Source organism: Scyliorhinus canicula, chromosome 5 (genome assembly GCF_902713615.1).
Source record: "Scyliorhinus canicula chromosome 5, sScyCan1.1, whole genome shotgun sequence".
In the NCBI taxonomy this organism is placed as follows: domain Eukaryota; kingdom Metazoa; phylum Chordata; class Chondrichthyes; order Carcharhiniformes; family Scyliorhinidae; genus Scyliorhinus; species Scyliorhinus canicula.
Window position 1 is genome coordinate 215,922,364 of NC_052150.1, and position 54,553 is coordinate 215,976,916.

The window sequence follows — 54,553 nt, forward strand, 5'->3', positions numbered from 1 at the left end:
GCTACACCCCCACCCCCTCCACATTGCACATCCATCAGGTTCAAGGCCACACTGAGGACAATGGCAGCTTCCTAAACCCTGATACGGTGAAGCATTTTGAGAACACCACCGGCATGACGGGGAATTTTGAACAGCTGGAACAACCAACTGAAATGGACTCTGAAACCTGAGACTGGTAAATCTACTCTTTTTAAAATGGGTTTTAAAATCGCATCAATTAATGTGCGAAGTATTAAAGATACTTTGCGGTGTGTAGCCACACTCGGCTACTTAGAAAATGTAAGAGCCGACCTACTGTTCCTGCAGGAGTGTGGGATTCCACACCTCAGCAACTACAGGCGCTGGTCGAGCTGGTGGTCCCACGGGCCATCCATCTGGTCAGGAGGAAACGACTGTCGTTCCTCCGGCCTGGGTATTCTGCTACGGGGAGGCAATTTCACCATCTCCGACGTTAAGGAGGTGGTGGGGGGACGCCTCCTAGTAGCAGACGTCAAATACAAAAACACCCCTATCAGACTTATTAACGTGTATGCCCCAGCCGTAAAAACTGAGCGACTGGCTGTACTTCAGCAACTACCACTGCTGTTGGCCACCTCCATGCCGGTCATCCTGGGCGGTGACTTCAACTGCATCATCGATGCGGATGGACGATCCGGCAGAGCCGGCAGCAAACTAGACGCTACGTCCAGACTCCTGATGGAAACGGTAAAAGACGCCAAGCTGCTCGACGTCTTCAGCAACCCTGCAGACGGAGCCCAGCGTAGATACACATGGTCACGGCCAGATGGGTCCGTCCGTTCCAGAATAGATTTCTTTTTTGTGTCCCGTGCTTTCACGGTCAGGCCCACCGACGTCAAGCCGGTGTTCTTCTCTGACCACTGCCTCCTACTGGCTGACTGCCACCTGCAGGAAAACCAGGGGGTGGGCAGGGGGACATGGAAGCTAAATGTAAAACTGTTGACCCCAGAGAACCTCCAGGAACTCAAAAGGGATTACAAAGGTTGGAGAACCGTGAAACCCCTTTTTGAGTCTCCACATCTCTGGTGGGAAGCAATCAAGGGGAACATCAAAAGGTTCTTCATCCTCAAGGGCATACAGAAGGTGAGAGAGAGACGAGGGGTCACAACCAGGCTCCAGAAAAGCATGCAAAACTTACTCCAGCTGCAGTCGATGGGGGTTGATGTCAAGGAGGATCTCCAAGAGGTGAAGAGCCAGCAGGCCTCTCTCTACACCTCGGAGGCCTCCAAGGTCATCTTCCGGTCCAGAGTCCGCTCTGTGGAGCAGGATGAAAAGTGCTCACGCTTCTTCTTCCAGAAGGTACACAGGGACACCTCTGTGATCAGCAGCCTGAAGGAAGAAGATGGCTCTGTAAAGACATCGCAGTCTGACATACTGAGGATCAGTCAATCCTTCTATGCCAGACTGTATGATCTGAAGCCAACAGACAGCACTGTTACCCAGACCTTCCTGTCGTCTATCACGGAGGTCTTGGACGACAACGGGGGGGAAAACCTGGACAAACCACTAACTCTGGACGAGCTGACAAAGGCCGTCAAGTCCTTTGAGACGAGTAAAACTTCCGGAAGCGACGGCTTACCGGCTGAGTTGTACCAGCCATCAAGGAACGACCCTAGGATAGGGGGGTTCAAATCACATCGATTGGGAAAAGGCACAATCGATCCCTAGCAGGTGAGGAAGCCCGCCCCAAGGGGCACGGACCTCCTGGAACCTATAAAAAGAAGGTCCCGCACATGGTTCGGTCTCCTGTCTCCGGCCTCCGACTCCAGCCTCCAGATCCTGTCTTTTACACCAGCCGTCGAGCAGCAGCCATCGATAAGTAAGTGCCAAAACGACGATCGCTACCTTGACCCAGGCATTACTTATACCCGTGCCGACCAGTAGTATCAAGAAGTTGCAGACCAGAACGGAACGAAGGCCTTGTTCCCTGACCTTGCCTGTTCCTTCTTAGATAAGTATTAGTCGTTTAATGGTAGAGAAGTAAGTTAGTCTTTAGCGTGTGCATGAGTATTTATTATAATTGTTATAATAAACTCTAACTGTTTGGACTTACTAATTGGTGTATAGCTTTATTGCTTTGAACTTGACCTTGATCCTTGTGACGGTGTCTCTTACAGCACCTGGCGACTCCAGAGCATAGAAATAAGAAACAGAGCCAAGCGAGTGTTAAGCACACTTCCTCTGTTGGAGGAGTGTTAAACACACTCGGAACATAGAGAAAGCCTTACCCGTCTTTTAAAACATTACCTGAACATCCCCTGTTCCAAATTAAGACAGAAGGAGGAAATGGCCATGCAGGCAATGGAACGCCTCATGAATCCAGAGCAGTTCGTGGTCGCAGCGACCAGCAGTAGCAGAGTAGGCCAGTGTCACGTGTGGGAACTGGAACTCCGCAAGTATCTAAAAGGGAAAGGATGGCCCCTTTGGATTGAGTTTAGTATGAATGAGGAGACAGGTCCCGGGAGTATAGGACATACTTGGTGGGAAAACCTCTCTCAAATTCATAAGAAAAATATTAGTAAATCACGCAAGCCGATGGCAATCGTGTCCTGTTTGGCACAATTGCGAGGCACTGAGGAGGTCGTTCGGACGCTCCGAGCAGAGTTAGAGGAACGAAACAGAATGAGTAAAGTGGATGTCAGGGACATCGAAAAGGAAAACCTCGAGCTAAGAGGGAAGCTGGCAGAGAAGGGTAGAGAGGTAGATGGTGCCAAGAGGGCACATCAGTCATGTCTAGCACATCTGAGCAGTTCCCAGACCCAATATGAAAAAGCCTATCAGGATGTGCAACGTGCAGTCCTGGTACGAGATGAATCAGAAAAGCAGGTAGAGGCATTGCAGACGCAATGCTCTGACCTAAAGGCAGCTTTAAGAGCATTCCACGCTGCCACCACTGAGCAAAGACAGAGCACAGTGGACCACGCAAAGTGTAGGAAGCAGATTGCGGAGCTGCAATCGCTGCTTTCAGTGCAGAATGGGTTCCAAAGCACCTTTGGAACACAGTTAGATGAGGAGAATGCCCCAGATTGGCAGGAACTGAGCGAGACAGCGCAGCGCTATGTTCAGGGAACATGTGCACCAGCAGCGCAACAAAAGAGGAAAGCACCCCAACCCCCCACAGATCAGATAGCACCCGCACCTATGAACCCAGTCACCACCCAAAGAAAGGCAGCCACAGACGGCGCACCCAAAATCACCTACACCACCCCCTTAACTGTAACGCAACTCAGGGACGCGTGTGAGTAAATCACTCCGTTTCTCCCCACCGCAGACCCCCACCAATTTTTCGCAAAGGTAAAACAGCAGGCTAGCATGTACGGCCTGGACGAAAGAGAGCAGGTTAAGCTCACTGTTTTGAGCTTTGACCCATCGGTAGTTGCAGCCCTCCCCGACCCACAGAACGTTGGAGGAGGCACACTAGAAGAGATGCATACATCCATTTTAGATGCGATAGGATATAATAGAGGAGACCCAGTTGAAGGCCTAAATAAATGTAGGCAAAAGAGGACAGAGCATCCCACAGCATTTGCAGGAAGGCTGTGGATCCATTTCACTGCAGTTTTTGCCGAATTAGACCGAGCGCATTTAAACCGAGACAACATGGTTAAATGGACCCGCACCATAATCTCCCATGCCACAGATGCAGGACAGAATGCTTGCAATAGTTATGACCCTTCAGAGGAGGCCCATAATGAGAAATGGGTTCTGAAAAGATTGTCCCGCGCTTGGGAACAATCTGTCCAGGGCAAAGTTAAAGTGAAGACCCCAGAGTAAGCTCAGGCTGCAGCGGATATTCAGGCAGTGAGAGCTCACCAAAACCCCGCATGGGTAAACGAAGGGAAGAACAGCCCTCCACAGAAGTCACAGGAATGCTACAACTGTGGTCAATTAGGCCATTTTGCAAAAGAATGCAATGCCCCACAGAGATCACAGAGAGGCCAGCAGACAGGCACTCTGAACAGGAATAGAGCGAAGCCTATCCATAGTATAGGGTTACAGTCAGGACAGATCAATGTGGACGGAACGGACTGACAGTGTTCGGGCTCCCCCACTTGGGTCTGTGACACCCTCTGGGACCAATCCGGAAGGCCGGTAGTCACAGCGAAGGTTAGAGGGAAGCCCATAGATTTACTTTGGGACACAGGAGGGTCCCGCACCACAATTAATTCCACCACCACAGCACAGGCAGACACGTGGCCGACCACATCCACAATTACACTCAGCGGATTTACAGGTCACTCGCAGCAGGGACACATTACAGCCCCCGTAGCAATTCAGCTAGGGAACATCTCCACCAGACACCCCATTGTTTTAGTTAATCTGCCCCGCACAGCAGAACACATACTGGGTATTGATTTTATGAATGCCCATAGCCTGTCGTTCGATCCAGTAAACCAGTGTGTCTGGAGAATGGCAAAATCAGACAGAGCACCCGCTACTCTCACAGTAGGAGAGTATGCGAATCGGATTAGCGCAGTAGGCGACTATTGTTTCGACTTGACCACGCTTAGTACAGACAGACAAGTTAGGACAGTTTTAAACCGACACAGGACAGCATTTGCCAGTCACCGGCATGACTGCGGCAGAATGACTGGACAAGTTCAAGTTACCGGACCTGACCACCGACCACAGAAAAGTACCGATGTCCCCTCGAAGCAGAGGGAGAAATTGGAAAGGTAATAGGGGCCTCACGGTAGCATGGTGGTTAGCATCAATGCTTCACAGCTCCAGGGTCCCAGGTTCGATTCCCGGCTGGGTCACTGTCTGTGTGGAGTCTGCACGTCCTCCCCGTGTGTGCGTGGGTTTCCTCCGGGTGCTCCGGTTTCCTCCCACAGTCCAAGATGTGCGGGTTAGGTGGATTGGCCATGCTAAATTGCCCGTAGTGTAAGGTTAATGGGGGGATTGTTGGGTTACGGGTATACGGGTTACGTGGATTTAAGTAGGGTGATCATTGCTCGGCACAACATCGAGGGCCGAAGGGCCTGTTCTGTGCTGTACTGTTCTATGTTCTATGTTCTAATAGACAGCTTATTAGCAAGGTGTACTTAGGACAGTAGCCTCGACCAATAATGCACCTATTTGGCCAGAGAGAAAGCCCGACGGATCATGGCGCCTGACCATCGATTATCGGGAGCTCAACAAAGTAACCCCAGCAGTAGCCCCCACGGTAGCAACAAGTCCCGAGACCATGCTCAAACAGGGACTCCACTCAAAGTTTTTCACGGTTTTGGACATTAGCAATGGCTTCTGGTCAATCCCATTGGCAAAGGCGTGCCAGTACAAATTTGCCTTCACATTTAAAGGACAGCAGTATACGTGGACATGCCTCCCACAAGGATTCCACAATTCCCCTTCCATTTTCCACCGACAGCTGGCAAATGGTTTAGCAAAATTTTCCCGACCCGAATGTCTGGTACAGTATGTGGACGACCTATTACTGCAGACAGACACCAAGGCAGAGCACATTACGCTTCTGGCCGAGCTCCTGGAACTTCTGAACTCAATCGGATGTAAAGTTAACCCCAGAAAGGCCCAAATATTAGAGAACAAAGTGATGTATTTGGGTACAGTCGTCATGCACGGCAAACGCGAGATCGAGTTCAAAAGAATTGAATCGATTGTCAAATTGCCCCTTCCCCAGAATGTTTCAGCCCTCCGGTCGTTTTTAGGACTGGTTGGTTACTGTCGGAAACATATCGATGGTCTCGCGACAAAGGCAGCCCCACTCTCAGACCTCCTTAAGAAAGGAGCCCCATGGGAATGGCTTCCGCAGCATACAGAGGCTGTGGAAGAGTTAAAAACGGCCCTTAGCACAGCACCCGCATTACAAGTCCCAGACCAACTCTCCCCCTCTGCAATAGAGGTAGCTAGCACAGATCTGACCCTCTCGGCCGTGCTCCTCCAGGAACGGCACGAGCAGCTACGACCCGTGGCTTATGCCTCCAGACTTTTAGACCCCGTAGAGCAAGGATTTTCAGCCTGCGAGAGGCACCTCCTAGCAGTTTTTTGGGCAGTTCAGTACCTCTCGTACATTACCGGACTCAATCCCATCACCATTTTGACCGAGCACACCCCCACACAGGACGGTTCAGTGAGCCAGATAAGAGCAGCTAGATGGACGTTACTGTTACAAGGACGGGACATAACAGTTAAACGGAGCAGGACACACACATTTTTAGCAGACAACCTCCAGTATCCAGGACAGCCCCACGAATGTGAAATTGTAGCACCCCTACACAACACAGGACCCTTCATAGCAAAGACACCCTCCAGAAAGATAGGAAATTCAAGCTAGAGCCCCCAGCACACAGACACGTGTGCCCCATTAAAAATATACGTGGACGGTTCATCCACGGTTTTAGATGGAGAACGCATCACTGGATGCGGGATCTATGTGGAGGATGCGCAGAGTCGCGCACTACAAGAAATTTCTTTAAAATTACCAGGTCACTTAGGCGCGCAGGCAGCAGAGCTCGCAGCCATCGCATATATAGTGGACCACCCAGATTCGTTTCCCAGCCCGGCAGACATATATTCGGACAGTTTATATGTTTGCAACAGCTTGACCGATTTTCTACCCCTGTGGAAGACACGAGGTTTTGTCTCCGCAGACGGGAAGCCCCTTCCATCAGCCCCATTACTCCGCCATATCCTAGAGAAAGCAAAGGATAGGACTTTTGGCATAATTAAAGTTAGGAGTCACCATAGGTCATCCCCCCCTGGAAATGAAAAAGCCGACGCACTGGCAAAAGCAGGTTCCAGGCGAGGTCACTTTTGGACACCCCCAGCTAGCGCACCAGCTAGCGCCCCTGTGAGTGCAGTTCAGGTCTCACAGACAGATATTAAAGATTTAGTTGAGGCACAGAAACAGGACGGAAATCTCAGGGAGATTTTTAAAGGAAACTTTGTGGCCCAGTATAATAGGTTCAGACACGCTTTGACCACACATGAGGGTGTGATCATCAAAGACAAACTGTATGTGGTTCCTGAACAGGATAGGAATCAAATGATTGCCTTATTCCATGACAGTCATGGACACCAAGGGATCGACCCGGCCACAAGACACCTCAGACAACTCTGTTGGTGGCCAAACTTACGAAAAGATGTGACACACTACATCGAGAATTGTCTAATTTGTGCACAAAATAACCCGGAGAGGTACTCAAAGAAGGCACAACTTAGCCATACTCGCCCCGTTAATGGCCCCTGGACTAACCTCCAGATCGATTTTATAGGACCATTGCCCCCTTGCAGGAATGGCTAGAAATATATTCTGGTAGTTATAGATACCTTTACCAAATGGGTAGAGGCATTCCCTTCACGAACCAACACAGCTAAGACAGCTGCAAAGATCCTGACCCACCACATCTTTACGAGATGGGGTCTCCCCAGAAGTATAGAGTCAGATCAGGGATCTCACTTTACAGGACGGGTCATGAAGAACGTCCTGACCATATTTGGCATAAAACAAAATTTCCACATTGCGTATCACCCCCAGTCAAGCGGGATAGTAGAACGCATGAATCGGACCCTAAAATCGACCCTTAGGAAAATGGTACAGGAGAACAATTCAACTTGGGATTCAGTACTCCCATTCGCACTAATGTTCATCCGCAACACGGTTTCATCATCCACAGGATTCACCCCACACACACTCATGACAGGACGCCCTATGAAAGGGACAGAATTCCTTTTAGGACTGGACATGACTAGCCCCGAAGTGACGGCCCTCACACATGAGAAAGCAGTCAAAGAATTAGTGGAAACTGTGAGGTCTGCACAGTTAACAGCCGCAGTAACCCTAGGCAAGCGACGAAAACAGAGCATGGCTTGTTTTAATAAGAATGTACACCCCACGGAATTTCAGGTTGGGCAACAGGTTATGCTATCTGTTTACAACCCCAGCACGTTTTTGGCTCCTAAATTTTCCGGCCCGTATTCAATTTCGGACAAAATCAGCCCCTCCGTTTACAGAATAAAATACCCTACTGGTAAGACTGCGTGGTTTCACATCAACCAGTTAAAGGCTTATGGAACGCAGTCCAACCACACACACCATGTCTTACTGGACGCTGCAGAACATCTTGCTCCGCCCACAAGAGACACATTTCCACCCTCCCCCTCACAGACCAGTTCCTCATCGGACTCGCCCTCAACTCCGCCCACTGACTCCAGACCACGCCCCGGAACGCCCACAAGCTGCCACAGCAGAGACAGCGACACTGACTGTGACAATGAGGACAGCCACAGCACTCCACCCTACAGCCCCCACTTCAGCGACTACGACCCCGACTCCAGTGACCCCATGGAGGTCACCTACATTAAATATCCAGACCCACCACCCGACCCCGACGGTACCGACTATGCCCCTTCAAATTTAGACACCACATTTTGGCACCACAATTCATGGCGACTTGTCCGCAATGACGAGAGTGACCCCCGGTCACATAATGCACAGATTGCATGCCTGATCCATACAAAAGTATGGGATCTGGGAGAATAGGAAGGCGTGATGTCTGACTCCCGGCACGGCAACCCCTTTGTGACCCTATTCACAGAGAAAGAGGAGAAGTGAGGTGTCCAGATGATGTAACAGAGGAACCGCTTGAGGGAAGCGATGTCCTTTCTGATGGAACCTGCACGTTTGTTTTTTTTAAATATATGTTAAGGGTTTGATTGCAGATCGATCACTGTCTTTTCAGCTGAAAAGCTTGTGACCGCCTCACATACACGTTAGTTTATCCGCAGATATCTCTGAGAACTTCAGTTAGATATCCTCTGGTGAACCGACAAAGTTCACGACTTGTCTTATGTTTTCAGATGTTGGAGCATCTTGGCTCCTCCCTTGTTTTTCAGGTGCCCCTCTATTCTATGAATAGAGGCTGCAATTCCACGACGAATACATTCATACCCGTTCATTTCAGGTTGCTCAGGCAGTGGAGAAACGGCATTGAGGACCCGCCCTGTCTGAGAACCCCTTTGGTCAGCCAAGCTTGGGTACGGCACAGCACGCCTTACCCGGGGATCCCATACAAATCTTACCCGTAGCGGCCCATACGCAACTCATTCGACCTTTTCGTTCAAAATTTGGTTTCATTTTTCTTTAGGTAGCCCTTCGGCAGCCAACCCACATGCTATTTACATCCAGGAACATTCGGATGGTAAATCGCAAAGCCTGCGAGACGGCTCGCAGTGGAAAAGTTGTTAGGAGTATGTCTGGTCCGAAATTCGCATTTGAAAAAATAAAATGAGGGGAGTCACAGGGAGTGACTTGGCCATTCATTTAAGGGACAATTGGAATGAGAGGACAGATACACTAGCATAACAGATATTAAACTATGTATTGACAGATACTGTGCTTGATCCCATAGCTTTCGAACAGTCGAAGGAGGGATCACGGCAAGATCAGCCATACAAAAGGAAGAGAAGGAAGAGAAGAAAGAAGACCAAGATGGAAGCCTACCTATTTCGATTTAATGTTGTTGTATTTTTGCACGTAGACGCAACCCATGTTTCCCCCATGACCCCCGCCGTTAATGTTTCCCACACACCGACCTCTCCGTGCTCAGCGATGATCAGCGAGGTTCAGACCTGGTGCACCAAATTCATAACCTGGTACTCGATGTCATACATAATTGAATCACTTTTGGTGATTGCAATTCTCTGCATCATAGTTCAGACCCTCAGGTTGAGGAAATGGAAAAGGAGAGCCTCCCGTTCCTGCCCCTCAACCATTTACGGAGTTCAATCCCCTATTTTCGATTTTCACCAATCCCCCCAACCCCTTGATGCATAAGAAATTTATTTATACCAATCTGTAAATAAAGATGATACGGATGTATTATATAGTTCTGTACTCGACTGCCGAGTCAGAAAGCAAGATGTACTGTGGTATGAATGAGTAAGATTTTAAGATGTGATAGAATGTTTTAAAATAAGACGAGAGTAGTTATTGTGATAGGTAGAGGTTCCCGTGAATTGGTAGTGCATGTCCCCTTTGACATAGCGCTAATTAGAGAAATGTTATCTGAAAATTTTTGCCATAGTTAAGGACAGAGTAGACGCCCTGGAACTCGCAAAGGTCAGGGAACCCAGAGGAACACAAAGGAACAGTACATAGGCGATCCTTCACAATTTCTCGTGAGGATCACAAGGAGGGAGTGTAGCCATCTAAGATGGGCACCAGTAACACAAAATGGAAAACTGCAAAGACTGCAGGGAAACACGGACAGTAAAGAGCAAACAGCTTGCAGAAGCTTGCAGCATTCAGACATTCAGACAGGGGCTGGTTTAGCTCACCAGGCTAAATCGCTGGCTTTTAAAGCAGACCAAGCAGGCCAGCAGCACGGTTCGATTCCCGTACCAGCCTCCCCGGACAGGCGCCGGAATGTGGCGACTAGGGGCTTTTCACAGTAACTTCATTGAAGCCTACTCGTGACAATAAGCAATTTTCATTTCATTTTCATTTGCAAAAACCGGTTTCCCCACAGCTGCAGAGCCAGACAGTTAATGGGAAAGCCATCTACATACTAAGGAGGTGATACCGGGACAACCCCGGACACAATAGATACACTTACTTTCAATAGAGAAGCAGACACGATGGAGCCAGCGAAACCAGGACAATGAGTCCTAAGAACCGCCCCAGCCATCAAGGAACGACCCTAGGATAGGGGGGTTCAAATCATATCGATTGGGAAAAGGCCCAATCGATCCCTAGCAGGTGAGGAAGCCCGCCCCAAGGGGCACGGACCTCCTGGGACCTATAAAAAGGTCCCGCACATGGTTCGGTCTCCTGTCTCCGGCCTCCGACTCCAGCCTCCAGATCCTGTCTTTTACACCAGCCGTCGAGCAGCAGCCATCGATAAGTAAGTGCCAAAACGACGATCGCTACCTTGACCCAGGCATTACTTATACCCGTGCCGACCAGTAGTATCAAGAAGTTGCAGACCAGAACGGAACGAAGGCCTTGTTCCCTGACCTTGCCTGTTCCTTCTTAGATAAGTATTAGTCGTTTAATGGTAGAGAAGTAAGTTAGTCTTTAGCGTGTGCATGAGTATTTATTATAATTGTTATAATAAACTCTAACTGTTTGGACTTACTAATTGGTGTATAGCTTTATTGCTTTGAACTTGACCTTGATCCTTGTGACGGTGTCTCTTACGGCACCTGGCGACTCCAGAGCATAGAAATAAGAAACATAGCCAAGCGAGTGTTAAGCACACTTCCTCTGTTGGAGGAGTGTTAAACACACTAACTCAGAACGAGCAACAATGGCAGCATGTCAGAATCCATGAGGAAAGGCATCATCACCCTCATCTACAAGCAGAAGGGGGAAAGGGAAGAAATTCAAAATTGCCGACCCATTTCACTGTTAAATGTGGATTACAAAATCTTAGCCAAAGTCATTGCCAATCGGGTCAAGTCTGCTCTGGAGTCGGTAATCCACCCCGACCAGACCTGTGCTGTACCCGGCAGGAAAATCTCTGACAGCCTCGCGCTACTCAGGGATACGATCGCCTACGTGCAGGACAGGAGGGTGGACACCTGCCTCATCAGCCTTGATCAGGAGAAGGCTTTTGACAGAATATCGCACACCTACATGATGGATGTGCTCTCCAAAATGGGGTTTGGGGAGGGAATTCGCAATTGGATCAAACTGCTCTACACAAACATCTATAGTGCAGTCTCAATCAATGGGTGGGAATCAGAAAAGTTCCAGAACAAATCTGGAGTCAGGCAGGGCTGCCCTCTCTCCTCGGCCCTGTTTGTGTGCTGCGTAGAACCTTTTGCCGAGTCCATCAGGAAGGATCCGGGTAAAAGTGGAGTGACAATCCCAAGCAGCGGAGGCACGCAAGTCAAGGCCTCCCTGTACATGGACGACGTCGCCGTCTTCTGCTCGGATCCCGCGTCTGTACGCAGGCTCTTGGACACCTGCGACCAGTTTGAACTGGCCTCAGGAGCCAAGGTAAACCGCGGCAAGAGCGAGGCCATGTTCTTTGGGAACTGGGCCGACCGATCCTTTGTCCCCTTCACGATCAGGTCAGATTACCTGAAGCTGGGGATATGGTTCGGAGCGGCTGGGGCGTGCACCAAAAACTGGGAGGACGCAACAGAATGTGGAAGCAACGCTCCCTCTCCATTGCGGGAAAAACCCTAGTCATCAGGTGTGAGGTACTCTCGATGTTACTGTACGTGGCGCAGGTCTGGCCCATTACCGGACCCTCTTTAAGTTCATCTGGAGATCCAAGATGGACCATGTCCGAAGGGACACCATGTACAAATCTCTGGATAAGGGAGGGAGAAACGTACCCAACGCCTCCCTCATCCTGATGGCCACCTTTGCGTGCAGCTGCATCAAGCTGTGCGTGGACCCCCGGTATGCAAACACCAAGTGTCACTACGTACTGAGGTTCTACCTGTCCCCGGTGTTACAAAGGATGGGCCTGGCCTCATTGCTGCGGAATGCTCCAAGTAGTTGGACCGTGCCGTATCACCTGTCCTTCGTGGAAAATCTTTTCAGAAAAACACCTTGGACCACAAGGCAATGAAGCAGTGGTCCCTCGGAGTGTCTGCAGGGCAGATGAGACGGTCGCCCACCTCCTTGTGGAATGTGCAGCAGATACCAGGTAACATCCCAACTGCAAATTCTGCTCCAAGTATCTCACCATCCTGCCTGGGAAATTATATCACTGTTCATTCACTGTCGCTGGGTCAAAATCTTGGAATCCCTTCCCGAACAATGTGGATGTACCTACACCTCAGAGACTGCAGCAGTTCAAGGCGGCAGCTCACCACCACCACCTGCTCAAAGGCAACTAGGGATGGACAATAAATGTCGGCCTAGCCAACAACACTCACATCTAGCAACTGAAATTTTCAAAAATTAAGAATTTAAATAAAGAAAATGATCAGAGGAAAAGAAGGCTTGTTAAGCAAAAACTGTCCATCATGAACAAGAATCAATTACTTGTCGCTAGTTTATCAGTAACTTTTGTAAGCTCCCATTGTCTCCTCACTGGTTTATGTTTTTTTTTTGCTGCTGTTTACTTACTGGGGAATGTGATGCTGTTGAAAGGTTTATTCATGTGGGGGGAGAGGTTCAAACAATAGGGAGTCAGACTGTTTGGCGCCAGGGGCGGGAGCAATCGGGTCAGAACGGGTCAGCTGACTCTCAGAAACGCAGTGGGGGTGAGCAAGTGTTAAGCTGGTACGTGACCTGGGGAATGAGGTTTCTGGTGCTGTTGGGAGTTGGGGAGAAGGTGGGGGGTAAGGGAGGCTGCTTTCCAGACGGGGATGAACTATTATCGGGGAATATATGGGAGGTCGGGAACGGCTGCTGCTCACGGAAGTACTCGGGGAAGCGGAGGGCGCAGGCTCAGGGCTGACCTAAAAAGGGGGGTGGGCTGGAAGACCCCCCGCCCAGGCTGATTACATGGAATGCGAGAGGACTGAATGGGCCGGTCAAGACGGCTCACGTGTTCGCGCATCTAAGGGAGCTGAAGGCAGATGTGGCAATGCAGTGACACATCTAAAGGTCATAGATCACACGAGATTGAGGAAGGGATGGGTTAGACAGGTGTTCCACTCAGGGCTGGACTCAAAGACCAGGGGGTAGCAATTTTGATTAGTAAGCGAGTGGCATTTGAAGGCTGGGAGAATTGTGTCAGATAAGGGGGGGTAGGTACATAATGGTGAGCGGAAGGTTGGAGGGTGTACGAGTGGTGCTCGTGAACATATATGCTACGAACTGGATTTATGAGGCGTGTGCTAGATAAGATCCCGGACTTAAGAGTCACATAACCATATCATGGGGGGAGGACTTTAATATGGTCATTGATCCGGAATTGGACCGGTCAATATCCAGGTCAGGGAGGAGGCCAGCTCTGGCAAAGGAATTGAAGGGCTTTATGGTACAGATGGGGGGTATAGACTCATGGAGGTTTATATGGTCGAGGGCAAACGAGTTTTCTTTTTTCCTCAGGTCCATAAGGTTTACTCTTGTATTGACTTTTTTGTTCTGAGCAGGGCGCTAATACCAAAAGTGGGGGGGACGGAATACTCGGCAATTGCAGTGTTGGATCATGCCCCGCATTGGGTGGATTTACGGGTTAGTGAGGACAGAGGGCACCGTCCATTATGGAGACTGCATGTGGGGTTGCTGGTGGATGAAGTGGTCTGCGGGCGGGTGAATAAGTCCATCCACAACTACCTGGAAACAAATGACACGGGAGAGGTATCAGCAGCGTCGGTTTGGGAAGCTCTGAAGGCAGCTGTTAGAGGGGAAGTAATTTCGGTCCGGTCCCACAGGGAAAAGGGGGAAGAGGCGGAGAGGGAGAGATTAGTGGAGGAGATACTCCAGCTGGACAGGAGATACACGGAGGCTCCGGACGCGGGGCTCCTGAGGGAGCGGCGGAAGTTGACCACAGGGAAAGCAGTGGAACAGTTGGAAGGCAAAGGGGGCAGTTTATGAGTCAGGGGAAAAGGAGGGAAGGATTTTGGCGCAACAGCTTAGGAAGAGGGGACTTCCGGTGACGGCAGGTGGGAGGCAGCCACGCGTTGGAGGGCCCCCGTTCGGGAACGGCATTGTTCGGGGATTGACGCCCGGTCCTAGGGGCGGAGAAGGTGGTGAAGGCCAGGAGAAAGCACAGGGAAGGGATATGTCGAGGGCCAGTAAAAAAACGGCTGTGAAAACAGCTGAAAGTTCGTTGGGAAGTAGAAAGGTCACCGCGGGGTCACCTGGAGGCTGGAGCACCATGGGAGGCCGCATTGCTTACGGCTGAAGAAATAACTAAGGTGATGCCTGTGGAACTCGAAAGGCAGTTTACAAAATACATGGAGACAATGAGGAAAGAGATGAGGGAGGTTTTGAGTGTGCTGGTGGAGGAGGCGATTTCCCCGGTGACGACGGTGCTGGCGAGCGCAATTGCGGAGGTGCGGAAGCAAGGGGAGGCGCTGAAGGAAGTGGAGGAGACATTATTGCAGCACGGTGATCAACTTACCTTAATGGGGAAGGGGGTGTGGAAGGTGATGGAGATTAACAAGGATCTACGAGGGAAAATGGAAGACCTGGAAAACAGATCCAGGTGACAGAATTTGAGGATTGTGGGGCTGCCCTAAGGAGTTGAAGGGTCGAGGCCGACTGAATATTTTGCTGCAATGCTAGCTAAACTATTGGGGGAGGGGGAGGATCCCTCCCGATATGAACTGGATCGGGCTCATCGGTCGTGGAGGCCTGTACCAAAGGCGAGTGAGCCGCCAAGGGTAGTGACTCTGTGCTTCCGTAGGTACAGTGTGAAGGAGAAGGTCCTGTGCTGGGCCAAGCAGAAGCGCGTGGTGCAGTGGGCTGGAGCTGGTATACGTGTATACCAGGACTTTATAGTGGAGCTGGCGAGGAAGCGGGCTGCTTTCAACCGGGTGAAGAGGGCACTGTACATTAGCAAAGTGTAGTGCTGCATTGTATATCCAGCGAAGCTGAGGGTGACTTACAAGCTCAAGGACTTTTAGTTTGGAACGGCGGAAGCAGCGGAGGAGTTTGCGAAGGCAGAAGGACTGTGGCAGAACTGAGAATTTGAGAAATGGCCACGTGCCGATGTAACCTCATGACTGTAGTTTCTTCTTCTTTTTTGTTTGTTTCACTGCATGCGGCTGTATGGGCTAAAGGAGCCGATGTTGTATATATTTGGACAAGGGAAGTGATGGGTCTTTCACTCGAAGTGAGGGCTCTTTGGGGTGTAGGTGGATGTGCGGGGTTTGTGTGCTAAAAGGGGATTTCTGGGCTTTCCTAGGGCTAGGCAAGGAGGAAAGGGTCCTGGGTGGGGGCCTCCACGCTGGCTGGTTTAAGGAACCGAGGTTGGGGGAAGGAGTTTTACAAGAGGGAGTGGAAGGGATGCTTTGGGGGAGGGGGGGGGGGGGGGGTTTACAACTCTTGGGTATCATGTGCGGCACTCTTTCAGAGGTTGGACGGCGTTGAGTGTGGGGGGGGGGGGGGGGGGGAGTGGACTCAATGGTGACCATGGGCGGTCCCGGACTCCTTTCTTCTTTTTCTCCTTTGTTTTTGGTTTCCATCGTGGGAGGATTTATATTATTGGATGCATATATTGACAGGTGGGCAGTTGCTGGGGTGGTGAGAGGATGGGATCGTTGTTATTGTTAAGGGGATTGATTTTGTATTTGCTACCGTTTACTGTTTGTGGGTGGGGTGTAAATTTCGGAGGAAAATGTGAAAATGGAGAATAAAAATATTTATTAAAAAAACCAGCTTAGGACGTGAGAGGCGGCCAGGGAGATTGGTCGAGTGAAGAATAGGGATGATAACATGGTCTTGGAGCCAGGGAGGTGAACAAAGTTTTAAAAGAATTTTACAGTAAATTATGAGTCGGAACCCCCGGCTGGAGCGGAGGGGATGAGGCAATTTCTGGATCAGTTGAGATTTCCGAGGGTGGAGGAGGACCTGGTGGAGGGGCTGGGAGCCCCAATTGAGTTTGAGGAAATTATCAAGGGGCTGGAGGGCATGCAGTCGGGCAAACCTCCGGGGCCCGACGGCTACCCGATGGAACTGTATAAGAAATTTTCAGAGATATTGAGCCCACTCTGGTGAGGACATTTAACGAGGCTAGAGAGAAGGGAATCCTCCCCCCGACAATGTCGCAGGCCTCGATTTCACTTATTCTTAAACAGGAGAAGGATCCTGAGCAGTGTGGGTCATATAGGCCGATCTTGCTTTTGAATGTGGAGGCCAAATTGTTGGCTAAGATATTGGCCACAAGGATAGAAGACTGCGTTCCGGGGTGACAGGGGAAGACCAGACGGGATTCGTTAAGGGCAGGCAACTCAAGGCCAACGTTCGGAGGCTTTTAAATGTTATTATGATGCCCTCAGAAAGAGGAGAGGCGGAGGTGTTTGTAGCGATGGATGTGGAAAGGCTTTTGATCGGGTGGTGTGGGAGTACCTGTGGGAGGCGCTGGGAAGATTTGGGTTTGGTGAGGGCTTTATTGGCTGGGTGCGATTGCTCTTCCAGGCGCCTGTAGCGAGTGTGCGTACAAACCGGCTGAGGTCGGGGTATTTTAAATGACATCGAGGGACGAGGCAAGGGTGCCCCCTCTCCCCGTTATTGTTTGGTCCAGCTATAGAGCTAGACGATTTGCGCAGACGATTTGCTTCTGTACATTTTGGACCGATTGGAGGGGTTGTGGAGGTTATGCGGGTCTTGGGGGAATTTGGCAGTTTTTCGGGGTACAAAGAAGGTGGAGGGTGCGTCGGTCTGGACCCCGATTTGTAACAACCACAGGTTTGTACCGGGCAGGCTGGATGGCGGGTTCCAAAGCTGGCAGAGGGCAGGAATTAGAAGGATGGGGATCTGTTTATAGATGGGAGCTTTCCCAGCTTAAAGGCGCTGGAGGATACATTTGAACTACCGGCAGGGAATGGTTTTAGATATTTGCAAGTGCGAGACTTCCTGAGGAAACAGGTGTTGTCCTTTCCGCTGCTGCTGCCATGGGCGATACAGGATAGAGTAGTTTCTGGTACCTGGGTGGGGGAGGGGTAGGTGTCGGAAATCTACCAGGAGCTGTTGGAGGCGGAGCAAACCCCAGTGGAGGAGCTTCAGGGCAAGTGGGAGGACGAGCTAGGAGGAGAGTTAGAGATGGGTCTATGGGCAGGCGCCCTAAGCTGGGTCAATTTCTCCTCATCATGTGCCAGGCTTAGCCTAATACAATTTAAGGTGGTCCACCGGGCACACATTACGGCAGCGAGGATGAGAACGTTTTTCGGATAGTTGTGCGAGATGCACGGGAAGCTCAGCAAACCACGTCCACAGGTTCTGGGCGTTGCCGAAGCTCAGAGGGTTTTGGTAGGCGTTTGCGAAGGCAATGTCCATGGTGCTAGAACACACGTGGTGCTGAGTCCAGAGGTACTGATCTTTGGAGTGTCAGATCCGGGAGTTCAGGGAGTGAAAGAGGCCGGCGCCTGGCCTTTGCCTCCCTGGTGGCCCGGAGACGGATCCTGTTAATGTTAAGGGACTCAAAGCCCCACGAGTGTAGGGACCTGGGTTAGTGACATGGCTGGGTTTCTCAGTCTTGAGAAAATAAAGTTTGCCTTAAGAGGGTCAATGTTGGGGTTTTCTCGGAGGTGGCAGCCGTTCGTCGACATTCTTGGGGAAAATTAAAATGTCGCAGAAGCAGCATTCTGAAGGGGTGGGGGCGGGCAGATAGGTGTTCGATGGTGGAGGTGTGTGAAGATTAAGTCGGGTGGGGAAATGTTTACTTTACCATGATAATGTTATTGTTTTTGTTATTGTTATAAAATTTTTCCAAATACCTTAATAAAAATATTTAAAAACCTTTTGTAATCTCCCGATACTGTAATGTCTCTAATCTGGAAATCAGAGTGATTGTGGGGCTACTGGAGATTGCAATGACGGAAAGAAGTGAAGGCATGGGATGATTAAAAGGCAGGAATGGGAATCTTACAAATCAAGGTGCTGCCAGACCAAGGATTATTATAGGTCAGCAAACACAAGGGTGACAGAAACCAAAAAATGTTAGAAGTAGGAGAAGTAGGTATTGATTACTTCTCTGCCATGTGGGCATGCACGGTAGCATGGTGGTTAGCATAAATGCTTCACAGCTCCAGGGTCCCAGGTTCGATTCCCGACTGGGTCACTGTCTGTGCGGAGTCTGCACGTCCTCCCCGTGTGTGCGTGGGTTTCCTCCGGGTGCTCCGGTTCCCTCCCACAGTCCAAAGATGTGCGGGTTAGGTGGATTGGCCATGATAAATTGCCCATAGTGTCTGAAAATGTAAGGTTAAGGGGGGGTTGTTGGGTTACGGGTATAGGGTGGAGACGTGGGTTTGAGTAGGGTGATAATTGCTCGGCACAACATCGAGGGCCGAAGGGCCTGTTCTGTGCTGTACTGTTCTATGTCTATTCAGTAAGATCAAGGTTGATCTTCATTTTCCCCATGTCACCCATGCTTTGAGGATGCAGTGTCTCAGTGCTGCCATGTACCAGAACCAAAAGGGATTCCCCTCCATCAACATCCAATGACCATAGGACTGAACAATGCAAAGCAATGCCTGATTATCCAGCAGGAGTCAAGATGCCTTCTTCCTGCATCAGTCCGCTGTGCCAGCTATAACTGAGTCACTATGATAAACCAAAAGGTGGCTACTGAGTCCCAAGGGTCATCCACCAGCATGACTGATGACTGGTGCACAACTGGGGATCTTGCAAATATCTCTAGCTCCAGCCTAAAATATAGGCGGCACAGTAGCACAGTAGGTAGCACTGTTGCTTCAGAGCTCCGGGTCCCAGGTTCAATACCCGGCTTGGGTCACTGTCTGTGTGAAGTTTACACGTTCTCCCAGTGTCTGCGTATGTTTCCTCCAGGTGCTCCGGTTTCCTCCCACAAGTCCCGAAAGACGTGCTGTTAAGTGATTTGGACATTCTGAATTATTCGTGGTGATTGCTCAATGAACACATGGGCAGATATGGCTGGCAGCCCTTCTCCCCTACTCCTCCACCACGCTTTTCCATCAGTTTGTCTTGCTCTGCATGGCCCTACGTGGACGGGGTTTCATTCTCAATGCTGACAACATGCTTGGCCTTCACGAAATCTGTTTGATCTTCGGAAACCAACCCCGGGACACAGTCCTCCATCCTCTCCGCCAACAACTTAGCCAATACTTTCACATCCATGTTCAACAGTGGTATGAGTCTATACGACCCACATTCCACCTGGTCCGTCCCTTTTTTGGGGATTAGTGTGATTACTGCCTGGGTCACCTCTCCGGCAGTTCCCCCTTCTCCAGTACTTTATTAAACTCCCCCAACAGATGTGGTGCCAGGTCCGTCACAAATTCCTTATACACTTCCGCCAGGTACCTATCTGGCCCAGGGGCCTTCCCCGACTTCATGCCCCTGAAACTATCCAGCACCTCCAATAGCTCCAGAGGTTCCTCAAATGGCTGCCTCTTTGCAATGAAATGAAATGACCTGGGGAAATTCCAGCTCATCCAGAAACCGCCCCATGACCCCCTCATCTCCCCCCCGGGTCCACCTCGGAAAGTCCCCGGTAGTACTCCCTAAATGCCTCGTTTATCTTCTCTGGCTCCGACACCACATTCCAAGCCCCAGTCTGCATCTTCTTTTTTTTTTAATAAACAATTTTATTGAGGTAGTTTTTGGCTTTGTAAACAGTTACAGACATCAACAGAAAGAAAGAAAGAAAGCAAAAAAGGCAAAAATGTGCAACATCCACGTACATTCAATACTTCAGTCGTAACCTACTGCACAAGCCCACTCCTCTCCCACCGGTACTACCTGCCAATTTATCCCTCCTACTCTACATTACTCTATCCCACCCCCATCCCCTCCCCCTGCTGACACTCACTCTCCTGCAAAGAAGTCAATAAATGGTTGCCACCTTCAGGCGAACCCCTGTACAGATCCCCTCAAGGCGAACTTTTTTTTAATATAAATTTAGATTAGCCAATTATTTTTTCCAATTAAGGGGCAATTTAGCGTGGCCAATCCACCTACTCTGCACATTTTTGGGTTGTGGGGGCGAAACCCACGCAGACACGGGGAGAACGTGCAAACTCCACACGGACAGTGACCCAGAGCCGGGGCCTCAAGGCAAACTTAATTTTTTCCATACCCAGGAAACTCGACATGTCCGCAAGCTACAACTCAGTCTTCGGGGGCTTTGAGTCTCTCCATGCCGATAGTATTCGTCGCCGGGCTATCAGGGAAGCACAACGAAAACTTCGGCCTCTTTCTCACCCTGGACTTCCAGGTCTTCCGAAACCCCAAAAACGGCCACCCCTGGACCCATCGCCACCCTTGTTTTTAGCAGCCGGGACATGACGCCCGCAAATCCCTCCCAGTACCCCCTACATTTTTTTAATTAAAAAAAAATAATTTTAGAGTACCCAATTAATTTTTCCAATTAAGGGGCAATTTAGTGTGACCAATCCACCTACCCTGCACATCTTTGGGTTGTGGGGGCGAAACCCACGCAAACACGGGGAGAATGTGCAAACTCCACACGGACAGTGACCCAGAGCTGGGATTGAATCTGGGACTTCGGCGCCATGAGGCATCAGGGCTAACCCACAGCGCCACCGTGCTGCCCAACCAGTACCCCCTACATGCCCAAAACATGTGAACGAGGTTCGCTGGTCCTCCTGCGCACCTAGCGCATTTGTCCTCTATCCCAAAGAATTTGCTCATCCGAGCCACCGTCATGTGGGCCCGGTGAACGACCTTAAATTGAATCAGGCCGAGCCTGGCACATGTTGCAGCCGAATTTACCCTACTCAGGGCCTCTGCCCATGGCCCGTCCTCCATTTCTCCGCCTAGCTCCTCCTCCCATCTGAGTTTCAGTTCCTCCGTCTGGGACCCTTCCTCCCTCATGAGCATCTTATAAATATCAGAGACTCTACCCTCCCCTTCTTCCCCCCTAGAGACTATTCTGTCTTGGATCCCCATTGGCGGGAGGCGTGGGAAGGATGGGACCTGTCTACGGACAAAGTCCCGCAACTGTAGGTACCTAAAATCATTTCCCCTTACCAGACCAAACTTCTCCTCCAAGCTCCTCAAACTCGCAAAGCTCCCTTCCAGGAACATATCGCCCACCCTCCCCACCCCCGCCCGCCGCCATGCTCGAAACCCCCCATCCATACTCCCGGGGGCAAACCGACGGTTGTCGCAGATTGGCACCCAAACCGACGCCCCCATCTCCCCTACATGCCTTCTCCACTGGCCCCATATCCGCAGGGTCGCCACCACTACCGGGCTGGTGGAGTAGCTGGCCGGCGGCAGCAGTAGAGGAGCCGTGACCAGGGCTGCCAGGCTGGGGCCCCTGCACGAAGCCGCCTCCACCCGCTCCCAGATAGACCCCGTACCCACCATCCACTTCCTTATCATAGCGATGTTGGCCGCCCAGTAATAATTAATCAGACTCGGCAAAGCCAGCCCTCCCTCGCTACGGTTCCTCTCCAGCATCGCCTTCTTCACCCGTGGGGCTTTTCCTGCCCAGACAAAGCTCATGATCATCCTGTTAACTCTTTTGAAGAAGGACTGTGGGGCAAAGATCGGGAGGCACTGAAAAACAAACAGGAATCTAGGGAGGATTGTCTTCTTTACAGTCTGCACCCTCCCTGCCAGCGACAGCGGGAGTGCATCCCATCTCCGAAACTCTCCCTTCATTTGCTCCACCACCCTGGCCAAATTTAACTTAGTGCAACCTGCCCCAGTCTCGCGCCACCTGGATTCCCAAGTACCGGAAATTTTCCTCAACCAACCTAAATGGTTGCCCTCTCAATCTGTTCTCCTGGCCCCTTGCCTGTACCACAAACATTTCACTGTTGGCCATATTTAATTTGTATCCTGAAAACTGGCCAAACTTCCTCAACATTCCCAGTATACTTCCCATCCCGGCCACTGGGTCCGACACGTACAGGAGCAGGTCGTCCGCATAAAGGGAGAACCTATGATCGACCCCGCCCCTCACCATCCCCTTCCATCCCTCTGCGGCTCTCAGCGCAATCGCCAGCGGCTCTATGGCCAGTGCAAACAGCAGCGGGGAGAGCGGGCAGTCCTGTCTGGTCCCTCGGTACAGCCTAAAGTACTCTGACACTTCTCTATTAGTCCTGACGCTGGCCTTTGGGGCCTGATATAATAATTTGATCCAATTCACCAGTCCCTCCCCGAACCCAAACCGTCCGAGCACCTCCCATAGATAGTCCCACTCCACCTGGTCAAAGGCCTTCTCGGCGTCTATCGCCACCACTACCTCCACCTCCCTGCCCGCCGGGGGCACCATTATCACATTAAGTAATCTTCTCAGGTTGGTCGCCAGCTGCCAGTACCTTTGCCAGGAGCTTGGCGTCAACATTAATCAGGGAGATTGGCCTGTAGGACCTGCACGCCTCCGGGTCTTTACCCCGCTTCAATATCAGTGATATAATGCCTTGCGACATTGTCGGCGGCAGGGTCCCTCTGTCCTTAGCCTCATTAAAAACCCTCGCCAAGACCGGGCCCACCAGCTCAGAGAATTTCCTATAAAACTACTGGATATCCATCCGGCCCCGGGGCTTTCCCCGACTGCATGGCCTTTATGAAATGAAATGAAAAATGAAAATCGCTAATTGTCACGAGTATCCTTCAATGAAGTTACTGTGAAAAGCCCCTGGTCGCCACATTCCGGCGCCTGTCCGGGGAGGCTGGTATGGGAATCGAACCGTGCTGCTGGCCTGCTTGGTCTGCTTTATAAGCCAGCGATTTAGCCTTGTGAGCTGAACCAGCCCCTTTAGGCCCCCCAATACCTCCTCCACTCTAATCGGGGCCCCCAGCTCATCCACTCTCCCCCCACCTACTGTTGGGAATGTTAACCCGTCCAGAAACCTTTTCATCTCCTCCGGTTCTTCCGGCAGCTCCGAAGTATACAGCTTGCGATAGAAGTCCAGGAATACCTTATTCAATTCTGCCGGGTCCTCCACTTTGCGCTCCTCTCCATCCATCACTCTACTTATTTGCCTGCCCGCCTCCCTCTTCCTGAGTTGCTGCGCTAACAGTCTGCTCGCCTTTTCCCCATGCTCGTACACCACGCCCCTCACCTTCCTAAGCTGTTCCATGGCCCTACTCGTTGATAGTGCCCCCATTTCCACCTGTAGTCTCTGCCTCTCCCTGAGTAAAACCTCCCCCCGGGGACTCCGCGTGTTCTTCATCTATCCGACCCATTTCCCTGACCAATCTATCTATCTCTGCCCTGTCAGCCTTGGCTCTGGAGGCCCCAATTGAGATCAGCTCCCCCCGCCTTTAGAGCCTCCCACAGGGCCGCCGCTGAGACCTCCCCATGTCATTCACCTGCAAGTAATTTTGCATACACCTCCGAAGCCTCTCACAGCTCCCCCCCCTCCGACAGCAGTCCCACGTCTAGCCTCCATTACGGGCGTTGGTAGTTCACCCCCCCGATCTGCAGGACTACCCAGTGCGGGGCATGGTCTGAGATAGTAATTGCCGAATATTCCGTGTTCTTTACCTCCCCTATACAATCCCTGCTTAGTACAAAGAAATCTATCCTAGAATATACTTTATGGACGTGCGAGTAAAACGAGTAGCCCCTTCCTGTCGGCTGTCTGGCTCTCCAGGGGTCCACTGCCCCCATTTGCTCCATAAACCCTTTCAGCTCCCTTGCCATTGCTGGGAGTCTACCCGTTCTGGGACACGACCGATCCAGAGCCGGATCAAGGACCATGTTAAAGTCCCCCCCCCCCCCATTATTAGCCTGCGAGAGCCCAGGTCCGGGATCTTCCCCAGCACTCTTTTAATGAAGTCCACGTCATCCCAGTTTGGGGCATATATATTCACCAGCAATACTCTTCGCCCCTCCAGTCTGCCCCGTACCATCAGGTATCTGCCCCCCATGTCTGCGGCTATGCCCTCCGCCTCAAATTGCACCTGCTTGTTGATCATGATTGCCACCCCCTGGACTTCGAGTCCAAGTCCGAGTGGAAGACCTGGCTAATCCAGCCCTTCCTTAGCCTGGTCTGGTCAGACACTTTTAGATGTGTCTCCTGCAACATAATTACATCCGCCCTCAAAGCCCGCAAGTGCGCGAACACCCGCGTCCTCTTAACCGGCCCATTCAGTCCCCTGACGTTCCAGGTGATCAGCCTGGTTGGGGGGCGCAACCCTCTCCCCTCCCCCCCCCCCCCCCCCCCCCCCCCCCAACGCTGCTCAGCCATAGCCTTTCTCGGGCCGGCCCCCGGCCCGTGCGTCGCGCCATTCTTGGCCCGCCTCTTGGCTGCCTCCACCCTCGACCTCCTTTCCAGTGCCTATTTCAAGTCCCTCCCACATCAGCAGAACAACCCCCCCCCCTCCCCCGCTAACAACATCCCCCGACACCCCCACCCCTGCCATCCACTGGCTGTGCCCAGTCCGTATCTTCAATATTTCCCTGTATGCGGCCTGCTTCCGCAGCTGGTGCACCAGCATGCGGCTCGATATCTCCCCATACTCATACTGCACCCCTCTTGCCCTGCACAGTTGCCCTACCGCCCTCCCCGTTGTCAGCCTGTCAAACTGCCCCTGCAACCTTTTCCTCCTCGCTGACTCCCCCACAGTGGGCACCCTTGAATATTCTCTGTCCACCTCCACTATCTTGCTCACTAGACAGTCATGTTCTTGTTTGGATGGGGATGGTAAGGGCTGGATTAGCAGAGCAGAGCGGGTTAGCACAGTGAGCTAAACAGCTGGCTTGTAATGCAGAACAATGCCAACAGCGCGGGTTCAATTCCCGTGCCAGCCTTCCCGAACAGGTGCCGCAATGTGGCGAAGAGGGGCTTTTCACAGTAACGTCATTGGAGCCTACTCGTGACAATTTGTTCCCATTTTGTTGCTCATTGAAATCGCCACTCCCATCCATTTCAACTCAAACCCCGAGTAAAATTCCTGCCCGACCCACCCCTTCCTTAACCTAATCTGTTCCTTCACACAGACACGCGGCTTCTGGAGAAAGACTACCCTCGCTTTCAAGCTCCCGATGTGCGTGAACACCCGTAACCTTTCAACAGGCCTATTCAGTCCCCCCACGTTCCACGTTACCAGCCTTACCGGAGGCTTGCACCTCCAAACCCCTCTACAGTCCGTCATCTTCCCTACTTAACTCCCGTCCCCTTAATTCCACCCTATACCTAGCCCATCCCAAATGGCCCATTCCTCCGCCCCTGACCACATCATCTCTCAGCCCCTGCCACGTCGCAACGAACCTCCCCTCTCCTCTCCCCCTCCCCCACTTCCTCCCATTCTTCCTGGCCACCCCTCTCGGCCTTCTCCCCCACCACCTTGCTTCCTTCACCAGCATAACCTGCTAGCACGGCTGCCCCTGCCCAAATGCACCTCCCCTCCCCCCTCCCGCACTCCTCAGATCAAGGAGGAAGGCTCCCTGCTGACCCTACCCTCCTCACCCAAACAAGGACTCTAACCAGGTTGATGCATGGAGTGGACGGAGCAAGCCCCTATTCCATCTCCCTGCTCCAAAAATCAATTTAATATATGGTCCCCAGATAAGGGACGTATCAGATATTAAACTGATAAGAACAGATTTTTTTTTCAAAAAAATATACTTAATTCATAAAATTTATAATAAACTTTACAGAACATTTCAAATTATCTTGACTGTACATTTCCATCTGAGTTACATTCATTTGTCTTTCTCCAATTCAATTGGGATAACGTTACACACGTATCCTACTTTAAGTTACAGTTCATTCTTAAATATTTACATTGTTTTGCTTCTTTCATACATTGTTGAAAGACCCGGACCGAGGGGTTTTACACTGTTACCAACCCCTCGGTGTACATTTGCTGGTAAGACCTTACACTGTGGTCTTCCCCCATTGCGCCTTGGCGGCAGCTGCCCCAAGCTTGAGTGCGTCCCTCAGCACGTAGTCCTGGACCTTGGAATGTGCCAGTCTGCAACACTCGGTCGAGGACAGTTCTTTGCACTGGAAATCAGCAAGTTTCGGGCAGACCAAAGAGCGTCTTTCACCGAGTTGATGACCTTCCAGCAGCAGTTGATATCTGTCTCGGTGTGGGTCCCTGGAAACAGTCCGTAGAGCACAGAGTCCTGTGTCACAGAGCTGCTCGGGATGAACCTTGACAGATACCACTGCATCTCACTCCAGACCTGTTTTGCAAAGGCACATTCCACAAGGAGGTGTGTGACTGTTTCATTTCCCCCACAACCACTCCGAGGGCAGCGTGCATTGATGCTGAGCCTTCGGGTGTGCATGAAGGATCTGACAGGGAGGGCCCTTCTCACCACCAGCCAAGCGAGGTCTTGGTGCTTGTTTGAAAGTTCTGGTGATGAGGCATTCTGCCAGATGGCTCTGACAGTCTGCTCAGGGAACCATCCAACGTCCTCCACAGTCTCCTTTTCTCTGAGGGTCTCGAGGACATTACGTGCTGACCACTGCTTCATTGCCTTGTGGTCAAAGGTGTTTTCCTTCAAAAATTTTTCCACGAAGGATAGGTGGTACGGTACGGTCCAACTACTTGGAGCGTTCCGCGGCAATGAGGCCAGGCCCATCCTTCGTAACACCGGGGACAGGTAGAACCTCAGTATGTAGTGACACTTGGTGTTTGCATACCCGGGGTCTATGCACAGCTTGATGCAGCTGCACACAAAGGTGGCCATCAGGATGAGGGCGGCGTTGGGTACGTTCCTCCCTCCTTTATCTAGAGGCTTGTACATTGTGTCTCTTCGGACCCGGTCCATCTTGGATCTCCAAATGAATTTGAAGATGGCCCGGGTGACTGCTGCGGCGCAGGTCCGAGTGATGGGCCAGACCTGCGCCACGTACAGTAACACCGAGAGTACCTCACACCTGATGACCAGGGTTTTGCCCGCAATGGAGAGGGAGCGTTGCTCCCACATTCTGTTGTTCAGTTCCCAAAGAACATGGCAACGCTATTGCCGCGGTTTACCTTGGCTCCTGAGGCCAGTTCAAACTGGTCGCAGGTGTCCAAGAGCCTGCGTACAGACGCGGGATCCGAGCAGAAGACGGCGATGTCGCCCATGTACAGGGAGGCCTTGACTTGCGCGCCTCCGCTGCCTGGGATCGTCACCCCTCTCATACCCGGATCCTTCCTGATGGACTCGGCAAAAGGTTCTATGCAGCACACAAACAGGGCCGAGGAGAGAGGGCAGCCCTGACTGACTCCAGATTTGATCAGGAACTTTTCTGATTCCCACCCATTGATTGAGACTGCGCTATAGATGTTTGTGTAGAGCAGTTTGATCCAATTGCGAATTCCCTCCCCAAACCCCATTTTGGAGAGCACATCCATCATGTAGGTGTGTGATATTCTGTCAAAGGCCTTCTCCTGGTCAAGGCTGATGAGGCAGGTGTCCACCCTCCTGCCCTGCACGTAGGCGATCGTATCCCTGAGCAGCGCGAGGCTGTCGGGGATCTTCCTGCCGGGTACAGCACAGGTCTGGTCAGCGTGGATCATCGACTCCAGAGCAGACTTGACCCGATTGGCGATGACTTTGGCTAAGATTTTGTAATCCACATTTAACAGTGAAATAGGTCACCAATTTCAAATTTCTTCCCTTTCCCCCTTCTGCTTGTAGATGAGGGTGATGATGCCTTTCCTCATGGATTCTGACATGCTGCCTTCCAAAAGCATACTCTCGTACACTTCCAGCAGGTCTGGGCCCATCCAGTCCCACAGAGCCAAGTACAACTCAGCCGGTAAGCCGTCGCTTCCGGGAGGTTTACTCGTCTCAAAGGACTTGACGGCCTTTGTCAGCTCGTCCAGAGTTAATGGTTTGTCCAGGTTTTCCCCCTCGTTGTCGTCCAAGACCTCCGTGATAGACGACAGGAAGGTCTTGGTAACAGTGCTGTCTGTTGGCTTCAGATCATACAGTCTGGCATAAAAGGATTAACTGATCCTCAGTATGTCAGACTGCGATGTCTTTACAGAGCCATCTTGTTCCTTCAGGCTGCTGATCACAGAGGTCCCTCTGTGTACCTTTTGGAAGAAGAAGCGTGAGCACGTTTCATCCGGCTCCACGGAGCGGACTCTGGACCGGAAGATAACCTTGGAGGCCTCCGAGGTGTAGAGCGAGGCATGCTGGCCCTTCACCTCTTGGAGGTGGTGTGGTGTCTTTGTCGATGTTGGGTGCCTGAACCTCCTGTGTGGTTGCCTTTTTGACTCCACCGCTGTTGATTTGCGCATAGTTTGCCCCACGTTTTGGGCAGGCTCTGTAAAGATGGCCGGCCTCCCCACACAGGTTTGTAGCCACCTGGGGTGGCCACTGCCCAACACAAAATGGAATAATTGCAAGGAATGCAGGGAAAATGGACATGTTGGAAAGCAAGCTGCTTGCAAGGCGATTGTGTATTGGGACGACTGCAGAAACCGGTTTTGACTGCTGCAGAGACCAGACAGCACTGTGAAAGAAAACCCGTTAACATACTAATGAGGCAATACCGGGCGATCCCCAGATACAATGGACACAAGTTAAGCACAAACCGATACATTCTATGGAAGGCCAGACCCTGTGGCGCCAGAGAAGCCCAAAACAAAAGGTCCCAAGAACTGCCCCAGCAACCAAGGGACTGCCCTAGGATTGGGGAGTTCAAACATATCGATTGGGAAGAGACCCAATCGATTCCAAGCAGGTAAGGGAGTCCGCCCAAAGGGGCGCGGACCCCCTAGGACCTATAAAAGAAAGGTCCCACACATGGTTCAGTCTCCTGTCTCCGGGCTCCTGGTCATCGACTTCAGGAAGCAAAGTACTGTACACACCCCTGTCAGCATCAACGGAGCCGAGGTAGAGATGGTGAGCAGTTTCAAATTCCTAGGGGTGCACATCACCAAAAATCTGTCCTGGTCCACTCATGTCGACGCTATCACCAAGAAAGCACAACAGCGCCTTTACTTCCTCAGGAAACTAAGGAAATTTGGCATGTCCACATTAACCCTTACCAACTTTTACAGATGCACTATAGAGAGCATCCTATCGGGCTGCATCACAGCCTGGTATGGCAACTGCTCGGCCCAGGACCGCAAGGAACTTCAGAGAGTCGTGAATACCGCCCAGTCCATCACACGAACCTGCCTCCCATCCATTGATTCCATCTACACCTCCCGCTGCCGGGGGAAAGCAGGCAGCATAATCAAGCATCCCTCCCACCCGGCTTACTCACTTTTCCAACTTCTTCCATCGGGCAGGAGATTCAGAAGTCTGAGAACACGGACGAACAGACTCAAAAACAGCTTCTTCCCCACTGTCACCAGACTCCTAAATGACCCTCTTATGGACTGTCCTCATTAACACTACACCCTGTCTGCTTCATCCGATGCCAATGCTTATGTAGTTACATTGTATATCTTGTGTTGCCCTATTATGTATTCTCATGTATTTTCTTGAATTCTGTTCAATTCCCTTTTCTTCCCATGTACTGAATGATCTGTTGAGCTGCTTGCAGAAAAATACTTTTCACTGTACCTCGGTACACGTGACAATAATCAAATCCAATCTACTACAGCCGTCGAGCAGCAGCCACCAACAAGTAAGTGCCTAACGACGACGACCGCTACCAGAGATAGGCACTCCTGACACCCTTGGCAATTGATAGCAATCCGAAGTCTGCAGACCAGAGCAGAGCAAGAGGCCTTGTTCCCTGACCTCGCAGTTCCTTCGAGATAAGTATTAGTTGTTTAGCGGTAGGAGTAAGTTTAATCCTTTAGCGTGTGCATGGGTAGTTATTATAATTGTATTATAATAAACTCTAGTTGTTTGGACTTACTAATTGGTGTACGGTTTTATTGCTTTGAACTTCACCTTGAAGCTTGTGGCGGTGTCTTTACGGCACTTGGCGACTCCAAAGCTTAGAACGAGAAACAGAGCCAAGTGAATGATAAGCACACTCACCCAGAACGACCAACAGGTTGCAGTACTTGTCTTCCTTACAGTCCTTTGTCATGTGTCCCTCCTGCCTGCAGTCAGAAGGTGACGCTGCAGTTGGGCTGGTTTAGAACACTGGGCTAAATCGCTGGCTTTGAAAGCAGACCAAGCAGGCCAGCAGCACGGTTCGATTCCCGTACCAGCCTCCCCGAACAGGTGCCGGAATGTGGCGACAAGGGCTTTTCACAGTAACTTCATTGAAGCCTACTCGTGACAATAAGCCATTTTCATTTCAGTTGTCGGCAACGTGTCCCGTTTTGCCACAGGTGCGACACACTCGTGGCTAATACACGCATAATAAAGGTAGCCGCGGCTTCCTCCAATGGTGAAACTGGAGGGAGGGATGGTTCCATTGCCGTCCGTTCTCAAGATCACTTTGACCTGGTGCTGACTTATCCAGATGCCAAAGGTGTCCTTCAGTTCTACGCTGCTACCTTTCAGCTCGACGTACCTGGCGAGGAACGTGAGCACATCAGACACGGGATGTGGGGGTTGACCTGGTGTTCACTTGTCCAGATTGGAGAATGAACAGAAGAGGCATGATGTGGAGATGCCGGCGTTGGACTGGGGTGAGCACAGTAAGAAGTCTTACAACACCAGGTTAAAGTCCAACAGGTTTATTTCAAATACGAGCTTTCGGAGCGCAGCTCCTTCCTCAGGTGAATGGCGAGGTATGTTCCAGAAACATTTATATAGACAAAGTCAGAGATGCTGGACAATGCTTGGAATGCCAGCATTTGCAGGTAATCAAATCATTACAGATCCAGAGAGAGGGATAATCACAGGTTAAAGAGGTGTGAATTGTGAATAAAGAAATGAATTCACACCTCCCTGCCCGCCGGGGGCATCATTATCACATTAAGTAATCTTCTCAGGTTGGCCGCCAGCTGCCAGTACCTTTGCCAGGAGCTTGGCGTCAACATTAATCAGGGAGATTGGCCTGTAGGACCTGCACGCCTTCGGGTCTTTACCCCGCTTCAATATCAGTGATATAGTGGCTTGCGACATTGTCGGCGGCAGGGTCCCTCTGTCCTTTGCCTCACAAAAAACCCTCGCCAAGACCGGGCCCACCAGTTCAGAGAACTTCCTATAAAACTACTGGGTATCCATCCGGCCCCGGGGCTTTCCCCGACTGCATGGCCTTTAGGCCCCCAATACCTCCTCCACTCTAATTGGGGCCCCCAGCTCATCCACTCGCCCCCCCCGCCTACTGTTGGGAATGTTAACCCGTCCAGAAACCTTTTCATCTCCTCCGGTTCTTCCGGCAGCTCCGAAGTATACAGCTTGCGATAGAAGTCCAGGAATACCTTATTCAATTCTGCTGGGTCCTCTACTTTGCGCTCCTCTCCATCCATCACTCTACTTATTTCCCTGGCCGCCTCCCTCTTCCTGAGTTGCTGCGCTAACAGTCTGCTCGCCTTTTCCCCATGCTCGTACACCACACCTCTCGCCTTCCTAAGCTGTTCCACGGCCCTACTCGTGGATAGTGCCCCCATTTCCACCTGTAGTCTCTGCCTCTCCCTGAGTAAAACCTCCCCCGGGGACTCCGCGTGTTCTTCATCTATCCGACCCATTTCCCTGACCAATCTATCTATCTCTGCCCTGTCAGCCTTGGCTCTGTGGGCCCCAATTGAGATCAGCTCCCCCTGCCTTTAGAGACTCCCACAGGGCCGCCGCTGAGACCTCCCCCATGTCATTCAAGTAATTTTGCATACACCTCCGAAGCCTCTCGCAGATCCCCCCCTCCGACAGCAGTCCCACGTCTAGCCTCCATTGCGGGCGTTGGTAGTTCAACCCCCGATCTGCAGGTCTACCCAGTGCGGGGCATGGTCTGAGATAGTAATTGTCGAATATTCCATGTTCTTTACCTCCCCTATACAATCCCTGCTTAGTACAAAGAAATCTATCCTAGAATATACTTTATGGACGTGCGAGTAAAACGAGTAGCCCCTTCCTGTTGGCTGTCCCTCTCTCCAGGGGTCCACTGCACCCATTTGCTCCATAAACCCTTTCAGCTCCCTTGCCATTGCTGGGAGTCTACCCGTTCTGGGACACGACCGATCCAGAGCCGGATCAAGGACCATGTTAAAGTCCCCCCCCCCCCATTATTAGCCTGCGAGAGTCCAGGTACGGGATCTTCCCCAGCACTCTTTTAATGAAGTCCACGTCATCCCAGTTCGGGGCATATATATTCACCAGCACCACTCTTCTCCCCTCCAGTCTGCCCCGTACCATCAGGTATCTGCCCCCCCTGTCTGCGGCTATGCCCTCCGCCTCAAATTGCACCTGCTTGTTGATCATGATTGCCACCCCCTGGACTTCGAGTCCAAGTCCGAGTGGAAGACCTGGCTAATCCAGCCCTTCCTTAGCCTGGTCTGGTCAGACACTTTTAGATGTGTCTCCTGCAACATAATTACATCCGCCCTCAAAGCCCGCAAGTGCGCGAACACCCGCGCCCTCTTAACCGGCCCATTCAGTCCACTGACGTTCCAGGTGATCAGCCTGGTTGGGGGGCGCAACCATCTCCCCCCCCCCCCCCCCCCCCCACAACGCTGCTCAGCCATAGCCTTTCTCGGGCCGGTCCCCGGCCCGTGCGTCGCGCCATTCTTGGCCCGCCTCTTGGCTGCCTCCACCGTCGATCTCCTTTCCAGTGCCTATTTCAAGTCCCTCCCACATCAGCAGAACATCCCCCCCCCCTCCCCCGCTAACAGCATCCCCCGACACCTCCACCCCTGCCATCCACTGGCTGTGCCCAGTCCGTATCTTCAATATTTCCCTGTATGCGGCCTGCTTTCGCAGCTGGTGCACCAGCATGCGGCTCGACTTCTCCCCATACTCATACTGCACCCCTCTTGCCCTGCACAGTTGCCCTACCGCCCTCCCCGTTGTCAGCCTGTCAAACTGCCCCTGCAACCTTTTCCTCCTCGCTGACTCCCCCACAGTGGGCACCCTTGAATATTCTCTGTCCACCTCCACTGTCTTGCTCACTAGACAGTCATGTTGTTGTTTGGATGGGGATGGTAAGGGCTGGATTAGCAGAGCAGAGCGGGTTAGCACAGTGAGGTAAACAGCTGGCTTGTAATGCAGAACAATGCCAGCAGCGTGGGTTCAATTCCCGTGCCAGCCTTCCCGAACAGGTGCCGCAATGTGGCGACTAGGGGCGTTTCACAGTAACGTCATTGGAGCCTACTCGTGACAATTTGTTCCCATTTTGTTGCTCATTGAAATCGCCACTCCCATCCATTTCAACTCAAACCCCGAGTGAAATTCCTGCCCCACCCACCCCTTCCTTAACTTAACCTGTTCCTTCACACAGACACGCGGCTACTGGAGAAAGACTACCCCCGCTTTCAAGCTCCCGATGTGCGTGAACACCCGTAACCTTTCAACAGGCCTATTCAGTCCCCCCACGTTCCACGTTACCAGCCTTACCGGAGGCTTGCACCTCCAAACCCCTCTACAGTCCGTCATCTTCCCTACTTAACTCCCGTCCCCTTAATTCCACCCTATACCTAGCCCATCCCAAATGGCCCATTCCTCCGCCCCTGACCACATCATCTCTCAGCCCCTGCCACGTCGCAACAACCTCCCCTCTCCTCTCCCCCTCCCCCACTTCCCCCATTCTTCCTGGCCACCCCTCTCGGCCTTCTCCCCCACCACCTTGCTTCCTTCACCAGCATAACCTGCTAGCACGGCTGCCCCTGCCCAAATGCCCCTCCCCTCCCCCCTCCCGCACTCCTCAGATCAAGGAGGAAGGCTCCCTGCTGACCCTACCCTCCTCACCCAAACAAGGACTCTAAGCAGCCTTCTCCAAAAGAAAACAAACAAATGTTAAACACAAACAGTCCCATAAAACAGGAAAGGGCGATGGGAACATAAACTCTTCCCCCCTACAATACCTTACAATCTCAACATTTAACAGCAACTCCACCCCCCCCCCCCCATCCCGCCCCTCCCCAAAGGACGAAAATCCCCCAATCCGTACCTTCACTTCAAACATGCTGCCTACCATTAAAAAGTGTCAGCACCCCAGTTCCCAAGCATTGTCCGTTCAGTTCTCTCCCAGTTTATGCTCCTTAATTAAGTCTTCGGCCGCTTCTGGGGTCTCGAAATAATACTCGCAGCCTCTGAACATCACCCATAATTTGGCCGGGTAGAGCACCCCAACCTGATCTGGCGCCGGTACACATTGCCTTGGCCTTGTTGAAGCCTGCCCGCCGCTTTGCCAACTCCGCTCCGATGTCCTGATAAATCCGGACGCTATTCCCCTCACAGACGCAGGTACGCTTCTCCCCGGCTCATTGCAGAATCTTCTCTTTCTCCACAAGCTCTAGGCTTCTGCCTCGGGGACCTATGCGCTCGCTCCACTTAAGGCACCTTAACTAGCACCCCTTCTGTCACCAGCCCCACCAGCATCTTCCAGACATACCTCGTGGCACTCACACCTTCCACTCCTTCAGAGAGGTCCACTATTCACAGGTTCTGGCTTCTCGAGGCATTCTCCTGCTCCTCCTCTTTGCCCTCAACGTTTTACACAGGTCCCCTAGGAGACCCACCTCCACCACCAGAGCCCCCATATGATCGCTGTGGTCCAAGATCACTCCTTCGATCTCCCGAATCTCCAAACACCTCTCCACCCGTTCCAGAGAACTCTTCAAGGGTGCCACAGCTCCTTCGATGGCTTCTGAACCATCCTCATGTATTTTCTTCCTCTGCCGGCAGAATTTGCCTCTAATAAACGCCTTCAGCTCCTCCATCTGGAGCCTTCCAGCTTGCAGCAGCCCTTCCCCCGCTTGCATGCTTACAGTGGCTGCTGCAGCAAAGGCTCCCTTCAACTTTGCAGTAAACTCTCTCACTGTTTTCTGCAGTACATATTTAGCATTAGCCATGAATGCTGTTTCACAATTTACATGTAATTTGGATTTAATTTCTCCCAAACTCTCTTACAGATACAGTTGTGGTGACCACAAAACTATCAACTGTCATAAAACCCCTCTGGTTTATTAATGTCCTTCAGGGAAAGAAATTTGCCTACATTGTCACTCCAGATCCACAGAAACATAGTTGACTCTTAAATGTCCTGAAATGATCGAAGAAGCTCAAGAGCTCAAGAGAAATGGGCAACAAATGCTGGCCTTGCCAGGGACTGCAATATCCCATGAAAGAATAAACATTTTAAAAAAGCAATACAAATGAGATATCACACTGCAATTTTCATTCCTAATGTTTATATTTTAGAATATTTACAACTTGCAGTCATAACAGTCTGCGAGCTTCAACGGTAAGTTGTTATTGAGAATATTCAATTTTAAAATATGCTTCCAAGTAGTGAGACGCACTGAAACTATAGGTGCAATCTTTCTGCAGTACCTATTTAGCATCAGCCGTGAATGCTGTTTCACAAGTTACATGTAATTTGGATTTAATTTCTCCCAAACTCTCTTATAGATTTTCTAGTTCTGTTCATAAGTGTTTCGGATTACTTTTATCAGTGCAAAACCGATATTGTGATTTAAGAGTAAGGCCATTTAGCAGGTTGCAGACATGCTAAAGGTAAGTGCTATGGGACTGTCTCCAGTATAATCCTTTGATCACCCTTATGCAGGATATTGGCTATCTGGTGTGAAGCCAAGTTCAAAAGTATTCATAATGGAGCAGCAGATATATTGAAACACTTTGGGAACTTTAGCAAATATTATTTTTTCAATGTTTGTATTTGTAAGGTTAGTGTCAATACTAAAAGTTGTAGTAATAATCAGGTCCTAGTTTTAAGACCAATTAAATTGGATCTCTTAAATTAAAGAATTGAGCACTTTAAAACCAGTCTGCAGAAGCCAGAATTCGAATATACAAAACACAAGTCTGTCTGAAGCAGCTCCTGAATAACCCATCAAGTAATTACCATTGCTACTTTAGATTCACTGGCCTATTGTCCACAATTCCTGATATACCTGATATACCAACTGATAGTCGCTCCTACTTAAGATGCATTGGCCTATTGTTCACAGTTCCCATCAAGCAATCATCCTCCCAAGGCGGGCTCAGGTACCCTGTCAACAGGTCATCAACCAGACCATTGGGCACTGAGACCCTGTCTCCTGAGACTCCATTGGCCGAAGGCCAAGGGCAGGCTGACAAAGCAGCTGGGTAGCAACAAGGGCATTTTCTAGACAGGAAAGGAAAAGACTCGAAGCAAAAGACTTGAAGCTTGTTGTGTGAGGTGACCTTGACCAGACCAGAAGGAAGGAAGCAAGCAAGCAACAGCCAGCGAGAATCACCTTTATGAAAAATGAATGAAAATCGCTTATTGTCACGAGTAGGCTTCAAATTAAGTTACTGTGAAAAGCCCCTAGTCGCCACATTCCGGCGCCTGTTCGGGGAGACTGTTACGGGAATCGAACCGTGCTGCCGGCCTGCTTTCAAAGCCAGCGATTTAGCCCTGTGCTAAACAGCCCACAAAGTGGAACCAGAGGGACTCCGGGATCGGACTGCAGCTTACCAAATCACCTTTACAGGAAGTAGAGTCGAATCCTGGGTGTTTTTTGTAAGTATAGTGGGTAATTTATGGGTTAACTATATTATTATTATATCTGTCTTCTACTTTGTTCTCCTCATAAATAAAGACACCTGGATAAACTTTAATTAAAGAGCTGGTTGAAGTATCCGAATTGCACAGAAAATATTTGCAGAGCTACAGGGAAAAGGCAATGATTGCCAATAATCGTGCTGATGGCTTAAACATTGACTGTTCTCACACAATGGTTACAAGAAGGCCTCGTTTAACAAGCCGAAACCAGTATCACATGAGCGAGACTTGGGCTAGCAGAATTCCTTTCATGATACAGCCTTTGAACGCGAGGAGAAATCTTTTTGTCCGGCCCGAGTGGTTCGACTCTGCAATGCACTGCCTGAGAGTGTGCTGCGGGCAGTTTCAAGCCTGACTTTCTAAAGACAATGGGATAATTATCTGAAGGGAAAATATTTGCAGGGCTACGGGGAAAAGGCAGGGCGAGTGGCACCAGGCCAGTTGGTTGCTGCTGCTGCATTCTCACTAGCAAGACGTGCAAGTGTTTTCAAAAGGTTGTTCCGCAGCAGCAGCCTGTCACAATGACGTATGAGATTCGGCACCATCCTCTCCCATCTGATTGGGAGAGTCATCCTCTCCCATCCGATTGGTGGCGTACTGTTCATCTAAATAACTGTCATGCAGTCTGACGGAAAAAGGGGAAAAGAGGCAAGTTCTGTCAATATGAATCTCCTGTTCCAATGAGAAAGGCCAGGAGCAATATGCCAAGAGTGAAAGTTTCAATGCTTACATCGAAAAGTCTTTGAATGCTGTCAGCCTGCTGTAAAAAAGGGAAAGCATATGGGACACGGGCAATGCAAGAGCGGCACCGGCATCGCTTCTCGGCCTTTTGGCTAAGATCAAGTGTAGTATCTGTTCTGTCAAGGGGAAGACCACAGTGTAAGGTCTTACCAGCAAATGTACACCGAGGGGTTGGTAACAGTGTAAAACCCCTCGGTCCGGAGTTCTTTTTTTCCATTACCAGAATGTATGTATGAAAGAAACAAAGTAATGTAAATATTGAAAAAAGAACTGTAACTTATAGTAGGATACGTGTGCAACGTTATCCCAATGGAATCGACGACAAATGAATGTAACTGAGACGGAAATGTACAGTCAAGGTATTTTGAAATGTTCTGTAAAGATTAAGATAAATTTTATGAATAAAGTATATTTTTTGAAAAATCTGTTCTTATCAGTTTAATATCTGATACGTCCCTTATCTGGGGACCATATATTAAATTGATTTTTGGAGCAGGGAGATGGAATAGGGGCTTGCTCTGTCCACTCCACGCATCAACCTGGTATTGCAGTACCTCCAGGAATGGTGCACACACCCCCTTTATGGGGAATTTCAAAGTCAAAAAACAGCTCAAGCCTACTTCATACAATCTCTTACTTCATGCCTCTTCTTACAACACCAGGTTCAAGTCCAACAGCTTTCTTTCAAACACCACCTTTCGCAGTGCACCTCCTTCCTCAGGTGAATGGAGACGTATCTTCCAGAAACATTTATATACACAAAGTCAGAGATGCTGGACAATGCTTGGAATGCCAGCATTTGCAGCTAATCAAATCATTACACATCCAGGGAGAGGGATAATCACAGGTTAAAAAGCTGTCAATTCACCTCTTTATTCACAATTCACACCTCTTTAACCTCTGATTATCCATCTCCCTGCATCTGTAATGATTTCATTACCTGCAAATGCTCGCTTCTCGGCCTTTTGGCTAAGATCAAGTGTAGCGCACTTGATCGGGGGAAGCTAAGGATTTCGATCTTGATGTCGATCGTGGATTGGAGAGACTGAAGACTGAAGAGACGTTTAAGCTCAGCTGCTATTGGTGGATCTTCATGCTGGCCTAAACCTTGGTTTGGGCCTAACGCCGGTGCTGTCAAGAGCCATCGTCGGAGCTATGGCCACTGCTGCATCCCGACCACCAGGCTGGGGAGTGCGAAACACTGTCCGAGTCACAGTCAGGAAGTCGGAAGGGAAGTCGCCTGTGGATCGAATCTTCTTCGTGAAGCGGGTACTGATCGACTGCTGCGGGTTTCAAGCAACAGATATCTTCGCCTTGCAAGATTTCCCCAACAATGGTTACTTCGATGTCACCTTCAGGAATGTAGCTGATTGCATCAAGTTCTTGGATGTGTTTAAAGAAAAAGGCAACCAGAGCCCCCTGTCTATCCTGACTGCGGAGCCTCTGTTCACGCTACCATCGCAGAGAAACCGGGTTATTACGCTGCACATGTACAACGCCTACGTCCCCATGTCTGATGTGCTTACGTTCCTCGCCAGGTACGTTGACCTGAAAAGCGACAGCTTACAACTAAAGGACACCTTCGGCATCTGGACATGCGAGCACCAGGTCAAGGTAACCCTGAGAACGAACGCCAATGAAACCATCTTGCACCCACCCTCCAGTTTCGCCATTGGAGGAAACCGAGGCTACCTCTACTACGGGGGGCAGCCACGAGTATGTCACACCTGTGGCAAAGCGGGGCACATGGCCGCCAACTGCAAAGTCACCTTCTGCAAAAACTGCAAGCAGGAGGGGCACATGACAAAGGACTGTAAGGAAGACAAGTACTGCAACCTGTGTGGGGAGGCCGGCCATCTTTACAGGGCCTGCCCAAAACGTGGGGCAACGTATGCACAAATCATCAGCGGCGGAGCCAAAAAGGCAACCACACAGGAGGAAGTACAGGCACCCTCCATCGACAAAGACACCACACCACAGAATGCCGAAACTCTACAGCAAGGCCCTCAACAGAATGTGGAGGCCCCAGCACAGCCTGACAAAACAACCCCACTCCCATCTGGCGAGGAACACGAGACAACCGAGGATGGAACAAAGAGTGAAGAGCGCTGGGAAACGGCAGGCACAAGAAAAGCAAAGAGGAAAATGAAAAATGAATCAAAGAAACCCCCGACGGGGAATGGTAAAAAGCGGCAACTCAACAGCGCCGACAACTCCTGCGATGAAGGCGAGCAATCAAAGAATAGGCCTCAATCAAAGAGGCAAAGCACCAATGTGGGAGGGGATGCACAGACCCCCAGACCACAGACAGGAACGAAAACAAAACTCAACCAGAGCACCAAACTCTGGACGATGGGAACCGGCCTACAACCCCAACACCCGCTGACTGCCACGCCGGGCACAACGGCTACACCCCCACCCCCTCTACAATACACATCCATCAGGTCCAAGGCCACACTGAGGACAATGGCAGCTTCCTAAACCCTGATACGGTGAAGCATTTTGAGAACACCACCGGCATGACGGGGAACTTTGAACAGCTGGAACAACCAACTGAAATGGACTCTGAAACCTGAGACTGGTAAATCTACTCTTTTTAAAATGGGTTTTAAAATCGCATCAATTAATGTGCGAAGTATTAAAGATACTTCGCGGTGTGTAGCCACACTCGGCTACCTAGAAAATGTAAGAGCCGACCTACTGTTCCTGCAGGAGTGTGGGATTCCACACCTCAGCAACTACAGGCGCTGGTCGAGCTGGTGGTCCCACGGGCCATCCATCTGGTCAGGAGGAAACGACTGTCGTTCCTCCGGCCTGGGTATTCTGCTACGGGGAGGCAATTTTACCATCTCCGACGTTAAGGAGGTGGTGGGGGGACGCCTCCTAGTAGCAGACGTCAAATACAAAAACACCCCTATCAGACTTATTAACGTGTATGCCCCAGCCGTAAAAACTGAGCGACTGGCTGTCCTTCAGCAACTACCACTGCTGTTGGCCACCTCCATGCCGGTCATCCTGGGCGGTGACTTCAACTGCATCATCGACGGCAGCAAACTAGACGCTACGTCCAGACTCCTGATGGAAACGGTAAAAGACGCCAAGCTGCTCGACGTCTTCAGCAACCCTGCAGACGGAGCGCAGCGTAGATACACATGGTCACGGCCAGATGGGTCCGTCCGTTCCAGAATAGATTTCTTTTTTGTGTCCCATGCCTTCACGGTCAGGCCCACCGACGTCAAGCCGGTGTTCTTCTCTGACCACTGCCTCCTACTGGCTGACTGCCACCTGCAGGAAAACCAGGGGGTGGGCAGGGGGACATGGAAGCTAAATGTAAAGCTGTTGACCCCAGAGAACCTCCAGGAACTCAAAAGGGATTACAAAGGTTGGAGAACCGTGAAACCCCTTTTTGAGTCTCCACATCTCTGGTGGGAAGCAATCAAGGGGAACATCAAAAGGTTCTTCATCCTCAAGGGCATACAAAAGGTGAGAGAGAGACGAGGGGTCACAACCAGGCTCCAGAAAAGCATGCAAAACTTGCTCCAGCTGCAGTCGATGGGGGTTGATGTCAAGGAGGATCTCCAAGAGGTGAAGAGCCAGCAGGCCTCTCTCTACACCTCGGAGGCCTCCAAGGTCATCTTCCGGTCCAGAGTCCGCTCTGTGGAGCAGGATGAAAAGTGCTCACGCTTCTTCTTCCAGAAGGTACACAGGGACATCTCTGTGATCAGCAGCCTGAAGGAAGAAGATGGCTCTGTAAAGACATTGCAGTCTGACATACTGAGGATCAGTCAATCCTTCTATGCCAGACTGTATGATCTGAAGCCAACAGACAGCACTGTTACCCAGACCTTCCTGTCGTCTATCACGGAGGTCTTGGACGCCAACGAGGGGGAAGACCTGGACAAACCACTAACTCTGGACGAGCTGACAAAGGCCGTCAAGTCCTTTGAGATGAGTAAAACTCCCGGAAGCGACGGCTTACCGGCTGAGTTGTACTTGGCTCTGTGGGACTGGATGGGCCCAGACCTGCTGGAAGTGTACGAGAGTATGCTTCTGGATGGCAGCATGTCAGAATCCATGCGGAAAGGCATCATCACCCTCATCTACAAGCAGAAGGGGGAAAGGGAAGAAATTCTAAATTGGCGACCCATTTCACTGTTAAATGTGGATTACAAAATCCTAGCCAAAGTCATCGCCAATCGGGTCAAGTCTGCTCTGGAGTCGGTAATCCACCCTGACCAGACCTGTGCTGTACCCGGCAGGAAGATCTCTGACAGCCTCGCGCTGCTCAGGGATACGATCGCCTACGTGCAGGACAGGAGGGTGGACACCTGCCTCATCAGCCTTGACCAGGAGAAGGCCTTTGACAGAATATCGCACACCTACATGATGGATGTGCTCTCCAAAATGGGGTTTGGGGAGGGAATTCGCAATTGGATCAAACTGCTCTACACAAACATCTATAGCGCAGTCTCAATCAATGGGTGGGAATCAGAAAAGTTCCAGATCAAATCTGGAGTCAGGCATGGCTGCCCTCTCTCCTCGGCCCTTTTTGTATGCTGCATAGAACCTTTTGCCGAGTCCATCAGGAAGGATCCGGACATGAGAGGGGTGACGATCCCTGGCAGCGGAGGCACGGAAGTCAAGGCCTCCCTGTACATGGACGACGTCGCCGTCTTCTGCTCGGATCCCGCGTCTGTACGCAGGCTCTTGGACACCTGCGACCAGTTTGAACTGGCCTCAGGAGCCAAGGTAAACCGCGGCAAGAGCGAGGCCATGTTCTTTGGGAACTGGGCCGACCGATCCTTTGTCCCCTTCACGATCAGGTCAGATTACCTGAAGGTGCTGGGGATATGGTTCGGAGCGGCTGGGGCGTGCACCAAAAACTGGGAGGAGCGCATTGCCAAAGTAAAACAGAAACTGGGCTGGTGGGAGCAACGCTCCCTCTCCATTGCGGGCAAAACCCTGGTCATCAGGTGTGAGGTACTCTCGGTGTTACTGTACGTGGCGCAGGTCTGGCCCATCACTCGGACCTACGCCGCAGCAGTCACCCGGGCCATCTTCAAATTCATCTGGAGATCCAAGATGGACCGGGTCCGAAGAGACACAATGTACAAGCCTCTAGATAAAGGAGGGAGGAACGTACCCAACGCCGCCCTCATCCTGATGGCCACCTTTGTGTGCAACTGCATCAAGCTGTGCGTAGACCCCGGGTATGCAAACACCAAGTGTCACTACATACTGAGGTTCTACCTGTCCCCGGTGTTACGAAGGATGGGCCTGGCCTCATTGCCGCGGAACACTCCAAGTAGTTGGACCGTACCGTACCACCTATCCTTCGTGGAAAAATTTCTGAAGGAAAACACCTTTGACCACAAGGCAATGAAGCAGTGGTCAGCACGTAATGTCCTCGAGACATTATTTCTTCTGGCTTCCTTGTTCCGGTATCTGTACTGCCTGTAGTTGCAACATCTGAACATATAGCTTCAACTAGTGACAGGGAATCCGATATTCCTTCAAGCATAAATGACTTGGTTTCTCAAGCACAACCTGTAAATGAACCTACGCAAGAAAATGAAAGATCAATTACTGGAATCTTCCAATATCCATCACGAGCAAACCTAAAACAGTTTTTTGCTGAACATCCACTTCAGCCACTTGATGATCTGCCGTTTGATGCTCGTTTGTATGAGAGGAAAATTATGAATGACTCAGTCCCAAGAAAATGGCTAACATATAACAAAGAAAATAGATGCTTATATTGTTCATACTGCTTAGCCTTTGAGTTTCCCAACACTTGTAATCCATCACACTTTGTACGTGGCTTTAGTGACTACAGCTATATTAGCCAGAGTTTGACTTTACATGAATCGACAACACATGTCAGAAATGCTCAGCAATATATCAGTGTGGTTAATGATGGCACCTTAGCATCACTAATTAAAAGGAAAGAAGAAGTATTGAAGCAGAGAAGTACTGTCATGAGGATTATAGACATCATAAAGATGTTAGGCAAGCAAGCACTTCCTTTTCGAGGTCACAGAAATGAATCGGCCTACACTCTGGATAATGAGGTTCTGAATCATGGCAATTTTTTTAGCTACAGTGCAGATGATGGCAAAATATGACCCCATTATGGCAGTTCACGTTTCTGCAGTGCAAAACAATATAAACAAAGAATCAAACGATTAGAGCAACAAGGAAAAGCTCAAAGTAAAGACCGTGGTGGACTTGTTACATACCTGAGTAAAACAACTATAAACATGTCAATCAAAATTATGAAGAATATGATACAAGAAAGAATTAGTCATGAAGTTTCTCAAGCAAAGTATTATTCTATTCAGGTTGATTCAACACAAGATAATTCATCCATCGATCAGTTTAGCATTATTATTCGGTATGTGCTTAAAGGTATTATCTGTGAGCGACTACTTTCAGTTGTGCCAAGTAATGATGGTACAGGACAGGGACTTTTTGATCTATTGATTGAAACACTACAGCATCTTAAAATTGACCCCCAAAAATGTTTATCTGATAGCACAGATGGCGCTGCAAGCTGCCATGGCCAGTATAATGGTTTACAAAGTAAAATTGCTGATGTGGCTGATCAACATGTTCATATATGGTGCTATGCCCATGTCTTGAATTTGGTGATAACTGAAACAACAAAATGTTGTGTGCCTGCAGTTTCTTTTTTCAATTTGCTCCAGAATATAGCAACTTTTGTGAAAGCATCATACAAGAGAATGGCTGTATGGATAGAAGTTGTTGGAAAACATCTAGGACAAGAAAAAATGAAACGATTAAAGCTAATTGGTGAGACCAGATGGTCAGGAAAATCCAATGCAGCAACAACTATATTTGGACGTTTTGATGATGCCGCTGCCAGTACTTTCGTAAATCTATTGCCATGCTTATCGATGATACAAGATTCAGAAAAGTTTGATGCAAAAATAAAACATGAAGCAAATGTTTTACTTCAAAGTCTTCTAAAGTTTGAAACCATATTGACAGCATTTACTTACTTGTATATATTTGAAACTACAACCCTGTTATCAAGTTATCTACAGACAAGTGGTTTAGATATGTTTACTGCATGGAGTTTGGTAGATTCAGCTACAACAAAGTTGAAGGAACAGCCAAGAACATTTGATAATGTTCACAGCAAGGCTTTGGAATTTGTAAATAAATGTAATGACAGGATTTCACAGATGAATATGGATGAAAATCAAACATTGGAAATTGATGCGTTGGAAACGGCATTGCCAGTTAAGAGGCAGAGGAAGAAGAAAAGAATGGCAGATGAGCTTATTGATGATGAAAGAAATTCCTCAGATTCTCTAGCTGATTTTCGAGTAAATGTGTTTAACCTAATAATGGATCGCATTGTCCAGTCACTATTTGTACAACGCTTTGTACAACACAAACAGTTGTATAAAGATTTGTCCTGCTTGGACCCAGCAAAGTTTAAAACTATTGCAGAGAAGGGCCTTGAAGATGAAGTATTGGAAGATATTATTAAGCTGTTTCCACAAATCAGCAAAGATCAAGTAATATTGGAATTGTTTTATTTTGCTTCAAACTTTGATGTATTAAAGCTATTGCTTAATGATGGTGAGAATATGGATTCCAGTTGCGACAATTGTAAAATTTGCAGCACTTGCCCATCGTGTGTACTAAAAATTCTGGCATCCAACAGACTTCATGACAAGGCATATGATAACCTTTATGAACTTTATAAAGTCATCTGGGCACTATCAGTTACTCAAGTCCAATGTGAGAGGACATTTTCAAAGCTAAAGATCATAAAGACAAGGTTAAGAAATTCGCTGTCTGAGGAGAATTTGGAATCATACATGTTGCCATCAATTGAAAAGGAATTGTTAGATGAATTGGATGCAGAAGCAATTATTGGCAGATTCTCACAATCATCTAGCGAACACAAACGATTGCTCTTAATATAGTGGACTGCATGCAATGCTCTATTGTGCTTTTGAACTATCTGTTAATGTGTAAATTGTGCAGTAAACTATTTAAAAATATCAACCAATTACTTAAAATTTAAAAAAATAAATAAATAATTCAATTATAACATTCTGTATTTACATTTGGTATCTACTGCCAGTACAGTACATGTCCACTGTAATTACTAAGAAATACACATTTTTCCACAAAAATTTTAATTGTACCCTTTTTTCCATACGTATTTTTTGAAAATATTATTTATTTGTTATGAAAATTAAATGATAGTATTGTAGTTGTGGGTGGGCCCCCTTTGTCTCCTGGCAACCAATATTTTTAGACCCAGTCCGCCACTGGATCCGGGTATGAGAGGAGTGACGATCCCAGGCAGCGGAGCCACATTGACTCCCTGCTCAAGGCCTGGTCTGAGGCGTTCAAGTCACGCCACCCTGACCTATACAAGAAATCAAGCTCCGCAAAGCCATATGGCATGCCAAGAGAGAATATCAGACCAAGCTGCAGTCACAGATTAGCGTTACATACTCTCGGCGGTTGTGGCAAGGCCAAAACAACGTAAGGGCCTACAAAGCGAAGCTGAGCAGTATCTCCGACAGCAGCGCACCCCTCCCCGATGAACTCAATCCATTCTGTGTCCGGTTCGAACAGAAAACCATCAATCCGCTGTCGGGTGCCCCAGCAGCCCAGACACACCCATACCCACCGTCACATCTTCCAAAGTCAGATGTGGTGTGTCAGCTTACAATCATCCAGCCCCTGACAACTCCCACCCATCGTTCCTGAAAGGAAGTACAGTTTCAAAATGTGACGATAACACCAAGTTGAGGGGAAGGCCCTCGCTTTGTAGGCCCTTACGTTGTTTTGGCCTTGCCACAACCGCCGAGAGTATGTAACGCTAATCTGTGACTGCAGCTTGGTCTGATATTCTCTCTTGGCATGCCATATGGCTTTGCGGAGCTTGATTTCTTGTATAGGCCAAGTTGACTTAATCCAGACAGGGACTGTGGCAAAATACATCAATAAACTGATAGAAAGGACATGTAATTGGCTGGAGTAAGAGAATTCCAAAGATTAACAACCCTCAGAGAATGAATTCCACCTCTCCTCTGTGTCCCCACGGGAGGAGCGTCAAGCTCCCTCAGAATCTTATATTTTAACCTCTCATTCTTCTCAACTATGATGAGTGTAGGCCCAAACTTTCCTCATACGGCAACCTCTTCATCGCCAGAACTAGTGAACCTTCAGAGAGAGAGAGAGAGCGAGAGAGGAAGAGTGAGAGGGAAAAAGAGAGGAGTTAGCTCCTGCCTTACAACAGTAAGAGATTTTATACTGAGTCAGTTATAGAACATAGAACATAGAACAGTACAGCACAGAACAGGCCCTTCGGCCCTCGATGTTGTGCCGAGCCATGATCACCCTACGCAAACCCACTTATCCACCCTATACCCGTAACCCAACAACCCCCCCCCCCCCCTAACCTTAATTGTATTCTCTGGACTTCAGAATAACGAAGGGGCGATCTCAACGAAACCTATAACATTCTAACAGGACTGGACCAGGTAGATGCAGGAAGGGTGTTCCCAATGATGGAGTGTGTCGGGAACCAGGGGTCACACTCTGAGGATACGGAGTAAACCATTTGGGACTGAGGCGAGGAGAAATTCCATCACCCAGAGATTGGTTAGCCTACGGAATTCACTACCACAGGAAGTAGTTGAGGCCAAAGCATTGTACATTTTCAAGAAGCAGTTAGATATAGCACTTAGGGTGAAGGGGATCAAAGGGTATGGGAGAAAAGAGGGATTAGGCTATTACATAGAACATAGAACAGTACAGCACAGAACAGGCCCTTCGGCCCTCGATGTTGTGCCGAGCAATGATCACCCTACTCAAACCCACGTATCCACCCTATACCCGTAACCCAACCCCCCTTAACCTTACTTTTTAGGACACTACGGGCAATTTAGCATGGCCAATCCACCTAACCCGCACATCTTTGGACTGTGGGAGGAAACCGGAGCACCCGGAGGAAACCCACGCACACACGGGGAGGACGTGCAGACTCCGCACAGAGAGTGACCCAGCCGGGAATCGAACCTGGGACCCTGGAGCTGTGAAGCATTTATGCTAACCACCATGCTAATATGCTGGATGATCAGCCATGATCATGATCATAAGGATGTGGATGCTTTGCAGAGGGTGCGGAGGAGATTTACTGGAGGGCATGTCTTATGAAGAAAGGTTGAGGGAGATCGGGCTTTTCTCACTGGAGCGAAGAAGGAAGAGAGGTGACTTAAAAGAGGTGTACAAGGTGATGAGAGGCACGGATAGAGTGGATAGCCAGAGACTATTCCCCAGGGCGGAAATGGCTGTCATGAGGAGGACATCATTTTAAGGTGATTGGAGGAAGGTATAGGGGAGATGTCAGAGGTAGGTTCTTTACAGAGAAATGAAATGAATTGAAATGAAAATCGCTTATTGTCATGAGTAGACTTCAATGAAGTTACTGTGAAAAGACCCTAGTCGCCATATTCCGGTGCCTGTCCGGAGAGGCTGGTACGGGAATCGAACTGTGCTGCTGGCCTGCTTGGCTCTTGGACAGGCACATGGACAGCAGTAAATTGAAGGGGTGCAGGTTAGGTTGATCTTAGATTAGAATAAATGGTCGGCACAACATCATGGGCAGAAGGACCTGTATTATGTTCTATGTTTTATGAATGGCTGAGCAGGCTCGAGGGGCCGAATGGTCCCCTCCTGCACCTATTTCCATGCAAGCACCAGGCAAAGGATGTGAAGAGGCTTGATTTTACAGTCGATACCTTGCATTTTCTCCTTTGTAATATGCTCAAGAACCCATCTGGGAGTATTCTTGGCCTGATCGTAAGATGATACATGATTGGTGCAATAGTGAACCTCCGTGCCAATCACAGGTATGCCATATTTTTCCAGATGACTGTCATATGGGTGCTCTATGAAGAGAAGTACGATCAGTTGTGAGCACTGGGCGAAGAAACGAGGCAGACATGTAACACTAAACATTTTTTGAAACAGGTTTATCAATAAACAGCTACTGCAGCTTGAGCACTGTCGAGACATCCACTGGATATAAACAAAACAATATCAGTAATACAGTACTGATTCTAAACTGCAGTGATAACATAGCTTGTTTTAATTATATATCAGCACAGAGTACAGTGTTACCGGGTTAGCACATTTGTGATTTAGTATGTGCCCACCTTTAGAAGTTGTTCCACTGTGCTCAAACTGAGCTCTCAGACTGTGCTCTCTCAGACTGTGCTCTCTCGGACTGTGCTCTCTCGGACTGTGCTCTCTCGGACTGTGCTCTCTCGGACTGTGCTCTCTCGGACTGTGCTCTCTCGGACTGTGCTCTCTCGGACTGTGCTCTCTCGGACTGTGCTCTCTCGGACTGTGCTCTCTCGGACTGTGCTCCCTCGGACTGTGCTCACTCGGACTGTGCTCTCTCGGACTGTGCTCTCTCGGACTGTGCTCTCTCGGACTGTGCTCTCTCGGACTGTGCTCTCTCGGACTGTGCTCTCTCGGACTGTGCTCCCTCGGACTGTGCTCACTCGGACTGTGCTCTCTCGGACTGTGCTCCCTCACACTGCTCTCTCAGACTGTGCTCTCTCGGACTGTGCTCTCTCGGACTGTGCTCTCTCGGACTGTGCTCTCTCGGACTGTGCTCTCTCGGACTGTGCTCTCTCGGACTGTGCTTTCTCGGACTGTGCTCTCTCGGACTGTGCACTCTCGGACTGTGCTCCCTCGGACAGTTCTCTCTCAGACTGTGCTCCTCACACTGCTCTCTCAGACTGTGCTCTCTCAGACTGTGCTCACACTGAGCTCTCAGACTGTGCTCTCTCAGACTGTGCTCTCAGACTGTGCTCTCTCAGACTGTGCTCTCTCAGACTGTGCTCTCTCAGACTGAGCTCTTTCAGACTGAGCTCTCTCACACTGTGTTCTCTCAGGCTGAGCTCTCTCTGACTGAGCTCTCTCTGACTATGCTCTCTCAGACTGTGCTCTCTCAGACTCGGCTCTCTCAGACTGAGCTCTCTCAGACTGAGCTCTCTCAGACTGAGCTCTCTCAGACTGTGCTCTCTCAGGCAACCTTGAGCTCTCCTCAGACTGCGCTCTCTCCATGACCTGCCGCTCTCCTTCAACTAGCTCTCTCAGACTGAGGCTCTCTCAGGACTGTGCTCTCTCAGACTGTGCTCTCTCAGACTGTGCACTCTCAGACTGAGCGCTTTCAGACTGAAGCTCTCTCACACTGTGTTCTCTCAGACTGAAGCTCTCTCTGACTGAGCTCTCTCGGACTATGCTCTCTCAGACTTGTGCTCTCTCAGACTGTGTTCTCTCAGACTGAGCTCTCTTCAGACTGAGCTCTCTCACACTGTGTCCTCCCTCAGATGAGCTCTCTGACTGTGCTCTCTCAGAACTCGGCTCTCTCAGACTGAGCTCTCTCAGACTGAGCTCTCTCAGACTGAGCTCTCTCAGACTGAGCTCTCTCAGACTGAGCTCTCATACTGAGCTCTCTCAGACTGAGCTCTCTCAGACTGAGCTCTCTCAAATGGAGCTCTCTCAGACTGTGCTCTCTCAGACTGTGCTCTCTCAGACTGAGCTCTCTCAGACTGAGCTCTCTCAGACTGTGCTCTCTCACACTGAGCTCTCTCAGACTGAACCCTCAGACTGAGCTCTCTCACACTGTGCTCTCTCAGACTGAGCTCTCTCAGACTGTGCTCTCTCACACTGAGCTCTCTCACACCGAGCTCTCTCAGACTGAGCTCTCTCACACTGAGCTCTCTCAGACTGAGCACTCAGACTGTGCTCTCTCAGACTTAGCTCTCTCAGACTGACCTCTCTCAGACTGAGCTCTCTCACACTGTGCTCTCTCACACTGAGCTCTCATACTCACCTCTCTCAGACTGTGCTGTCTCAGACTGAGCTCTCTCAGACTGTGCTCTCTCACACTGTGCTCTCTCACACTGTGCTCTCTCTCACTGTGCTCTCTCACACTGTGCTCTCTCACACTGTGCTCTCTCACACTGTGCTCTGTCAGACTGAGCTCTGTCAGACTGTGCTCTCTCAGACTGTGCTCTCTCAGACTGTGCTCTCTCGGACTGTGCTCTCTCGGACTGTGCTCTCTCGGACTGTGCTCTCTCGGACTGTGCTCTCTCGGACTGTGCTCTCTCGGACTGTGCTCCCTCGGACAGTTCTCTCTCAGACTGTGCTCTCTCAGACTGAGCTCTCTCAGACTGTGCTCTCTCAGACTGTGCTCACACTGAGCTCTCAGACTGTGCTCTCTCAGACTGTGCTCTCAGACTGTGCTCTCTCAGACTGTGCTCTCTCAGACTGTGCTCTCTCAGACTGAGCTCTTTCAGACTGAGCTCTCTCACACTGTGTTCTCTCAGACTGAGCTCTCTCTGACTGAGCTCTCTCTGACTATGCTCTCTCTGACTATGCTCTCTCAGACTGAGCTCTCTCAGACTGAGCTCTCTCAGACTGAGCTCTCTCAGACTGAGCTCTCTCAGACTGTTCTCTCTCAGACTGAGCTCTCTCAGACTGAGCTCTCTCAGACTGCGCTCTCTCAGACTGTGCTCTCTCAGACTGAGCCCTCAGACTGAGCTCTCAGACTGTGCTCTCTCACACTGAGCTCTCTCAAATGGAGCTCTCTCAGACTGAGCTCTCTCACACTGTGCTCTCTCAGACTGTGCTCTCTCAGACTGAGCTCTCTCAGACTGAGCTCTCAGACTGAGCTCTCTCAGACTGAGCTCTCTCAGACTGAGCTCTCTCACACTGAGCTCTCTCAGACTGAGCTCTCAGATTGAGCTCTCTCAGACTGAGCTCTCTCAGACTGAGCTCTGTCAGACTGAGCTCTCTCAGACTGAGCTCTCTCTGACTGAGCTCTCTCAGACTGAGCTCTCAGACTGAGCTCTCTCAGACTGAGCTCTCTCAGACTGAGCTCTCTCAGACTGAGCTCTCTCAGACTGAGCTCTCTCAGACTGAGCTCTCTCAGGCTGTGCTCTCTCAGACTGAGCTCTCTCAGACTGAGCTCTCTCAGACTGAGCTCTCTCAGACTGAGCTCTCTCAGACTGAGCTCTCTCAGACTGAGCTCTCTCAGACTGTGCTCTCTCAGACTGAGCTCTCTCAGACTGTGCTCTCTCAGACTGTGCTCTCTCACACTGAGCTCTCTCAGACTGAGCTCTCTCTGACTGTGCTCTCTCAGACTGTGCTCTCTCAGACTGAGCTCTCTCACACTGAGCTCTCTCACACTGAGCTCTCTCAGACTGTGCTCTCTCAGACTGTGCTCTCTCAGACTGAGCTCTCTCAGACTGAGCTCTCTCAGACTGAGCTCTCTCAGACTGTGCTCTCAGACTGTGCTCTCTCACACTGTGCTCTCTCAGACTGAGCTCTCTCAGACTGAGCTCTCTCAGACTGAGCTCTCTCAGACTGAGCTCTCTCAGACTGAGCTCTCTCAGACTGTGCTCTCTCAGACTTTGCTGTTTCACACTGAGCTCCCTCAGACTGAGCTCTCTCAGACTGAGCTCTCAGACGGTGCTCTCTCAGAGTGAGCTCTGAGACTGCACTCTCTCAGACTGAGTGGGGGTGGGGGGGGGGGGGCGGTGGGGGGTGGGGGGGTGGGGTGTGGGGGGTGGGGGGGGGGTTGTTGGGTTACGGGTACGGGGTGGATACGTGGGTTTGAGTAGGGTGATCATGGCTCGGCACAACATTGAGGGCCGAAGGGCCTGTTCTGTGCTGTACTGTTCTATGTTCTATGTTCTAACACAGGAAGCTCTTCAAAGACACATTGAAGGTTTACCTCCAGAAATGCATCATAAACGCCAACGCCTGGGAGACCCTTGCTCAGAAGAGACCGACTTGGAGGAACATCCTGATTGAAGGGCCGCAAACACCTGACCACAAGAGGAGGCCTGGAAAAGGAGCCTGAGAAAGGAATACCCGTGAATTAGCATCCAAGGAGCCATTCCACATTTTGGAAATTCCGGCCAAGTGAGTGATTGAAGGTGCGGCTCTGGGATTGGGCTCATCAGCCGCACGAGGACCCACAGAACCCGTGGTCAGTAACACGGAGTATCTTAGGTGGACAATCATACTCGTTCCCGAGTGATCACCGCATTCTACCCATTATAGTTCCTTTAATGGAATTAACAGCTTCATGACAAACCAAAGTTTAAAAAACATGTATATCTTCCCTTGATTTTATTAGCATTTTAAAAATATTTATAAACACTAAACACTGATAATATAAAACATTTACCCACCAAAAAAATGTCTCCGATGTCTCCGGCCTCTGCTCAACCAAACAGTTAGAGTGTAAATAAAAACTCACCTAAAATCCGGGTGAGTGGCCCAAGTTAGCGCTGTGGCTGGATTTTTCATTCAGCAGCATCAGCGCAGCGCAGGGCTTCAAGCTGTCAAAAGAAGCGTCCGGGAGTTTGAACACCAGCGTTTTCCAGCGTGTACGCCCGCACTTCCGGGTCATCACGCTGTGCGGCGCACCAGCCACTTAAGTTGCTGAGCGAAGAGGAAGTTACGGGTAAATCACTCCTCGTATGTCAGACCCACCGTGCCAGGAATCAGCCTGGTAAACCTTCGCTGCACTCCCTCTCCAACAAGGACATCCTTTCTCAGATAAGGAAACTAAACTGCATGCATTACTCCCATGATTAGGCCACAAGGAGGCTATGGCGTGCAGGGAAAGGGTTTCCTGGTCATTGTGTAGCTACTGCAGGTTTAGTAACCTGTAAATCAATATAGGGAGACGATTTACCCAGCACGCTGTTATAAAATAAAAGCTGTGACAAAGAATCACCCAGGCTCGCAATGTTCGCTCCCTTCTCTTTCCACAGATGCTGTCGGACCTGTTGAGATTGTCCAGCATTTTCTGTTTCAGATTCCAGCATCCGCAGTAATTTGCTTTGAGGACAGTCCTCAAGGTCAGGGCCAGGGTTTGGTATCCAGCCAGATAGAACGAAGCTGTAGGTGCATTAATCACACTGGTCATCTTGTGATGTCCTCATTCAAAAGCCTGAACATTGATCAACCACCAACTATGACCTATCCCACTGTTGTAAGGGCCCGTTTGACTGGAAGTTCTTAGTTAGAGCGATAAGAACAGAAAATGCCGGATAAACTCAGCAGCTCTGGCAGCATCGGTGGAGGGAGAAACAGAATTCACGTTTCGGATATAAATGATCCTTCTACAGAATTGAAGTGAGATAGAAATGTACAGATTTATATTGTGGGAAAGGAAATGGGGAAGGTGGGGCAGAATAGAAGATCGGGATAGGTCGGGGAAAAGTAGAGATTGACAAATTTGTCATGGACATAAGACAAAGGGGAGTGTTAATGATGCCATTAAGGGATGAAGAATGTTAATGGCGGCAAAAAGGTGAGATGGCAGAATGTGTTAATGGCAGCAACTGAACAACCAGGGATAGGTGGGGGAGGGTGGGATTGTGTAGGGGAAAACAATGGTCAACAAACTACGAGAGAGTGAGGGTTAAAATGGAGGAGAAGGTTCACAGTCTAAAGTTGTTGAATTCAATGTTGAGTCCAGAAGGCTGTAGCGCCTCTATTTGGCAGATGCTGCTGTTGCATTGGGCATCACTGGAGCATTTCAGCAGGTCTGGGATGGACATGTGGGCATGAGAGTAAGGTGCTGAGTTTGCGGGATTCCCTGGTCTGCCAGTGTCCCTCGGCGGCGCGCCCTCGT

General features: G+C 50.1%; 1 protein-coding gene, 1 non-coding gene and 2 pseudogenes across 2 annotated transcripts in view; 2 read left to right on the top strand and 2 right to left on the bottom strand.

Moving 5' to 3' along the window:
- Nucleotides 1–25,975: 25,975 nt before the first annotated feature.
- LOC119966705 lies at nucleotides 25,976–26,143 on the bottom strand (annotated as a pseudogene).
- Nucleotides 26,144–37,899: 11,756 nt separating this feature from the next.
- On the top strand, nucleotides 37,900–38,069 carry LOC119966709 (annotated as a pseudogene).
- Nucleotides 38,070–38,215: 146 nt separating this feature from the next.
- LOC119966702 lies at nucleotides 38,216–38,403 on the top strand. The gene has a single exon (XR_005460819.1). It is a non-coding gene; the product is annotated as a U2 spliceosomal RNA (small nuclear RNA).
- Nucleotides 38,404–46,788: 8,385 nt separating this feature from the next.
- The window catches only part of LOC119966570 (nuclease EXOG, mitochondrial-like), a 16,655-nt gene continuing 8,890 nt past the window's right edge, over nucleotides 46,789–54,553 (bottom strand). Inside the window, exons 2-3 of the mRNA XM_038798483.1 lie at nucleotides 48,624–48,773; nucleotides 46,789–47,043 (exon numbers count right to left, since the gene is read on the bottom strand). Of these exons, the coding sequence (XP_038654411.1) occupies nucleotides 46,979–47,043; nucleotides 48,624–48,773 (215 nt within the window). The 3' untranslated portion in view covers nucleotides 46,789–46,978. The remainder of the gene's footprint in view (nucleotides 47,044–48,623; nucleotides 48,774–54,553) is intronic.